A 70990-nucleotide genomic window follows, 5' to 3' on the forward strand; every position below is an offset into this window, starting at 1 on the left:
GATTGGAAGACCAGGCGGATCAGTTTCTTAGACTCAGACTCTCGGAGGTACTCATAGCTAGGGGGTAGGGGTGTGCGTGCGTTCATAGAGTGAGTGCGTGTACGTTTGTGTGAGCATCTGTGTCTGTACTGTGTTTTGTAAAAAAAGATGTTGAGTTGAACTTATTCAGGTGCATATAATATAAATACTTTTGTAATGGTTCTAATAATACTGATTTGATATTGTAGATGTTGATATTCTTTTATATGCTTAGTGAAATTGGTAAAAGTTTTTATGTGACATATTTTAAAGGATGTAGTGGTATATTAATGTTTTTTTATGTTGCATATGGTTGATTTTGTATGTACAAACATGCACATGATTTGATGAATACATGTTGGTGACATGCTGCAATGAGTTTGCACATATATAGCAAGGGTTGAGTTAATGTTGTGAAGGTGTTTTTACGTGTTGCGTACCTTGATTTTAAGTGCATATATTGCAACTCACTTTTCAGTGACTTGTTACATACCATGAAATTGTGTTGCATGTTACATGGTTTCTCAACATGCATGACAAACATATATAAATTTGTTGCCTACTAGGATCTTTCTTACCGTTACGACACATTCTAAAACCTACACTCTGAAGTCATCATTTAATTTAGATTGGGTAGTTTGGAAAGCTTTAAATTATTTGCGCGCCCCATATTTAATCGGGGCATCATTGATAAATGGATATAGACACTCTAATTATGTTGGAATGGATTACCTTAATAGGTTTGAGGATGCCATGAAGCTGGAGCAAACAAATAGTGGTTTCATCTCCTTAAAATAAGATAATCTCACCCAATTCTAGATTTTATCACATGTCCATTTTGTTGTTAGCAAAATGTCATAGACTGTCATGCAGGATAGAGGCCTAGCAAAGAGCACCATAAGATGTGCGCTCACGCCAAGAAGGTGGAAGGTGGAAAGCTCAACAAGGTGAGCACATGATGATGCCTTAATTGTTGATACTCCCTCTGTTCTTAAATACAAGGCCACTATCAAAAATACATTTTTCACGTACAAGGCCACTTACACTAATCAAGAAACTCCCTCCCCTGTCCCCTCTCTCCACTCGCTACAGTAGCCAGAGGCTCATCCACGAGATCTGGCCCGATCCCGAGCCCCTCCGGCGGCGATGCCGGCCGGAGCTGGCGGAGGTGAGGCACCAGAGTTGGTTTCCTGGGTTAGCAGTAGTTTCCCGGTGGTTTGCCGGTTAGGTTTGGAGTAGGAGCTCTGGTTCATGGCCAGATCCAGAGCGGGCCGAGTTCTGGCGGTGTCCCTCTCTGTTCCGGCGGCCGGAGTCCAGGGAGCCCCTCCTCGACCGATCTCAGCAATAAGGCCAGCGTCATCTCCTTCGAGCTCCTCTTGGCGCCTCTTCTTCCGCTCCTGGCCGGCCTTGGTGGTGAGGGGGAGCGGTCGGAGTTGGCGTCAAAGGCTTGATCTGGAGGTGGCAAGGACTGAGTGTCTCTCTAGTGCTCTGGCGCGGCACCAAGTGGCCCGTCACCAGCGACCTCCCTCCAGATCCATGGTGGATCTTTGACTGGAGTTCGTCGGTGGCTACGCTCTTCGATAAGGCGCCTAGGAGGCGTCAGCTGGCGAGAAGATGGCCTCCTTGCCTCCTTGGCCGACCATGGTGGCGGGGAAGGTTGGCATGGGGGTAGGCTGCTTGATTTCTTACGGCCTGACCGGCCATGGAGGCGAGGGGGCGGGAGGTGTCATGCAGCTGTGCTTCTCCCTCTTGCCGATGGCGTAGTACTAGTCGCGGCCGGCTCTCTCTCTCTTGCTTGCTCAAGCCCTATGGTGGTGGCTTTCTTGCGGGAGTTGCTTGACGGCGGCGGCGACTTTGTTGAGGAGCTCCTCTCCGATGCTTTTTGGCGTCGGACTGAATGGCAGTAGGGTTGTCGCTCTGCCGCTGCTCTGCTCCGGCCAACGGTGTTCTCCTGTGCTTCGTCTCCAAGTGGTGTGTCCCCGGAGATGATGTCGCAGTCCGTCGGTCGAGCCCGATCTGGAGGAGGAAGACGGAGGACTTGATCGCGTTTCTATTTTTTTCCTTTAGGGTCCTCTTTGCATATCCTAGACCCCTATGTAATTTTTGGTATCTCTTAGGGTCTCCTTGTACTCCAATTATTAATAGCAGCTTTGTCGGGTTTCCACCCGAATGAATTTAAAAAAAAAACTAATCAAGAAAAATTGTTTAGATTCGGATGATGCCCATTAATGTGAATGTTGCATGCAATCATAGAGAAGGAGACAATGCACACACCACAATTAATTAACCCGCAACGCAAGGACATTTTCACATAATTAATACTCCCTCCATACCGGATTAATGGGCAAGTACGCATTTCGAGAAATAAGTTTGACTACTAATTTAGTCAACAAAATATAAGATATACATCACAAAAATCATATTATTGGAAACATTTTTTTAATACGAATCCAATGATATAATTTTTATGGCATATATCTCATATTTGGTTGACCAAATTTGTAGTTAAACTTGTTTCTCGAAGTGCGTAATTGCTCTTTAATCCGGTATGGAGGGAGTAGTGCTATTTATCAATTGGCTTTCTTTCCTTGGTACCTATAATATGAGTTTGTGGTCTTGTATACAAGAACAGAGGGAGTATAAGAAGTTAGTGTTATGTGTGATATTGCATATGGTTGATTTGAGATGTACAAAACATGTACTACGTACACTTGGGGATGTCTTGCAATGATTTTGGGTGTATCTAGGGTTGTGCTCATGTTACAAATGTGATTTGTTCCATACCTTTATTTTAAGTGCATGCATTGCAAGTCACTTGTCATCCACTTGTTGCATACAATGGATCTTATGTTCAATGAATGCGTTTGAAACATTGCAAAACTTTATCATGTTTTATCCACATGCATTTCACAAAATATTACCACAATGTGGATGATGTATTATAAATATTCTGATTTTTTCTTAGCTTCCCAACGAACACCTAGCGCTCACTCTGCTGATTTTTTCCTAGCCTGCCCAACACACACCTAGCGCGTACTCCCTCTGATCCATATTAGAACAATACTAAATAAGTGACAACTAATATGGAACGGAAGGGTGTATTTTCTAATTGAGACCTCATTCGATACTCGATATACTCCCTCTGTGTCTATATAAGGCCACAAACTCACATTCCATGTACCAAGAAAACACAACCAACTAATAAATGACAAGATTAATTATGTGGGAGTAATCTAGTGTTCCGGGCTAATTAAGTAAATTGTGTGTGATGCATCTTTCACTATGATTGCATGGAACTTTCGTATTAATAAGCATCATCATACAAGGTAGAAATCTAAAAAAAAATCCATTGATTAGTGTTGGTGGCCTTGCATATTGGCAAAATATATTTTTGATGGTGGCCTTACCCGTAAAAAATGGAGGGAGCATAGATCTTTGAAGAGGGTGAAAAATGAGACTACCCACATTGGAAATATCATAGCTAGTATCGTGCACTACATGTATGCATAAAGCTGATGTGTCATGTTAATTAATAATAAAGGAGATAATAGTGTTATCATAGGTAGATATCGTATCATAACGCGTAGAACTAGAAAAATTAATGCGAAACAAATCTTGTACACACATTTGTATTGAGATTCTACAAATCATTAAATATAATTAATATATGATACTATTACATGATACTATGCATTGTGAAGATATTATCATACACTAGTATCATATGTATGATACTACTATATAATACTCCCTATTATGGCTAGTCCGAACGATAATGATTAAAGGTTTGAGCATGCAACAAAGGTGGAGCTCCCAGACTGTGAATTCGTCTTCTCAAAATAAAATCACCTTCTAACATTGTCCTATTTCTGATTGAAAAAATCAAAATTGAGCATGTTTCCACTTTCAAGTCAGTCTTTTTTTCCTAATATAAGATCTTCTGTACCCAAGGAATGGGTTTTTTTGGACACATTTACCCTAGGGAAATTCCCTACGGTGTAAATTTTCATATATATACCAACCAAACTGCACAGGGACACATGGTCCAAAAAATTAAGAAATTACATCAAGGCAGAAAAAAGTGAAAGAGGAAAAGCATTTTCACTACTCCCTCTGTCTCGTTTTAACAGACACACACGCAGTTTAAGATAAACTTTGACCACTGATTTGGTCAATAAAATATAAATTTTATGTTTATAATGTATGCAAAAAAGCTTTTCAATGATATATTTTTTGTGACATATATTTCATATTTTATTGTCTAAAATAATGGTCAAAATAATTTCATAAACTACGTGTGCGCGAGACGGAGGGAGTAGACAAGAAAAGACAACACCCAATCAATAAGAAGTTGGACAACAGTTCACCTTTACTCTGTACTGATGCACAAGCATATCACTTTGAGAACCATTTCGCCAAGGACTAAACGAAACTGGAATTGCTTGTATATCGCCATTTCTCCATCGACTAAAATACGCACACACTCTCACCCCTATGAACACACGAACGCACACCCTACCTCTATGAGCACCTCCGAGAGACTGTGTCCAAAAAACTTCATTTGATGGGTCTTGAGATTGACGAAGTCACCATAGGCGCCTCGCTATCGACGGGATTGCGCCTTTAATGAGATACTAAAGTGTCAAACCTAGGGTTTAAACTCTGATGAACTGGGGGTGTCACTGCCCTCCTAACTATCCAATCACAGGTTGGTTCTCCTGTTGGAGAAGTTTCTTTGTATCTCCCATGCACCTTTTCTATGTAACAATTCCTACAACATTATTATCGAGCACCCTAATAGTCTTGCAAAACAACACATGCTATTATTTCCTCAGAAAAGCATCAAAATAATAAATTTTCCTTATCCTATTTTTCAAAACCACACGACCTAAAGCAGCCCCAAAGTAAAATAAGCCAGTAAGTTCACCATATAGTTGAATATCGCTTGTGCTCTAAAGTGAAAATTACCGCTAACGTTTTTAGCAGAACATGATTTTAAACTCAGTGATGTGCCTAGTATACAGGAGAAGATCGCCCCATTTGTAAAATATGAAAAGGACGCTTCAACCAAACGATGTGATTACCGTAATAATTCAGAACAATGTCAAACACAACCTTAATATCGTGTTTCTCCACATACATCAATGGAAAAGTGAAATACTTATACAGAATCAGTTACAGGAACAATAGCGATAAAAACATACTGGCCTCATGGTCACATCAGGGTCCCATGAACCATATGGTAAAAGGACAACAGAAACATTAAAAGGTCTTTCGACGCTGACTGGAGCTAACACTTGCCATCAGAAGCTCTAATCCACAGTAACAAGGCAAGAGTCGTGCACATCTTCCTACCTACAAGTGCAAGAAATAACAGGGAGTTTGTAATTGCCTTCAGTAGCACAACTGGTGAAAGAAAATAAACATTGCAACTAAGGAACAAAGAAAGGCTTACTCCCAAGGCGTGTGCTGATCGATGACAATTTCCGGGGGAGAGATGGCATTGGCAAGTATGACATTCACAATATTTTGTGCCCTTTTGTCACCCCGAGGACATCTGATTTTGACCTTCTTAAGATGTTCACAATTAAACGATATATTTGTTGCCTTGGACTCCAGGTTGTCCGTTTTCAGAGGCAAACCAGAAGCTCCAATCTGACAAGAATTGAAGACATGTAAAACACGTTTATTAAGGACAAGACAAAAAATCCAATGTGATAAGAAAGAAATATATCCTTGCCTGATGTATCCACACGGTAAGTTTCTCTAAGGCAGGCGAGCGTCGTAGAAAGTAGACCAGCGCATGGAGGTCAGTACCTATGCACCAGCCACCGAGAAATAAGGTTTTCAGGTTGTTGAATGTCTGACACCTCCAGAGATCTCTTTTTAGTACCTTGCTTACCATGTCCTACACAAGAAGAAAAATTGAAAAGAATAATTGCAAAGTAGGAAGACAAATGTATGGCAAGGTGGGGATAGCAACTACACAGCATCACAACATGATGAATGGAAAAGGAGTCGTTGCAGAGTTAAAGAGAAGCATACATTGTGAAGCCCAAAATACAACTTCAACTTCGTAACATTTGACAGAGCACTGATAATGTTGCAGTTCACATCAGAACTTGCGAAAGACTCTTCATCCAGGCGAAATGAAGCGTTTACAACAGATGAGACATTCACAAGGCAAGGATTTAACAACGGAAGGTCCTCCAAATGCAGTGAAACAAGACTAGGTGTATCTATCACAAGGTCTTCAAAATCATCATGAACACAATCTTCACCATGGGGGGTATGTGAGATAAATGTTAGTTTCTTCAGGGTGCTAGAGGAGAATTTGGTGGCAAAAACACGGCAATCTACCATCGATAATTCTTCCAACACTGGACAGCCAGAAAAGAGCTTCTCAATGAAGAGGGCAGTGGTGGAAACACAACGAAGATTGAGTATTTTCAGATGCGAAGAAATGAAGAAAGAGTGGTCGAGATCAAATAACCCATGATATTCAAAAATCTGAAGCACACGAACATTGCTCCGAATGGCGTGGCAGACCCACAAGTTAGTTCTGGGATGGTTGAGGGAAACATCATCTCTCCAGCCGATGAGGCTAAAGCTGTCAAGAGGCACGAAACCACGGCGCAGTAGTATGTTGTCCATGAACCTCACGAATATCTTCTTGCTAGTGAATTGGCATATCTCAGTATTAAGGCACCGCAAACAGAGCCAAATGTAGCGCCACCTTGTTGACAAGACGCATGTCTGCACCGCTTCTCGTGCAGTCATGAAAGACATGATATGGAGGAGAATTTCATCGGGGAGGCTGCTGATCCTGTCACTGGTGATATCCTCAAAGCCTGTTGGTTTCATGTGTTTGTTGGACATGTTATCATGCGACAAAAAAACTCTCGATCACCAAAGATTCACTTGAGTGGATGGTCAGAGCTAGCCCTGTGCACCAAAAATATCGAGTAACAAGTTAGCGGATTGTAGAAGTTTCGGGTAATCTTGAAGCAACTCTTGCTAAGTTGTTATAATAGAGTTGCTACAGCTAGAACAATATGTTTTCCCTAAGAGTATCTCCACCAGTCTACCTAAACTCACTCATATCCCTATAAACTGTCACACTCCCCAAAACAACGAAAACGGTGTTCCAGTAGCCCCCCTAAACCACCCCCAAGCCCCGAAATTTTGGGGAATTCCTAAAACTACCACCCGACCCCCTCCAGAAACAAGGCCCTAAAACTAAAACATATGCCCTCTTGCGCACGCGAAGGGAACCCTAACCATCAAGGCGGAAATTTCCCACCGCCGTCCGTAGTCTGCCGTCGCCACCATGGTTTCGTTGCCAGGCAACTCTACCGTGCCATGGAGCGTCGGATTGCCTCCGAGGAGCGTAGGGCAATGATGGCCGAGCACCGAGTGATGATGGAGGAGCACCCGATTGCCATTGATGATATAGGGTGATGAAGAACAAGCAAAGACAAGCATGATAAGAAGTTCATGTATATAAATCTAACCAAGCTTGATGAAAATGCAAAACAGTACTTCGAGTACATGTGTGATCAAGTTCTAGCATTGAAGACGATGTTCATGGGTGGAGGCTACGGTGAAGCATTCATTGGTGGCTATGGTGGTGCATTCGGCGTCGGCTACGATGGTGGTGGTGCCGGCATGAGTGGCTACAGTGGTGGTGCCGGCTTCAGAGGAGGTGATGTTGGCGGTGATGGTGATGACGATGGTGGCGCACTGGCACAAGCTCCATGGGAGGCGACGATGACAACGATAGTTCCGTTTCATGATCTTGTTTGGACTATGCCTTCACGTTTTGAATTAATGCATTGTGGGCTGGTGATGTTTGAAGTTTGAACTATGCGCTTTGGGTTTATGTTATTGAACTATGCTACTCCCTCCGGTTCAAAATAGCGTGTAGATACATCCCTTTTTGGGCAATTATTTTGAACCAGAGGGAGTACCAAAAAAATGTTTAATTGTGTTCATGTTAGTGTTATCATATCACATCTATTATTTGGTTTGTATTTGCAAAGCAGTAGAGGGATGAAGAAGATCACAAACAGATTACAAGGATCCAGTTTAAGGGACTCTGCTGCACAAGGCCTCCCCTATATATCTCGAAATCTTTCTCTCTCCCCTCCCCATAACGCTATTAAGGAGTCAAAAACTCAAAATATAGCAAAGCTGATGGAGATGCTCTAAGGACTAAAACTAAAATCCCCAAAATGCTCGACCCTCATTGAGCCACAAGGATCCATGTTAAACTAGATCTGATGCATTAACAAAATCATTGCAGTAACCAAACTTCAACAAATCGCATGCCACGCTAAACTGCTAAGGGCTTGTTTGGTTACAGCCCTTCCGGGGGGGGGGGGGGGGGGGGGGGTTCCCGGCGTTTTCCCCGGCCTATTATTCCCTGGGTGTAATTTCCCTGGATTAGCCCACCTGTGCATTTGGATGCCCGCGAGGCCTTGTTTCCGCGTTCTTTCCGCGTTCGTCCCCGGGAGCAAATTCCACTAGTCGAGACATGGGGAACGAGATCCGCGACTTGGTCTGGCGACAGGGAGGCGACGACACCAACGCTCGTGATCTCCTTCCTCCGGCGACCGCCCTCCGCCGTCTCCAACTTCCGCCGTCCTCCGTCATAGAATATCTCCGCCTCCGTCCTCTGCCGTCCAAGATCTCCTCCTCCTCCTTCCGGGCTCTCCGCCGCTCGCCTTCATCCAGGCTCTCCTCCGCTCGCCTTCGTCATCTCCGGCCGAGCTCGTCCAAGACCTCCGTCTGAGCTCTTCCAAGATCTCCGTCATCAAATGTGCTCCAGATCTGCTCGTTTCTCAGGTATAGCTCCTGATTGCTACAAATCCACAAAGTTCTTCCGGATCTCGCTCGTTTCTTTAGCTCAAGAACTTGAGCAGACGAGTAGTGTGTCTTGCTACTATCTAGACATAATTAATACTTACCTCTAGTCGTAGCAATTTTTCTCTGGAGCTAGTATTGATCCGTGTGATTAATTGCCAACCATAGCATTCGTTCTTGTCTTCTGGTCTATAATACATGGATGCTACTTTGCTAATTTTGTGCCTGCTTAGTTTTGTGTTATTGCTGAAGGTTGAGACATGACATAGTCAAAAGCCGTTGTTATTGCTGAAGGTTGAGAGTGTGAATTTTTTAGTGATGCCTGAACCCAAATACTAGACTACCTTGTGATCATAAGACTCATTGTAATGTGTGCAATTATACTATGAATATATACCATTGTTAGTAGACAATTAGTTCAGAGGTCTGTGTGACATTAATTCAATCAGGCTGCTATTTTGGCGTGTCATCAGGCGATCTTATGAAAAATATTGGTCGCTAATTTCAATCTGATGTGAGCATAAAATGCATTAGTAATATTGAGTGCTTAGAACACTACTGCTACCTGCAAATCCCCAACCAAGATATTCTGGCGGTGACATGGTTCAATTTAGATGCAGGTCCTTCATGCGACACGTCGCTTATCTTCAGGGCATTGATTTGAGTGACATGGTTCCATTTAGATTCAAGTCCTTTATGCAACAAGTAAATGAATTCGAGTTAACTGAAAGAACTTGCATATTAACGCACTTGATCTTTTGCCCCTTTTGTTTTGTCTAGTTCCAAAAAAGGTTTTGGTTTTAGAATTTAGAGTAAACCTGAAGCCTACTGTATGTTTTGTGATGGATTAGTTAGTATTATCTTCTGCTATGGAAGCACATTGTTAGGTTTCAGTAAAAGCCCTGAGCTATGTCCCGCCTCAAAGCCCATGTTCCCTCCGGCAACAACCATGGCTGGTTGGTTGTCTTCGTCTGGTAAAATGGGATGCTGCCTGCCGACGCAAGCCATTAAGTTACAGCATGCCGATGCAGGTTGTTTGCAACAATATTATAAAAGATTGCGGCTAATTGTTGTATGATCCTGCACTTGGATAGCTAGCTGTTGGTGATTGTTGAATTCTTTATACTCTGAACTCCATGTATCTAACACTTTACCATGAACTTTTTATTGGGACTCAAATAAGACCACATATTCTTTTTCTTTGCAAGTGTGAGGTAATACTTATCAATCTTGTTCATGTTTACTTTCTCGATGCTCCCGGCGACCAGGAGCACAACGGCCGGCGAAGGCTCTCGGCGAGTACGAGCACGGCGGCGGGCGACGCGCTTTGGCAAGGAGCATGGCGGCCGGCGATGCTCTCGACGACCAGGAGCATGACGGACGGAAAAGGCTCTCGGTAAGCAGGAGCATGCGTGGCGGCAACGTGCTCGGAAAGCAGGAACAGGACGGTAGGCGAAGGCTCTCGCCGAGCAGGACCACACCAGGTTCCAAAGCTCTCGGCGAGTAGGAGCACGGTGGCCGGCAACCTGCTCATCGAGCAGGAGCTCGACGACGAGCGAATGCTCTCGCCAAACAGGAGCACTATGGCCTCTCAAGCTCTCTGGTAGTAGGAGCACGGAGGCCGGCGACCGGCTCGACGAGCAGGAGCACGACGGCAGACGAAGGCTCTTGGCGAGCATGAGCAAGGCGGGCGGCGGCATGTCGGCAAGGAGGAGCCTGGAGGTGGTCTCAGCTGGCCTTCTCCCCTGGTTGCCGGCGAGGAGAAGCTATCTAGGTGTTGGGCGAGTGCAGTTGGCGGTGTTTGTATTTCTTCTGCTACCTAAATTTGAAGTTGATCGAGTTAAATGGTGCAGTTCTATAATTCAGAGCTTTTGAAACAGTGATGCAGTAAATATTAATTGAGATGGCTGCTGTTATTTTACCACGCAAAATAGTTCTGACAATGAAGTAGAAACTGCTATGCCGTGAAGTAAGGAGTTTCTTCCAAATTCTCGTTCTCCGTAGCGTTTCCTCCCCTACTGCCAAACAAACCCAGGGAAAGGGCCAGATCTACCCGGTGGAGGAGGGGATCCCGCATGCACCCTAAAATCCCCGGTGGGGATATGGTTCCCTGGTTTTCTCTACCCTGACAACCAAACAAAGCCTAAAGGGGCCATCCCTTTCTTCAGGCAAGCCCGTGCAAACCACAACCATTTCATAATCTGGCCTAAATAGCCAGAAGAACACCTAGATCTAAGATGGGGTCGGTCAACAAAGAAAGGGGGCTCGCATATCGCAATGGGGAAGAGAACACTGATCCAATGGCGGCTGGCTCGTGCCATTCTCGGAACATTGATCCAATGGCGGCTGACCTGGGAACCGGGGGGGCCCAAAAGAGTAGGTAGTACGGACCTGGGGCGTACCGATGCTTCCGGCGGCGCGCGCTATAGACTTACGTCACTGCGAGGCGGTGGTGGAGGCTCCGGGTGTCAGTGTCGTCGGCCGGTGGCTGCGAGCCTGCAGCCCACACTCGCACTGCACACAGACGCTCCCGCGTATCAGCAATTCAGCGGTTCCCAGCTAGCCTTACCCTAGGGCCGCCGCCCACCGCCCGATCGTATAGTGCGGCTCGGATCGACGGCTCGGATCGACGGCTCGTAGGGAATGTAACATTACGTGGGCTTTAGATGTCGCTTAACTTGGGCCATCAGCTCCTCTCTCCTCTGCTTGGGCTCCAATGTTTACCGCATTTTTTCTTCCCAATTTCTATTGGGCAGCCGACCTCGTTCTGGCTTATAGCGAAGTCACGCCTTCTGACCGTGCGATCGTGATCCGACGCTCCGCGGCGAGGGGTTCCCGCGCCTGACGGGCCCAGTGCCCAGTCCTGCGTTCCAATGTATGGACCCGATCCCCATTTCTCGCCTCATCTCTTCCCCATCCCGTGCTCCAACCTTGCCTGATTTCCCCGGCGTCTGCGTAGATAGGAATCCAACGGCAACTGCTCGCCGGAGCTGGCTACATCCTCGTCCATGGCGGCTGCGTCCTTGGCTGCGGCGGGGGCATCCGCGTTGGTGCCGGCTACATTTTTGCAGCGTCGGCGACATCCTCGCAATTCCGGCGAACATCCTCGCGGTTGCAACATGTACATTCTTGCGGCAAGAGGCTGCATCCCCGTGGTGTCGTCCTCGTCCACATCCCTGAGGCGCATCGTCGCGGCGTCAGTGACATCCTTCGCGGGTCGGCCACATACCCACGGCGTAGGTCTCATCCCCACGGCGTCGCCCACCTCTCACTGTCATCTGCTACATCCCTGCGGCCTCGGCTATTAAATCTCTTGATTTTTTCAGGTAACCGTCCATGCTATCCTCGTGCATCTCCACCCCTGTAGCGGCTTGAAGTTACATGGTATGATTTGGTTTTATGGGGGGGTCGCTGATCTACTTTAGATGTAGCTCCTTTGGTCATTTGATCCATAAATGATGTTGGATGAGCAGAAACGAAGAGATGATTCTTCGGTGACAGAATAGATGTAAATCGACATGTAACCTGTTACATGTAGTCTGTTCTAGATGTAACTCCTTTTGGTTACTGATTCATAAATGGCGTTTTTAGATGTAGCAGAAATGAACAAATGATTCTTCTGTGGTAGAAGAGATTTAAATTAGTATGGTTTATGATTTGTACATGTAACTCCATAAATGAGGTCTAGATATAATCTGTTGTAGATGTAGCTCCTTTTCGGTTATTGAACGATAAATTATGTTTAGATGGAGCTGAAATGAACAGAGGATTCTTTTGTGGTAGAATAGATGTAAATCAGCACACTTTATGATTTTTGACATGTAACCCCATAAATGATGGTTTAGGTGTAATATGGTTTTTTGTGTTATCAATTTGTAAGTTAAGTGGGAGTTTATGTGCTTGCAGCCTCCCCCATACAGACTAAAAAGTCAATGTTACTATGAAAATATGAAATATGCAATCAGCATGGGTTTCTGAAATAGATGTAACCCAGTAAATTGCGATGGATACCGAATATATTTCTATGTGAAGTTGCGGCGATTTGCACAAAAATAACCCAAAAGTGAAAGAACAGCACAAACTGACCCTCCGGCGAAACTATTTCACTCATCTAACCCTTTTGTGTGGCGCCCCTCTCATGGGCGCCACACATGCCTATGTGGCGCCCCTGCTGCCGGCGCCGCAAACCCATCCGACGTGGCTCGTCGACGCTGAGCTGGCTAGCCGATCCGACGTGGCAGGACGTGTGGCGCCCGTGGCAAGGGTGCCACACATCCACTTAAGTTTCGACCGCGCGCGCGCCCCCAGCCCGACCCTTCTTCTTTCTTCCTCCCTCTGTTCTTCCTCTCTCTGCACAGGCGCCCGGCCCTCTCTCTCCCCCACTCTCCCCCCACCAAATCCACCACCAAATCACCAGATCTGTCCGTGGAGAGGGCCAATAGGATGCACCTAGAAGAGGTGGCTAGGGAGGCTGCACGCATCAAGGAGGAAAGAGCTCAAACGGAAGATGCAAAGACGGAGGAGCGCCACCACTTCTTCGATTCGGTCGTTCAGTTGGCTCGTGACATAAGGGAGAAGGAAGAATTGGCTGAAGAATCTAAGAAAAAGAAGGCGAGGGGGGAGGGAGCCTTTGCCACGCAGTGATGTCCCTTTGACTATGTTCTTGTTGTCGAACCTTTTATGTTGTCGAACCATGATGTTGTGTGAACCTTGATCTTCTCGAACCTTCATGTCGTTGAACCTTATTGTAATTGGAACCTTGATGTCGTTGAACCTTATTTGTCATTTGAACCATTATGCTGTGTCCTTTGAACCTTGATGATCAGTGCAATGTTGTACTCAAACTGTTCGAATATGGTAGGATTTTTCAAGGTTTTAGCACAAGTCAATGTGTGGCGCCCTTGCCACTGGAGCCACACTGCACTGTGTGGCGCCCGTGGCATCGGCGCCACACATGCCAACATATATCAACATTTGGGTCGAAAACATCCAGGGGCTCCGGACGATTAGTCCTTAGCCGTTTTGGCGAGCCTCTTTGTGTGGCGCCCGTGGGAAGGGCACCACATATGCTCGTGTGGCGCCCGTGGCGTCGGCGCCACACATACAGCCTCGCCAAAACGGCTAAGTCCTTGACGATTTGTCTTACAGTATGTTTTAGGCAATTGCAAATGGATGTGTCGGGATGTGTGGCGCCGATGGGAGGGGCACCACACAGTGCAGTGTGGCGCCAGTGGGAAGGGCGCCACACATTGACTTGTGTAAAACCATGAAAAATCCTACCATATTCCAGCAAAACTGCCATCATGTCAACAGCTATTTCATACACACATCATATCAACAGCAATTTCGTACACACATCATAGACATAACATCATCATAGCTAACATCGTAGCACATAGTTCCATACAATTTAAGATAGAATTCAAACAACACGTAGAAATGAAGATAGAGTTCACAACACTCTAAGTTCTAACTATCGGTGTCCGAGCCGGATTCGCCGGTGTGGTAGTGCACGCGGCAGGTTGTGTCGTCGAACACCTTGACGATCATCTCGACGTCCCCCTCGTAGAGGAAGGTGAGCTGGCAGCCGGGCTCGAGTGCGAGGTCACGGGCGAACTTGTCCCACCCCGTGTGCAGGTACATCTTGCCCTGCCCGTCGAACAGGACCTCCACGGGCCAGCGGCGGCGAAGTTGCGACTAGCCTCCCGTAGGCGCAATCAAGCTGCGGCTCGACGCCATCGACGAACTCGGCGAACTTGTCCGGTAGCCGCTTGATGCCGAGTGGGTCGTCGTCGATGCGGAGGAGGAACTCGAAGCAGCGTTCCTCATGCTAAGACGAGGAGGATGTAGGTGACGGTGAGCGTGGAGCCGTTGCTGCTCCACCGCGGCGGCCCCTTCCCCGGCCCCGGGGGCGCCCAGGGCCACGGCCTCGACCGCCTCGCCGGCCACCGGGACCGGCCATCCTACATGTTTACATGTTTGAACCATATTATGACCCATTCCACTAACAAATATGAGTTACTCCATCAAAAATACTAGGCATATGTAACACATTTGAATGCATTTCCTAGGTAAATATTACACATTTCAACACATACATACATAGGGTTCATACACATACATGTGAAATTGTTGGATAACGTTGCATAGAAAACAAAAAATTTCCTATCGCGAACACGCAATCCAAGCCAAGATGCAATCTAGAAGACGGTAGCAACGAGGGGGTATCGAGTCTCACCCTTGAAGAGATTCCAAAGCCTACAAGAGGAGGCTCTTGTTGCTGCGGTAGACGTTCACTTGCCGCTTGCAAAAGCGCGTAGAAGATCTTGATCACGATCGGTTAGGCGCCACGAGCAGGCGGCACCTCCGTACTCGGTCACACGTTCGGTTGTTGATGAAGACGACGTCCACCTCCCCGTTCCAGCGGGCAGCGGAAGTAGTAGCTCCTCTTGAATCCGACAGCACGACGGCGTGGTGTCGGTGGTGGTGGAGAAATCCGGCGGAGCTTCGCTTAAGCGTGCGGGATGTGGTGGAGGAGAGAGACCGCTAGGGTTTGGGGAGAGAGGGGGGTTGGGCGCCGGCCCTCTAAGGGGTGCGGCCAAGGCTGAGGCTTAAAGTGGTCATCCCCCTCTCTATGCCCCTCATTATATAGGTGGAAGCCCCAAGAGTTCTAGTCCAAATCTTCGAATAAGACCCCAACACTAAAACCTCCCATATGTGGGAAACCTACTCAAGGAGGGAGTCCTACCCAAGGTGGGACTCCCACCTTTCCTTGAGGTGGGTTGGTCGGCCACCCTAGGGGAGTCCACCTTGGACTCCTCCCCTTTAGGGTTGGCTGGTCATGCAAGTGGAGTCTCTTCGGGACTCCACTTTCCAAAGTGCCATTCTTCCGGACTTTTCTAGAACCTTCTAGAACCTGCCATAAATGCACCAGATCATTTCCAAACTTGGAATATGACTTCCTATATATGAATCTTATTCTAGGACCATTCGGAACTCCTCGTGATGTCCGGGATCTCATCCGGACTCCGAACAAATATTCGAACTCCATTCCATATTCAAGTTCTACCATTTCAACATCCAACTTTAAGTGTGTCACCCTACGGTTCGTGAACTATGCGGACATGGTTGAGTACTCACTCCGACCAATAACCAATAGCGGGATCTGGAGATCCATAATGGCTCCCACATATTCAACGATGACTTCAGTGATCGAATGAACCATTCACATACGATACCAATTCCCTTTGTCACGCGATATTTTACTTGTCCGAGGTTTGATCATCGGTATCACTCTATACCTTGTTCAACCTCGTCTCCTGACAAGTACTCTTTACTCGTACCGTGGTATGTGGTCTCTTATGAACTTATTCATATGCTTGCAAGACATTAGACGACATTCCACCGAGAGGGCCCAGAGTATATATATCCGTCATCGGGATGGACAAATCCCACTGTTGATCCATATGCCTCAACTCATACTTTCCGGATACTTAATCCCACCTTTTTAACCACCCATTTACGCAGTGGCGTTTGATGTAATCAAAGTACCTTTCCGGTATAAGTGATTTACATGATCTCATGGTCATAAGGTCTAGGTAACTATGTATCGAAAGCTTATAGCAAATAACTTAATGACGAGATCATATGCTACGCTTAATTGGGTGTGTCCATTACATCATTCATATAATGATATAACCTTGTTATTAATAACATCCAATGTTCATGATTATGAAACTAATCATCCATTAATCAACAAGCTAGTTTAAGAGGCATACTAGGGACTTCTTGTTGTCTACATATCACACATGTACTAATGTTTCGGTTAATACAATTATAGCATGATATATAAACATTTATCATAAACATAAAGATATAAATAATAACCACTTTATTATTGCCTCTAGGGCATATCTCCTTCAGTCTCCCACTTGCACTAGAGTCAATAATCTAGTTTACATTTGTAAAGATATAACACCTTGGCCTTCCGGTGTTTTATCATGTATTGCTCACGGGAGAGGTTTTTTTAGTCAACAGATCTGACACGCTCAGAAACGTATGTATTTTGTAATTCATTTGCGTCTCAACGCATTACTCATTTCCAAATTAGTCGGCATTAAATATGTTTGATCTTCTGGTGGAACCTTAATTCCGCTGTCTGAAATATGTCACTAATATTGTCACACACAATATAGTTTCAAAATTCTGACTCTGTCGGAACTACACCAAGTTCTCAAAGAACCTCTTGACTTTAACATCCTTTGTTATTTGTCAAAACAATGACATATTCTGCCTTCTTTTGTAGAATCCATCACAATATTTAGAACTCTTCTAAATCTAGCATAGACAACTTCTAGCTCATTGTGCTACCTTTTAAACAACACTTAGTCTAATTTGAGATTGAAATTATATTTTATATGTGACAAAAACAATATTGGTGTAACACCTTACAGCGATTTGTTTGTCATTTCTTCATACAAAAATATATATATATATCCTTAGTTCTTCTAAAGTACTCAAGGATATTCTTCTTGTCATTCAATGATCATCATATGAATCATTCTGGTAAATGCTCATAACACTTTATAGCACATGATATCTGATTGTGTACATATTATTCGTGATCTATAATCACTCATGTGTTTTTACTCTTTGAGTGTCAGATACACTCAAGTCTTGTTAAAACTTTACATGACAAGAACATCTTCTTAATATTTCTATATTGAACTATTTCAATATACATTCTATGTACTTTGACTTAAACTTATTTTGTGTTTCAATCTATCTTCATAGATCTTGACACTAAATTTGTTTCAGTCATTATCTTCTCATTGAAGTTAATTTCTCAATGAAACCTTTTAATCAAGTATATAATTACATCATTTATAACCAACTATATGTCATCTACATAAGTATTATAAATATGTCTCAGCGCTCCCACTTAATTTCTTGCAAACGCAAGCCTCTTCATCGTCTCTGATGAAATCAAAAACTCTTTGACTATTTCATCTGGTGAAGATTCCAACTCCGCGATACTCACTTTATCCAATTGAAGTTTGTATACCTATCTAGTATTCCATGGATCAGCAAAACTCTTGGTTGTATCTAGTATACACCTTTAATACACACTTCTGATAAGTAATGTATTTTGCCATCCTACTAGCATATCTCATAAAAGAAATATGTAGTGATTACTAGAATAATCCACATAGACTATAAGCATTGTTACGGAAGATCTAATCTTATCGTAGTCAACTCTTTGAACCTTGTCGTAAACAATTTTTTCGACAAGTCGAGCTTCTTCAAGGATATTTCATCCAAGTCTATCAATATCATAGATCCATTTACTTTCAAAAAGTATTCATCTATCTTGGATTTCATGGCGTATAGCCATTTTAACGGAGTCAGGGCCCATCATAACTTCTTTGTATGTAGTTGGTTTATCATTGTTCAAAAACAATCCTTTGTTCACAAATCATTTATTTGATCACAAAGTAAACCATACCTACAAGGTTCAATAAGTACTTCGATCTCCATGACTATAACATTTTGTAGACATGGGAGCCATGATCATCGTGGCCGCTTCCGGAACCAATTCCGATGCTGCGCTACTCTGATCATAATGCTCAGGTTCATAAACCTTATCAAGTTTTATTGTCCTCCCACTCAAAAACTTCGCTAAAAACAATTTCTTGGAAATAAGTAAGAAACATCGACAAACACTTTTGTCTTTGTCTCCATAGTGGAAAGAATTCCCAATCAATTCTGTGGGATAACCAACAAAGACATTCATCCGATTTTGGTTGTAAACTTATTTACTTTGTGCTATGCATTCCAAAAAATTTAAGAAAGGACTATTAGGGTTCATACCCATGCCATAACTCGTATGGTGTCATTTCAACGGATCATGATGATGCTCTATTTAGTGTAAAAGCGGTAGTCACTAAAGCATAATCCACAAAAATATAATAGCATCAATATTTTATCTCATCATTGACCCAACAAGGTTTGGATACATCTCTCGGATACTCCATCATCACTATGATACTCCAAGAAACGTGAGTTGTAGAACAATTTCATAACTCTCTTAGATGTTCGCTAAAACTCGTAATTCAAATATTTCCACTATGATCCAATCATAGATATTTGACTTTTCTATTACGATGATTTCCACTTCATGCTGAAATTTATTTGAATCCATTCAAATGTTTCAAACTTCTTCCTTATCGAATATATCCACATATATATACTCAATTCATTGTTGGAAGTTTTCATGAAGTAGAAGAATCTCCCGCACAACCTATGCACAGTGAACCACATACATCATCATGTATTTTTCCACTAAGTTAGTTGCCCGTTCAACTCTTGGCCTATGAACGGTATTTCAGTCATTCTCTTTAGAAAAGATTTGCAAGCGCCAAACGATTCAAAAATCGAATGACTCCAAAAATCCATTTGCATGGAGTTCCTTCATGCGTTCCTTTCTAATATGACCTAAATTGCGGTTCCACAAATAAGTGGAATTCAAATCGTTTGCCTTATGGCATTTTAGCGTCAGTATTATGTATGTGTGTTTCACCATTAAGATTTATAATAACTTATCCATCGTACATGGAGTAATGTCATAATTTGAACAACTCATTGTTTTCATTTGACTAGAGCAAAATAACAATTATTAAGTTCTTTATTATAAATTCTAAGGACTAGATAGGATGCCAACGACGAACATAATAACACTTTATTTTTGTTCCAGAAGTGCATTCCTATCATATTCCTTGTCAGTCACTTAGGCCATTGTATTCTTGTATTGCGTTGTTTTGTATGACATTTCATACCAACCAATATGGTACTAATACCCAAGAATTTCATTGTGTGACCAAACTAGGAATACAACCATAACATGTATATCATGTATATACACCTGAGCTAGACTTTCTAGTCTTCTCTTTTCTTTCTGCCAAAATATCTTTTGTAGTTTCTCTTTTAGCTTTCCTCATTATTCAGAAAATACTTCACCTTCAATAACTTCTAGGTTTGTTGGTCAAATACCAATAACCTTGAGGTTCTTACTTTGAAGTTGATCATCATATGACAAGTGTTTCAGATTTCACTATTAGTAACTTTTAATATGATGAACAATTTCACACATAATTTTATCCATCATATCATGACGACTTTTCCGAGACCATGTTTGTACATGCTAGGCTCGTAAAGTTTAACCTCAGTATTCGCATGTGCAAATCTGGCTTGCACCCGTTGTATGCACACGTAGAATCTATAACACCCGATCATCACGTGATGCTACGAAACGACGAGTCTTAGCAACGGTGCATACTAAGGACGATCACTTCATGGATATGCGAATATCGTTAGTGCCCCAATAGTTGGAGGATTGGGACGCCTTGCGTCTTCAACCTTCCTACATTCCCATAAAACTTATGAGTTTATGTAGTCTCACCAAATTATATTCTATCATCTTGCAATAAGGTCTTAGATATCACATATATCTCATACCTTGATTATTTCTGAAAACTAAATTTTCAGCTCCTTACTTTTCAAACAGATTTGAACTTCAAGTTTCACGGAGACAAGATAACTTTAGGTACTAATTGAAACCATAGCTCTTTGAATCAACAATGTGAGGTTTACTAAAAGTTTGCAATAGGACTTAATCATTTTTTGATTCTTTAACAATACGGTACCAGTCCGTAAAGTTTCTTGTCAGATTTTAACAGTATTTCTATCTCAATTACAAGACTAGCGCTTGGTAGAAAAACGGATGCCAATACTACAAATTAATTCAAAATACTACTCAGACTATGTTTATGATAATTAGTTCATGTTTTAATCTAATTACTAATGAACTCCCACTTAATACAACATCCCTCATAGTTGTTAAGTGGTACACGATCCACATCCACTACACCAAAACCGATCATCACGTGAGATGATGTAGCTTCAATGGTGAACATCAACATGTTGATCATATCATCCATATGACTCGTGTTCAACCTTTCGGTTTCCGTTGTCCCGAGGCCATGTCTGTACATGCTAGGCTCGTCAAGCAAACCCAAGTATTCCGCGTGTGCAACATGGCTTACACCCGTTGTATGTGAACGTTGAGTCTATCACATCCGATCATCACGAGATGCTTCGAAACGACTTAACTGTGCAACGGTGCATACGAGGGGAGAACACTTTATTATCTTGATATTAATGTGAGGGATCATCTTATAATGCTACCGTCGCGATCTAAGCAAAATAAGATGCATAAAGGATTAACATCACATGCAATTCATATGTGATATGATATGGCCCTTGATGCGTGTGGTTGGCACGTCCGTTGGGAACCCCAAGAGGAAGGTGTGATGCGCACAGCGGCAAGTTTCCCTCAGTAAGAAACCAAGGTTTAATCGGACCAGTAGGAGTCAAGAAGCACGTTGAAGGTTGATGGCGGCGGGATGTAGTGCGGCGCAACACCAGGGATTCCGGCGCCAACGTGGAACCTGCACAACACAACCAAAGTACTTTGCCCCAACGAAACAGTGAGGTTGTCAATCTCACCGGCTTGCTGTAACAAAGGATTAACCGTATTGTGTGGAAGATGATTGTTTGCAGAAAACAGTAGAACAAGTATTGCAGTAGATTGTATTTCAGTAAAGAGAATTGGACCGGGGTCCACAGTTCACTAGAGGTGTCTCTCCCATAAGACAAACAGCATGTTGGGTGAACAAATTACAGTTGGGCAATTGACAAATAAAGAGAGCATGACAATGCACATACATATCATGATGAGTATAGTGAGATTTAATTGGGCATTACGACAAAGTACATAGACCGCCATCCAACTGCATCTATGCCTAAAAAGTCCACCTTCAGGTTATCATCCGAACCCCCTCCAGTATTAAGTTGCAAAGCAACAGACAATTGCATTAAGTATGGTGCGTAATGTAATCAACAACTACATCCTTAGACATAGCATCAATGTTTTATCCCTAGTGGCAACAGCACAACACAACATTAGAACTTTCTGTCACTGTCCCAGGTGTCAATGCAGGCATGAACCCACTATCGAGCATAAGTACTCCCTCTTGGAGTTACAAGCATCTACTTGGCCAGAGCATCTACTAGTAACGGAGAGCATGCAAGATCATAAACAACACGTAGATATAACTTTGATAATCAACATAACAAGTATTCTCTATTCATCGGATCCCAACAAACGCAACATATAGAATTACAGATAGATGATCTTGATCATGTTAGGCAGCTCACAAGATCCGACAATGATAGCACAATGGGGAGAAGACAACCATCTAGCTACTGCTATGGACCCATAGTCCAGGGGTAGACTACTCACACATCACACCGGAGGCGACCATGGCGGCGTAGAGTCCTCCGGGAGATGATTCCCCTCTCCGGCAGGGTGCCGGAGGCGATCTCCTGGATCCCCCGAGATGGGATCGGCGTTGGCGGCGTCTCTGGAAGGTTTTCCGTATCGTGGCTCTCGTGCGGGGTTTCGTCACGGAGGCTTTAAGTAGGCGGAAGGGCAAGTCAAGAGGCGGCACGGGGGGCCCACACCATAGGCCGGCGCGGCCAGGGGTGGGGCCGCGCCGCCCTAGGGTTTGGCCACCCCGTGGCCCCTCTTCGTCTCGTCTTCGGACTTCTGGAAGCTTCGTGGAAAAATAGGCCCCTGGGCTTTGATTTCGTCCAATTCCGAGAATATTTCCTTACTAGGATTTCTGAAACCAAAAACAGTAGAAAACAGCAACTGGCACTTCGGCATCTTGTTAATAGGTTAGTTCCAGAAAATGCACGAATATGACATAAAGTGTGCATAAAACATGTAGATAACATCAATAATGTGGCATGGAACATAAGAAATTATCGATACGTTGGAGACGTATCAGCATCCCCAAGCTTAGTTCTGCTCGTCTCGAGCAGGTAAAACGATAACACAGATAATTTCTGGAGTGACATGCCATCATAATCTTAATCATACTATTTGTAAAACATATGTAGTGAATGCAGCGATCAAAACAATGTATATGACATGAGTAAACAAGTGAATCATAAAGCAAAGACTTTTCATGAATAGCACTTCAAGACAAGCATCAATAAGTCTTGCATAAGAGTTAACTCATAAAGCAATAATTCAAAGTAAAGGTATTGAAGCAACACAAAAGAAGATTAAGTTTCAGCGGTTGCTTTCAACTTGTAACATGTATATCTCATGGATATTGTCAACATAGAGTAATATAATAAGTGCAATGTGCAAGTATGTAGGAATCAATGCACAGTTCACACAAGTGTTTGCTTCTTGAGGTGGAGAGAAATAGGTGAACTGACTCAACATTGAAAGTAAAAGAATGGTCCTCCATAGAGGAAAAGCATCGATTGCTATATTTGTGCTAGAGCTTTGATTTTGAAAACATGAAACAATTTTGTCAACGGTAGTAATAAAGCATATGCATCATGTAAATTATATCTTATAAATTGCAAGCCTCATGCATAGTGTACCAATAGTGCCTGCACCTTGTCCTAATTAGCTTGGACTACCTGGATTATCACCGCAATACATATGCTTTAACCAAGTATCACAAAGGGGTACCTCTATGCCGCCTGTACAAAGGTCTAAGGAGAAAGCTCGCATTTGGATTTCTCGCTTTTGATTATTCTCAACTTAGACATCCATACCGGGACAACATAGACAACAGATAATGGACTCCTCTTTTAATGCTTTAAGCATTCAACAACAATTAATTCTTTTCTCATTAGAGATTTGAGGATGTTTGTCCAAAACTGAAACTTCCACCATGGATCATGGCTTTAGTTAGCGGCCCAATGTTCTTCTCTAACAATATGCATGCTCAAACCATTCAACTCAGTGTAGATCGCCCTTACTTCAGACAAGACGAACATGCATAGCAACTCACATGAAATTCAACAATGAAAAGTTGATGGCGTCCCCAGTAAACATGGTTATCGCACAACAAGCAACTTAATAAGAGATAAAGTGCATAATTACATATTCAATACCACAATAGTTTTTAAGCTATTTGTCCCATGAGCTATATATTGCAAAGGTGAATGATGGAATTTTAAAGGTAGCACTCAAGCAATTTACTTTGGAATGGCGGAAAATACCATGTAGTAGGTAGGTATGGTGGACACAAATGGCATTGTCGTGGTATCGTCACGGCATATGCCATAGGGTGGCTAATCGAAGTGGTTCCTGAGAGATCTCACGGCGGTATCCGGATGCGGGTATGGGCACGAGCGACACGGCGACGTACCCAGGTTCGAGGCCCTCCGATGGAGGTAAAACCTCTACTCCTGCTATGAGTGTATATGATGATCACACAGTACAATGGTGCTCCTAGAGCTGTGTCCGGCTGCTCCTGAGAGGCTAAGGAAGACTATGGTCTCTCTCACAGGGCAGCTCTGTAGGTGGGTGAAAGTAATAAATGATCGATCCCCTGCACGAGAGGGGGTAGTGCGGCTTATATAGGCACCGGCACTTTACATATAAGACCCTATAGTTTTACTGGCCGGCTGGGCCGGCTCCGGCTTCCGCTCCTTCCCGAGGCGGTGACGTCAGGAGTGGTTGAGGCATCGTGGCCTGTCCCATCCGGCTGCCACGGTCAGCGGTATGGAGGAGGTGTCCCTGTCGCGTCAGCGACTGTAGCCAGTACGGATCGTCGTAAGCCCTGACGGCCTGTCCGGCGCGGGGCACTATTGCTCCACAGTGCCCCGCGTTTCACGGAAGATGGAGTCAGCGTGGACTTAAGGAACCCGGATCACCTACCCGGTTCCTTCCAGTGCAAGACTCGCCAGCCTCGAGTCGGTCTGAGGTACAAACCCCAGTCGGATATGGCTTGTAGAAGCCGGCCCAACTACAGCATTGGTGGCCGTAGCCAGGCCGACTAGGACCTAGAGCCAGTCGGCTTCCAGACCAGCCGGCCACGGCGCCAGCCGGCTGCTCCTCAGCCGGCCTTTGCCGCGAGCCGGCCAGTGGCCAGCCGGCTGCTCCGCGTCCATTGCCCTATCCGGGGTCTTCCCCCCGACATTAGCCCCCGAAGCTGGCAAGGTCCTGCGTTTAGAAGGACCTAGGCAGGTTTTCCTGGCTTCTCGAATATATTAGACGGCACTGGGAGGGGCCGACTGAGAATTTCCATTCAGCCGGCTGCGCCCTCATCCGGCTCGTTCCTGCCGGCTGCTTCTAGCCGGCCGCTTTTTATACTTGTGCAGTTTTTGCTTTCTCGCAAGATCTGATGGCGCCTCCGCCTTGCTGATGAATTTTGGCTTGAGTGGAACTTCTTGTCCGGCTCCGGCTCGCTGCGCGCCGGAGTCTCCGCCGCCTCGGGTTCTGCGCCCGACTTGACCGGCCTGACGCCAGGGCTCTGCCGCCGGTTCGTCTGGTCACATCAATGTCCCTCCGGATCCGGTGCGGTAGTGGGCAACGTGGTGTGGCCGTTTCTGGTAACGGTAGCGGTCGTGGGAGGAGTTATGGCGCAGCAAATCCGGAGACGTGGCCCACGTCGCCCACTTGGAGGCCAACCGCCGCGGTCGGCTATAAATGCCGCGGGGGCGGTACCGAGGCGGCACTTGCCCCTTTCTTCTTCCTCGCGCTCCTGCCTTGCTCCTTCGCTTCGCTCGAGCCCTTCGCTGCTCCGACGCCGTTCTTCTTCCGCTCTTCTGGCGAATCTCAGCGAGCGGTCGCCCCGACGAGCCTCCGCCGAGCTACCGCCGCAAGCCCGCCAATCCGGCGCCACGGGGCCACGCGCATCGACGGCGCGCCCTTCTCCACCGCGATCTCCTCCGGCGAGGAGCGGCTCTTCTTCGCCCTTCCGCCTCTCTTGGACCTCCTCTTCTTCGTCCTCGATGGCCCAGCCGAGCGGCTCCTGGAAGGGCTCCTACATGCAGGACGACGACATTGCCCGGTTCGTGCGCCTCCGCCGCATCCCGGCGGGGGTGATTACCAGGGCGCCGGGCGAGGAGCAGGAGCCTCGGCCGGAGCCCGGCGAACGCGTGGTCTTCGGCGCGCATCTCGACCGCGGATTGGGTCTGCCGGCTTCCGACTTCTTCCGCCGGTTCCTCGATCACTTCGGCCTGCAGCCGCACCACCTGCCGGCCAACGCCATGATCCTCCTCAGCTGCTATGTGGCCTTCATGGAAGGCTACGCCGGCTTGTGGCCGGACGTGGAGTTTTGGAGCCGGCTCTTCTACATCAAGGCGCAGACAACCGAAGGCCGCCTGAGGACCTGCGGCGCCGCCTCCATCTATCCCCGTACGGGTACGTCCTTCCCACGGATTCCGACTGTCGATTCTGTAAAGAATTGGCAGATGTCTTTCTTTTATGTGCGGAACGAAAGCCCGGCCTTCGACCGGCTCAACCTGCCGGAATTCAACCCGGCCCCGCCAGTCGGCCGGATCAACTGGGGCTTCAACGCCAAGTCCTCGAACCCGGACGCGGAGGTGAACCTCCTGTGGGACTTCCTGGGCCAGTGCGTCTCGGAGGGCCGGCTGAGTGCCGAGGACCTCCTCTGCACCTACATCTCGCGCCGGGTCGTGCCGCTCCAGTGGCGCGTTCACAAGATCGGCCACATGTCCGGCTTGCTCGACCCGACACGGACGTCGAAGTTGGAGCTCTCCAAGGCCCAGGTGGCTCACCGGGTGAACAACATCACCAAGGCCAACATGCCGGACAACTGGGACTGGGGGCTGGCGCCTTACGATCGGGAGCAGCCGCCTGAACTGGTAAGTTTGTTGTTTTTCCGTCTTCCGACTTGCGGCAGCGTGGCCGACCCGATATTTATCTTGTCTTGTTTTCAGCTTTTCGTCCGCCAAGGCATCGAGGATGGCGACTTGGCGACGAAGGTCTGGACGCCGGATCTCGTTGACCCGGCTGACTTAGCCGGCGACCAAGCTGGCGACGACGATCTGCTGGTGGCGCAGGATCAGGGCGGCCAGGGGGAGCATAACCCGCCTCCTTCGCCTGAGCATGAGCAGGAGCAGGAGCAGGAGCAGCTGCAGGCGGAGCCGGCCCAATCCGGCACGGGGGCCATCCCGGCGGTGCCTCTGCGCGCGGCGCCGCCTACGAGCACGGCGACTTCTGCGCCGAAGGGGAGGAAGCGGGCCGGCGTCGGGTCCACGGCTGCTTCGGAGGCGAGGGCCAAGAAGCAGCGCCGGCTGGCGCCCAAGAAGGTCCCGGAGAAAGCCGGGTGAGTTCTTTTTCCTCTGTTGTTTGATTCCTTTTCTTTCCTTCCTCTGTACTTATCTTTTCTTGCTTGTTCGACTAGGGCCGCGATTAAGTTTACCCAGGGAGGCGGCTCTCGGCAGGCTCCTCCCGTCACGTCGCCGCTTCAGCGGCAAAGGAGGGAGCCAACCCCGCAACCTTCGGCACGCGTGCGCACGCCGCCGGCTGCTAACGTGCCGCCTGCGGCCACGCCACCTTCTGCGGGGGCGTCTTCTTCTGCGGCGCTGGTGGCGAGACCGAGTCGATCGGCGCGCCGGCCGACCTTAGACGACATGTTTCCGCGCCGCGCCCCGTTTGTGGGCGGGCAGCCGGGCCGGCGAGGGCATGCCGCCTGCGGCGAGCTGGAGCTGGTGGGGCTGCGCCGCCTTCGACCGGAGTCGGCGGGCCCGCGCCCAACGTCGTGGTGCCGGGGAGTTCTCCGAAGGAGCGCCTCGGGCGCCGGATGCGGCGGCTCCCACCGGGCCGGCCCTGCTGCGACCGCGCCGCCTCCGGCCGGAGCCGACGAGGAGGGAGCCGACCGGGAAGGAGCCGGCGAGGGGGAGCCAGCGCGCTCAAGGACGCCGACTCCCGGGCTCGCGAGGGACGAGGGGCCCGCCGGGCCCAACCGAGGGCCTTCACGTGGCCAAGGGGGCCCGGCTGCTGCAGGTGCCGTGCGCCTCGACTCCAGCCTTGGCTCGGGCGGCACCATGGAGGCTGCGTGGCACTCGGCAGATTCCTGCGAGGTGTTCAACCGGGAGGGGCAGCCTGGCACGGCGCCCATGAAGATGGTCTTCTCCGGCTACCGGGCCGCCCTTAAGAACAAGGCCGCCGAGGCCCTGGCCCAGCTAGCAACGCTGGAGGATGCTGACAAGGTAGGTGTCTTTCTGTTTTTGCAATTTTGTTATTATCCTGGTAGCCCTCCGAGGCATGGTCCGGCTGCTTGGAGCCGGTCCGGGTTTCGTCTAAGCAACTGATTCTTTCAGACGGTTACGGAGCGACGCACCGTCTTGTACAACAAGGTGGTGACCAGCTACCACAAGGCCAAGATCGAGCGAGCCGGCTTGGCTCGCGAGCTGGAGGCTGTCAAGGGTGAGGCTTTCTCTCTTTGCCTTTACTCTTTTTTATGCTTCTGTTTTACTGACGGCTTGTTTTTGCCGGTTTGCAGCTGAGGCCGCCCGGGTCCCGCAGCTTGAGTCGGACCTCCGAGTTGCCCGCGCTCAATGCGCCACAAGTGAGAAGGCGAACCAGGCTGCTGCCGCCAAGCTGAAGGTGGCTGACGGGGAGCTGAAACGGCTGCGCCTTCTTGAGGCTAACCATCTCAAGGAACTTGCCGCCCTCAAGAAGGAACAGGAGGAAAAGCTGGAGGGTCTGAGCAAGCGGTTGGAGGAGGTGGAACGGCAGCGGCTTTCGCTCCAGCAGGAGGTGACCACCAAGTCCAACGAGCTGTCGGCCACCGCCAAGCGGTGGTTGGGGGAACTTAGCGCGCTCGACCGCGGCTTGGCTGGTGAGTCTTTTGTCTTATGCCTTCCCCTTTGCCGGCTTTCGGCCGTCGGCTGCCGGCTTAGGTTGGCAGCCGGCGGCAGAACCTTGATTTTTTCGATATCTCCATCTTCGGGCTGGGGGCAGTCGGTTCTTGCCGGCTACCGCCAGGTTTTCTTTAAAGCTTTGGAATCTCCATCTTCAGGCTGGGGGCAGTCGGATCTTGCCGGCTGCCGCCAGGCTTACTTTAGGACTTCGAAAATTTGCATTTTTCAGCTTATTTCGGCTTTGATGGCTTCTGACATGCTTTTCTTCTTTGCAGCGGCCTTCCCTGAGGCGCAGGAGGAGGCGTTAGCGGCTGTTGGCAGGGCGCGGGAGGATCGCCGGCAGGCCACTGGGGAGCAGAGCTCCGACTGCTTCACCATGGACGACTATCTGGCGTCCATCGCCGCCCGCGTGGAGCCGGTCACCAAGCTCGGCTGGGAGCTGCGGAAGGCGGCGGAGGAGCTGATGCGACTGCTGTGGCCGACGGAGACGCTGCCAGAAGATCTCTCCAATCTCATCGCTTGGCTGGACAGGGCTCCCGACCGCTTCTTGGGTGGAAGGAGTCGGCCACGCGCGCCGGAGCCGATATGGCGCTATCTTTTGTGCTCTCCTGGTATAACGAGGTTAGCCTCGACCAGTTGGAGTTCCGGCGCGCCGGCGTGGAGGACAAGCTCCCGGCGGAGAACAAGACTGCTCGGCTTGCCCGTGCCTGCGCCATTGCCGACTTCGTCGACAAGTCCCTCTTCATCGCGGACCCGAATCCGCCGTCTGACGACGAGGAGGAGGCGGCTGAGGACGAGGAGGCGGACGATGTGCCCGGGGATGACCCGGCGGCCGGCTCTGCTGATGCAGCCGGCGCTTAGCTTTTACCTGTTTCCTTATGTTTTTGCCAAGACAACTCGTTAAATCCCCGGGATGCCGGGTGCATATGTAAGACAATGTTATTATCCTTTTATTAAGGCACGCTTTAATGTGTTTGTTAATCATCTGTGTGCCGAGTTGCTTTCTTTCGACTCGTTCGCTTTTTCCCATCCGCCCCACTCTTTGGCTGTGCCCTTGCCGGTCGTACGTCCGACTTGCGATCCGTCGCCGGATCAAGAGCGGGCCGCTGGGTGAGGCTGACAGTATTTCAGTCGAACGAGCTGAATTCAGCAATCCGGCACTTTTATGAAAAGTTGCAAGTCAACTCGCTTTTACTCTTTCCCTTAGTCGCTTTTCGCGTGCCGGCTCCCTAGGCCTTACTCCCGCCAGCCGGACAGCCGGGTTGCGGTCTGTAGCTGGATCGGAAGCCGGCTGTCGGAAACCGGATCACGTTCGAGCCGACCGCGTGAGAGGGTTCAAGCCAATTGGCGAAACAAGGTAAAGTACGCGAAAAACTTGTCGGAAACAGCGCTCTTGGCGCAAGCTTTTTCATAACTCACAAAAGGGATACAAGGGATACATACATTCCTGCTCTCATGTGTAAAATGGGCGGAGTAACCTGACATTCCAGGGACGTTTAGTCTCCTCGTCAGCCTTGTCCGGCTTGTTTTTCTTAGCCTCTTGGGCATCTATGAGATAGTAGGAATCATTGCCTACTGCCTTGCTCACGATGAAGGGACCCTCCCATGGGGATGACAGTTTATGCTGTCCGGCTGTCCTCTGGATCAGCCGGAGCACTAGGTCTCCCTCTCGGAATGCTAAGGGCTGGACCCTCCGGCTGTGATAGCGTCGGAGGCTTTGCTGGTAGATAGTAGATCTAGACTCAGCCAGCAGCCGGGCCTCTTCGACCAGGTCAACTCCATCTTCGCGAGCTTCTTTGGCTTCGGCTTCTGTGTAGAGCTTGATCCTTGGCGCGTCATGCTCGATATCAGTCGGCAAGACGGCTTCGGCCCCGTATACGAGGAAGAATGGTGTGAAGCCGACTGAGCGGTTTGTCGTTGTGCGCAGGCTCCACAGCACATTGGGCAGTTCTTCAATCCAGCAGCCGGCTGCTCGCTCGAGCGGCTCCACCAGCCGGGGCCGGATGCCGGCTAGGACTAAGCCGTTAGCCTTTTCCACTTGTCCATTGGACTCGGGTGTGCCACGAGAAGATAGGGCCATCCGGATCCCCATTTCCCCGCAATAGCGAGAGAAGATGCCTTGGGAGAAGTTGGTGCCGTTGTCGGTGATGATGGTGTGGGGGTAGCCGAATCTCACAATGATTTCCTTGAGGAATGTGACGGCTGTGGACCCGTCCAGTTTCTTGATTGGCTTGGCTTCGATCCACTTGGTGAATTTGTCAATCATCACCAAGAGATGTGTCATGCCGCCTCGCGCTGTTCTGAATGGACCTACCATATCCAAGCCCCATACGGCAAATGGCCATGTGATGGGGATGGTTTTCAAGGCGGAAGCCGGCTGGTGTCTTTGCTTTGCGAAGCGCTGACAGCCGTTGCACTTCTTCACCAAATCTTCTGCGTCTCTGGCCCCTTGATCGGCGATAAAAACCGTGCCGGAAGGCTTTGGCCACTATGGCTCTGGATGAGGCGTGATGTCCGCACTCTCCTGGATGGATTTCCCGTAGGAGTTCAATCCCTTCAGCCGGCTCGACGCACCGCTGGAACACCCCACTTACGCTGCGTTTGTACAGCTGGTGGTTGATGATGGTATAGGCCTTGGCCCTTCTCTCAATCTGCCTGGCCTGGACTCTATTATCAGGCAGCACACCGTCGGTGAGGTAGGAGAGGAATTCTTGTGCCCATGAAGGTACGCATCTTATCTCGAATACGCTGACCAACAGGGCCTCCTGCGTGGGAGCTTCCGGATTCGACTGCATGGTCGCCGGGTTCGGCTTGCTAGCCGGCGGGTTCGGCTTGCTAGCCCCCGTGTTTGGCGATGAAGCCCCCGGGTTGGACTGAGAAGTCCCCGGGTTCGGCATGCTAGCCGGCGGGTTTGGCTTGTTAGCCCCCGACTTGGGCGATGAAGCCCCCGGGTTCGGCTGAGCAGCCCCCGGGTCAGCCGGCACGAATATTGAATCCGAGTCCGGTGACGGTATGATGGACGGCTTCTTGAGAACCGCCAAGGCGACACCCGGCGGAATGGCTTGCCGGGTTGAGCCAATCTTGGATAAGGCATCAGCCGCTTCGTTATTTGCTCGTGGCACATGGTGGAATTCGCAGCCGTCGAAGAAGCCGGATAGCTGCTGGACATGGAAGCGGTACGAGGCCATGTTGGCGTCCTTCGCGTCCCAGTCGCCAGATGCTTGCTGTATGACCAAGTCGGAGTCGCCGAAGCAGAGTATGCGACGCACGCCAATCTCCTTGGCCAGCTTCAGCCCATGAATGAGCGCTTCATACTCCGCCACATTGTTGGAGGCGGCGAAGTGGATCTGCAGGACGTAGTCCAGCCGGTCCCCCTTGGGAGAAGTGATGACGATGCCGGCTCCCAAGCCGTTGCGCATCTTCGAGCCGTCGAAATGCATCTTCCAATGTGTGGAATCCGGCACAGGCGGCAGGTACTGCATCTCAGCCCAGTCGACGAAGAAGTCCGCGAGGATCTGCGACTTGATGGCTGTGCGTGGCTCGTAGAGGATGGTGTGGGCGGCCAGCTCCAGGGCCCACTTGGCAACCCGGCCGTTGGCATCCTTGCTGCCGATGATTTCCGCCAAGGGTGCTGTGGCGACCACCCTGATGGGGTGCTCTTGGAAGTAGTGCTTGAGCTTCTTGGCCGCCATGTAGACGCCGTAGGTGACCTTCTGGTAGTGGGGGTAATTTTGCTTCGACTGGGAGAGCACTTCGCTAAGGTAATAGACTGGGCGCTGAACCAGCTGCTCCCTGTTGCCGGCTTCTCTGCGCTCCACCACCAGGACAACGCTAACCACTCGATTGGTGGCTGCGATGTACAACAACATCGGCTCCATTGAACCCGGCGTTGCAAGGATTGGCGCGGTTGAGAGCACGCGCTTCAAGTCACGGAAAGCCTCATCCGCCTGCGGTGACCAGACGAACTTGTCCGCCTTCCTCATTAGTTGATACGGGGCGGTGCCTTCTCCCCCGGCCGGTGACGAAGCGGCTCAAGGAGGCCAGGCAGCCGGCAAACTTACGGACGTCCTTGAGGCACTGCGGCAGTTCCATCTTCTCTAGGGCACTGATCTTGTCCGGGTTGGCTTCGATCCCTCGCTGAGAGACGAGGTAGCCAAGGAGCTGGCCAGACGGCACGCCGAATGTGCACTTGGCCGGGTTGAGCTTCATCCTGAATCTTCTCAGATTGGTGAAGGTTTCTCTCAGGTCATCAAGGAGGGTAGTCGTCTCCTTGGTCTTTACAACGACATCATCCACATATGCGTGAACGTTTCTGCCGATTTGATCCTGCAAGCATTTTTGCATGCACCTTTGGTAGGTGGCGCCTGCATTTTTCAAGCCGAACGGCATAGTCGTGTAGCAATAAGCCCCGTACGGGGTGATGAACGAAGTCTTTATTTGATCAGCCGGATTCAAAGGAATCTGGTGGTAGCCTGAATAGGCGTCTAAGAAAGACAACAGTTCACAGCCGGCGATCGAGTCTATGACTTGATCTATGCGCGGCGGGGGAAGGGATCCTTCGGGCACGCCTTGTTCGGGCTGGTGTAGTCGATACACATGCGCCGGGAGCCGTTCTTCTTCAAAACCAGGACCGGGTTCGCCAACCAGTCACGGTGCAGCACTTCCATGATGAAGCCGGCAGCTAGGAGCCGGGCGATTTCTTCACCGATGGCCTTCCTTCGTTCTTCGGCGAAGCGCCTGAGAGGCTGCTTCACCGGCTTGGCTTCAGGCCGGACGTGGAGGTGGTGCTCAGCCAACTCCCTCGGCACACCCGGCATGTCTCTTGGAGTCCACGCGAAGATGTCCCGATTCTCACGGAGGAAGCTGGTGAGCTCGCTTTCCTATTTCTTGTTCAAGCCGGCACCGATGGTGACGAACTTGTCCGGCTGCGCCGGGTCCAGCAGGATCTTCTTGGTGTTGTCGGCCGGCTGGAAGTGAGTCGTCCCAGCCGGGTTGCCCGCAGCCGGCATGTCCGTCTGCGCGGCTTTGGCGAGGCGACGGCGTCGTGGATGAGCTGCTTCTCGGTGGCGATGACCAGCGTCTGGGCCATCTTGGAGCTCTGCGTGGCGCAGTCCATGGAGCGGCGATAGTCGCCGGCTACGGTAATGACCCCCTTGGGGCCAGGCAGCTTCATCTTCAGGTATCCATAGTGGGGCACCGCCATGAACTTGGTCAGGGCTGGCCTGCCCAGGAGCGCGTGGTAGGGACTCACGAGGTCCACCACCTCGAACTCGATTCTCTCAGTGCGGAAGTGGTCCGGCTTCCCGAACATCACCTCCAGCGTGATCCGGCCGATCGGCTGGCAGCAATGGCCTGGCACGATGCCATGGAAGACGGTGGGGGTGGGGCGCAACTCGGCCTCCTGGATGCCCAGCTTGCGGGCGGTGTCGCGGTAAAGGATGTTGATGCTGCTGCCGCCGTCGATGAGGACGCGCGAGAAACGCACGCTGCGCCGGGTTGTGCCGATGGTGGGGTCGAGGACCATGGCGTAGCTGCCCGGCTTCGGCAGGACAGCCGGTGTGTCGCGGCGATCAAAAGTGATGGCCTGCTCTGACCAATTTAGGTACTGGGGGACCGGCGGTATGACCGCGTTGACCTCGAGGGAACGGCGCTCTTGGCTCGTCCTGTCCTCGGGCTCGGAGGTGAAGATGATGTAGGTGGCGTCTTCGGCCAGATATCGGCCGGCATGGTGCACTTGGTTAGCCTCGTGGTGCTCGAGGTTGACGTTCTCTGCGCCGGCTTGGCCACCCGGCCCGCCGGCTGGTGGAGGTGGGGGTGGAGGCGGTAGAGGTTCACCGCTTGTCAGCCGCTTCATGAAGTGGCAATCGCGGGTGGTGTGGTTGGAGGGGTTCTTGCCGCTGTGGTACTTGCACGGCGAGTCGAGCATCTGCTCGAAGGTGTACTTCGGCTTCCACTGCCGGTCTTGCTTCTGGCGGCGGCTGCCGCCTGCCGCGTTGTCTGCCACGGCGGCCACGTGGGCGGAGCCGCACGGCGGTCCGGCTGGTCGCTGTGACGCTTGCCGCGGTAGTTGTCCCGCCGGCTGCCGTGCGAGGCGCCCTCGGCCGGCTTGTTGTTGTCCCGTCTTGCTGGGGCCGGTGAAACATCAGTCGGCGCCTTGCCGGCTTCCTCTGCCAGCGCGTACTTGTCTGCGATGACCATCAAGGCGGCCATCGTCTTGGGCTCGCTGCGGCGTAGCTTGTGCCACAACATGGTGTTGGGTCGGCAGCCTCCCATGAAGAAGCTGATGGCTTGCATCTCGTGCACGCCCTCGCAAGAGTTGCGCATCTCGCACCAGCGCGTCAGGTACGCGCGATCCATCTCGTCGGGGCCCTGCTTGCACATCTCAAGCTGTTGAGGGCGACCCGGCCGGCGATAAGTGCCAGTGAAGTTGCTGATGAAGGCGGCTTCGAAGTCCAGCCAGCCGTTTATGCTGCCGGCTGGCAGGTTGTTGAGCCACGTGCGGGCGGAGCCGAGTAGCATGAGGGGGGAGTAGCGCACGGCCCAGCGCTTGTTGCCCTTGGCGATGCCGACTGCCGTGGAGTAGTCCAGCAGCCAGTCCTCCGGCTTGGTGGTGCCGTCGTACTTGGGGGTGTCGCGCGGGAGCTGGAAGCCCTCGACCATGGGCTCGTTGAGGATCCGCGGCCCGAAGCACTTTGGGCCGGCTGGCCCCTCTTCTTCCGCGATGCGGGATTGAACCAGCCGGTCGAGGCGGTCTCGGGCGTCAGCGGGCTCGATGCGCGGGCCCAGCCGGGAATGTGCCGGCTGGCGCGCGCCGCTTGCTTCTGGAGCCGGCCGGTGATGACGGCGGGGCCCGGAGTCTTGCTCCTGGTTCTGGCTCGGAGGGGGCCGGCTGCGGCCGCTCGGCTGGTGGCTTGGCCGGCCCGAGCTGTGCGTGGCCCGGGAGTCATGGCGCCGGCTTGGTGCTGGGGAGGAGGACTCGGCCGTGTCTCTGGCGCCTTCCCTGTCGTTGCCTGCAGCTCCACAAGCGTGAGAAGCTCGGGGGCATCGACATACAGGGTCGGCGATCTGCCTGTTGGCTGCGTTGAGCAGCTCGATCACCCGCCCGGTGCAGCGGCGTAACTCTTCGCCCTGAAGGCGGTTCAGCTCTTCTGCGGCGGCTTCTGCCGCGCGCATGTTCTTGTCGGGGGTGTTGTAGACGGGGAGCTCCGCGGACGGAGCCGGCGAAGGAGCGCCGTCGCGGGCGATCTCAGCGCCGAGGTCGCGGCCCCTGCGGCGGATGTGGCCGGCTCGGCTTGGCTCGTCGCCGCACAGGTGAGGCCGTGGGCGCGGTTGTACTCGCGGCTGGGTGATCTCCATCGGCGCTTAGCAGCAGCCGGTTCTTCGGTTTGCTTGAGGAGGAGCTGGCGGTGCGCCTCCAAGTCCGCCTCGATGGCGGTGGGGTCTCCGCCGGGCGTGAGCGGGGTGCTCAGCTTTGCCGGACTGCATCCAGCCGGGACGGCGGTGGTGGCGCTTTTGGGCCCGAGCCGGAGGCGTTGGGGTCGATGTTGCGCTCCAGGTCGGGGCCGCGCATGCGCGGGTTCTTGGTGGGGAGCTCGTCGCCAGCCATCATGACTTGCACGATGGCAGGGCTGGCGGGAGCGCTGCTGCCGGCTCGCGGAGGAGGGCTAGCGCAGCGCAGCACCTGCCGCGGGTAGCGCGGCGGTGCGACGGTGGCGACGTAGACGTCGAGGCCGCCGAAGGAGATGACGCTGCCGCCGGCTGGGAAGGGCCGGTCAGCGAAGCAGCCAGCGTTGTCGGCGACGCGGTCGAGGGAGCCGAATCTCCGCATCAAGCCTGAAGCGACTCGCTCGCCGGGGGTGGTGGTGCGGCCCGTCCGGATGAAGACACCGGCCGAGGATGCTGAAGGCCCCACGGTGGGCGCCAAATGTCGTGGTATCGTCACGGCTGATGCCCGAGGGTGGCTAATCGCAGTGGTGCCTGAGAGATCTCACGGCGGTATCCGGATGCGGGTATGGGCACGAGCGACACGGCGACGTACCCGGGTTCGAGGCCCTCCGATGGAGGTAAAACCTCTACTCCTGCTATGAGTGTATATGATGATCACACAGTACAATGGTGCTCCTAGAGCCGTGTCCCGGCTGCTCCCGAGAGGCTAAGGAAGACTATGGTCTCTCTCACGGGGCAGCTCTGTAGGTGGGTGAAAGTAATAAATGATCGATCCCCTGCACGAGAGGGGGTAGTGCGGCTTATATAGGCACCGGCACTTTACATATAAGACCCTATAGTTTTACTGGCCGGCTGGGCCGGCTCCGGCTTCCGCTCCTTCCCGAGGCGGTGACGTCAGGAGTGGTTGAGGCATCGTGGCCTGTCCCATCCGGCTGCCACGGTCAGCGGTATGGAGGAGGTGTCCCTGTCGCGTCGGCCCGTAGCGCGATACGGATCGTCGTAAGCCCTGACGGCCTGTCCGGCGCGGGGCACTATTGCTCCACAGTGCCCCGCGTTTCACGGAAGATGGAGTCAGCGTGGACTTAAGGAACCCGGATCACCTACCCGGTTCCTTCCAGTGCAAGACTCGCCAGCCTCGAGTCGGTCTGAGGTACAAACCCCAGTCGGATATGGCTTGTAGAAGCCGGCCCAACTACAGCATTGGTGGCCGTAGCCAGGCCGACTAGGACCTAGAGCTAGCCGGCTTCCAGACCAGCCGGCCACGACGCCAGCCGGCTGCTCCTCAGCCGGCCTTTGCCGCGAGCCGGCCAGTGGCCAGCCGGCTGCTCCGCGTCCATTGCCCTATCCGGGGTCTTCCCCCCGACAGGCATAGTGGTTGGCTCAAGTATTTTGGATGCATGAGAAGTATTCCCTCTCGATACAAGGTTTAGGCTAGCAAGGCTTATTTGAAACAAACACAAGGATGAACCGGTGCAGCAAAACTCACATAAAAGACATATTGAAAACATTATAAGACTCTACACCGTCTTCCTTGTTGTTCAAACTCAATACTAGAAATTATCTAGACCTTAGAGAAACCAAATATGCAAACCAAATTTTAGCATGCTCTATGTATTTCTTCATTAATTGGTGCAAAGCATATGATGCAAGAGCTTAATCATGAGCACAACAATTGCCAAGTATCACATTACCCAAGACATTTATAGCAATTACTACATGTATCATTTTCCAATTCCAACCATATAACAATTTAACGAAGGAGAAACTTCGCCATGAATACTATGAGTAGAAACCAAGGACATACTTGTCCATATGCTACAGCGGAGCGTGTCTCTCTCCCATAAAGTGAATGTTAGGATCCATTTTATTCAAACAAAACAAAAACAAAAACAAACCGACGCTCCAAGAAAAAGCACATAAGATGTGATGGAATAAAAATGTAGTTTCAGGGGAGGAACCTGATAATGTTGTCGATGAAGAAGGGGATGCCTTGGGAATCCCCAAGCTTAGATGCTTGAGTCTTCTTAATATATGCAGGGGTGAACCACCGGGGCATCCCCAAGCTTAGAGCTTTCACTCTCCTTGATCATGTTGCATCATACTCCTCTCTTGATCCTTGAAAACTTCCTCCACACCAAACTCGAAACAACTCATTAGAGGGTTAGTGCACAATATAAATTATCATATTCAGAGGTGACACAATCATTCTTAACACTTCTGGACATTGCATAATGCTACTGGATATTAGTGGATCAAAGAAATTCATCCAACATAGCAAAAGAGGCAATGCGAAATAAAAGGCAGAATCTGTCAAAACAGAACAGTTCGTATTGACGAATTTTAAAATAGCACCAGACTTGCTCAGATGAAAATGCTCAAATTGAATGAAAGTTGCGTACATATCTGAGGATCATGCACGTAAATTGGCTTAATTTTCTGAGCTACCTACAGAGAGGTGGACCCAGATTCGTGACAGCAAAGGAATCTGGAACTGCGCAGTAATCCAAATCTAGTACTTACTTTTCTATCAACGGCTTAACTTGGCACAACAAAACACAAAACTAAGATAAGGAGAGGTTGCTACAGTAGTAAACAACTTCCAAGACACAAAATAAAAACAAAGTACTGTAGGTAAAAAAAAAACATGGGTTGTCTCCCATAAGCGCTTTTCTTTAACGCCTTTCAGCTAGGCGCAGAAAGTGTGTATCAAGTATTATCAAGAGACGAAGTGTCAACTTCATAATTTGTTCTCATAATAGAATCAAAAGGGTACTTCATTCTCTTTCTAGGGAAGTGTTTCATACCTTTCTTGAGAGGAAATTGATATTTTATATTACCTTCCTTCATATCAATGATAGCACCAACAGTTCGAAGAAAAGGTCTTCCCAATATAATGGGACAAGATGCATTGCATTCAATATCCAAGACAACAAAATCAACGGGGACAAGGTTATTGTTAACGGTAATGCGAACATTATCAACTTTACCCAAAGGTTTCTTTGTAGAATGATCAGCAAGATTAACATCCAAATAACAATTTTTCAGCGGTGACAAGTCAAGCATATTATAAATTTTCTTAGGCATAACAGAAATACTTGCACCAAGATCACATAAAGCATTACAATCAAAATCTTTAACCTTCATCTTAATGATGGGCTCCCAACCATCCTCTAGCTTTTTAGGAATAGAGGTTTCACGCTCTAGTTTCTCTTCTCTAGCTTTAATGAGAGCATTTGTAATATGATGTGTAAAGGCCAAATTTATAGCACTAGCATTAGGACTTTTAGCAAGTTTTTGCAAGAACTTTATAACTTCAGAGATGTGGCAATCATCAAAATTCAAACCATTATAATCTAAAGCAATGGGATCATCATCCCCAATGTTGGAAAAAATTTCAGCAGCTTTATCACAAGCAGTTTCAGCAGTTTTAGCAGTTTCAGGCAATTTTTCGCGCTTTGCATTAGAAGTGGAAACATTGCTAACACCAATTCTTTTATTAGTATTAGTAGGAGGTGCAGCAACATGTGTGGCATTAGTATTACTAGTGGTGGTAATAGTCCAAACTTTAGCTACATTCTTCTCTTTAGCTAGTTTTTCATTTTCTTCTCTATCCCACCTAGCACGCAGTTCAGCCATTAATCTTATATTCTCATTAATTCTAACTTGAATGGCATTTGCTGTAGTAACAATTTTATTATGATGATTCTCATTAGGCAAAACTTTTGATTTCAAAAGATCAACATCAGCAGCAAGACTATCGACTTTAGAAGCAAGTATATCAATTTTCCCAAGCTTTTCTTCAACATATTTGTTAAAAGCAGTTTGTGTACTAATAAATTCTTTAAGCATGGCTTCAAGTCCAGGGGGTGAACTCCTATTATTGTTGTAAGAATTCCCATAAGAATTACCATAGCCGTTGCCATTATTATAAGGATATGGCCTATAGTTGTTACTAGAATTGTTCCGGTAAGCATTGTTGTTGAAATTATTATTTTGAATGAAGTTTACATCAACATGTTCTTCTTGTGCAACCAATGAAGCTAACGGAACATTATTAGGATCAATATTAGTCCTATCATTCACAAGCATAGACATAATAGCATCAATCTTATCACTCAAGGAAGAGGTTTCTTCGACAGAATTTACCTTCTTACCTTGTGGAGCTCTTTCCGTGTGCCATTCAGAGTAGTTGATCATCATATTATCAAGAAGCTTTGTTGCTTCACCAAGAGTGATGGACATAAAGGTACCTCCAGCAGCTGAATCCAATAAATTCCGTGAAGAAAAATTTAGTCCTGCATAGAAGGTTTGGATGATCATCCAAGTAGTCAGTCCATGGGTTGGGCAATTTTTAACCAGAGATTTCATTCTTTCCCAAGCTTGAGCTACATGTTCAGTATCTAATTGTTTAAAATTCATTATGCTACTCCTCAAAGATATAATTTTAGCAGGGGAATAATATCTACCAATAAAAGCATCCTTGCATTTAGTCCATGAATCAATACTATTCTTAGGCAGAGATAGCAACCAATCTTTAGCTCTTCCTCTTAATGAGAAAGGGAACAATTTTAGTTTAATAATATCACCATCTACATCTTTATATTTTTGCATTTCACATAGTTCAACAAAATTATTAAGATGGGCGTGACATCATCAGAACTAACACTGAAAATTGCTCTCGCATAACAAGATTCAGTAAAGCAGGTTTAATTTCAAAGAATTCTGCTGTAGTAGCAGGTGGAGCAATAGGTGTGCATAAGAAATCATTATTATTTGTGGTTGTGAAGTCACACAACTTAGTATTTTCAGCGTTGGCCATTTTAGCAACAGTAAATAAAACAAACTAGATAAAGTAAATGCAAGTAAACTAATTTTTTTGTGTTTTTGATATAGCAAACAAGATAGCAAATAAAGTAAAACTAGCAACTAATTTTTTTGTATTTTGATTTAGTGCAGCAAACAAAGTAGTAAATAAAACTAAGCAAGACAAAAACAAAGTAAAGAGATTGAGAAGTGGAGACTCCCCTTGCAGCGTGTCTTGATCTCCCCGGCAACGGCGCCAGAAATTTGCTTGATGCGTGTGGTTGGCACGTCCGTTGGGAACCCCAAGAGGAAGGTGTGATGCGCACAGCGGCAAGTTTCCCTCAGTAAGAAACCAAGGTTTAATCGGACCAGTAGGAGTCAAGAAGCACGTTGAAGGTTGATGGCGGCGGGATGTAGTGCGGCGCAACACCAGGGATTCCGGCGCCAACGTGGAACCTGCACAACACAACCAAAGTACTTTGCCCCAACGAAACAGTGAGGTTGTCAATCTCACCGGCTTGCTGTAACAAAGGATTAACCGTATTGTGTGGAAGATGATTGTTTGCAGAAAACAGTAGAACAAGTATTGTAGTAGATTGTATTTCAGTAAAGAGAATTGGACCGGGGTCCACAGTTCACTAGAGGTGTCTCTCCCATAAGACAAACAGCACGTTGGGTGAACAAATTACAGTTGGGCAATTGACAAATAAAGAGAGCATGACAATGCACATACATATCATGATGAGTATAGTGAGATTTAATTGGGCATTACGACAAAGTACATAGACCGCCATCCAACTGCATCTATGCCTAAAAAGTCCACCTTCGGGTTATCATCCGAACCCCCTCCAGTATTAAGTTGCAAAGCAACAGACAATTGCATTAAGTATGGTGCGTAATGTAATCAACAACTACATCCTTAGACATAGCATCAATGTTTTATCCCTAGTGGCAACAGCACAACACAACCTTAGAACTTTTACATCCTTTGTCCCGGTGTCAATGCAGGCATGAACCCACTATCGAGCATAAGTACTCCCTCTTGGAGTTACAAGCATCTACTTGGCCAGAGCATCTACTAGTAACGGAGAGCATGCAAGATCATAAACAACACGTAGATATAACTTTGATAATCAACATAACAAGTATTCTCTATTCATCGGATCCCAACAAACGCAACATATAGAATTACAGATAGATGATCTTGATCATGTTAGGCAGCTCACAAGATCCGACAATGATAGCACAATGGGGAGAAGACAACCATCTAGCTACTGCTATGGACCCATAGTCCAGGGGTAGACTACTCACACATCACACCGGAGGCGACCATGGCGGCGTAGAGTCCTCCGGGAGATGATTCCCCTCTCCGGCAGGGTGCCGGAGGCGATCTCCTGGATCCCCCGAGATGGGATCGGCGTTGGCGGCGTCTCTGGAAGGTTTTCCGTATCGTGGCTCTCGGTACTGGGGGTTTCGTCACGGAGGCTTTAAGTAGGCGGAAGGGCAAGTCAAGAGGCGGCACGGGGGGCCCACACCAAAGGCCGGCGCAGCCAGGGGTGGGGCTGCGCCGCCCTAGGGTTTGGCCATCCCGTGGCCCCTCTTCATCTCGTCTTCGGACTTCTGGAAGCTTCGTGGAAAAATAGGCCCCTGGGCTTTGATTTCGTCCAATTCCGAGAATATTTCCTTACTAGGATTTCTGAAACCAAAAACAGCAAACGACAATCGCACTTCGGCATCTTGTTAATAGGTTAGTTCCAGAAAATGCACGAATATGACATAAAGTGTACATAAAACATGTAGATAACATCAATAATGTGGCATGGAACATAAGAAATTATCGATACGTTGGAGACGTATCAGCCCTTTAGTCTTTGCGCCTTCGATCTTCATCTCCAAAGCACGGACATGATCTCCATCATCAACGGGCATGATCTCCATCATCGTCGGCGTAGCGTCAAGGTTCATGACGCCGTCTTCATGGTTGTTCACCTCATGTAGCAACTATTACAACTACTTTAAAATACTACTCAACATGAAAATTAAAGACAACCATAAGGCTCCTGCCGGTTGCCACAATACAATAATGATCATCTCATACATATTCATCATCACATTATGGCCATATCACATCACCAAACCCTGCAAAAACAAGTTAGACGTCTCTAATTTGGTTTGCATATTTTACGTGGTTTAGGGTTTTCGAGAGAGAGATCTAATCTACCTACGAACATGAACCACAACGGTGATACTAGTGTTGTCAATAGAAGAGTAAGTTGAATCTTCACTATAGTAGGAGAGACAGACACCCGCAAAGCCTCTTATGCAATACAAGTTGCATGTCGAACGAGGAACAAGTCTCATGAACGCGGTCATGTAAAGTTAGTCCGAGCCGCTTCATCCCACTATGCCACAAAGATGCAAAGTACTCAAACTAAAGATAACAAGAGCATCAACGCCCACAAAACCATTGTGTTCTACTCGTGCAACCATCTATGCATAGACCTGGCTCTGATACCACTGTTGGATAACGTTGCATAGAAAACAAAAATTTTCCTATCGCGAACACGCAATCCAAGCCAAGATGCAATCTAGAAGACGGTAGCAACGAGGGGGTATCGAGTCTCACCCTTGAAGAGATTCCAAAGCCTACAAGAGGAGGCTCTTGTTGCTGCGGTAGACGTTCACTTGCCGCTTGCAAAAGCGCGTAGAAGATCTTGATCACGATCGGTTCCGGCGCCACGAACGGGCAGCACCTCCGTACTCGGTCACACGTTCGGTTGTTGATGAAGACGACATCCACCTCCCCGTTCCAGCAGGCAGCGGAAGTAGTAGCTCCTCTTGAATCCGACAGCACGACGGCGTGGTGTCGGTGGTGGTGGAGAAATCCGGCGGAGCTTCGCTTAAGCGTGCGGGATGTGGTGGAGGAGAGAGACCGCTAGGGTTTGGGGAGAGAGGGGGGTTGGGCGCCGGCCCTCTAAGGGGTGCGGCCAAGGCTGAGGCTTAAAGTGGTCAGCCCCCTCTCTATGCCCCTCATTATATAGGTGGAAGCCCCAAGAGTTCTAGTCCAAGTCTTCGAATAAGACCCCAACACTAAAACCTCCCATATGTGGGAAACCTACTCAAGGAGGGAGTCCTACCCAAGGTGGGACTCCCACCTTTCCTTGAGGTGGGTTGGCCGGCCACCCTAGGGGAGTCCACCTTGGACTCCTCCCCTTTAGGGTTGGCTGGTCATGCAAGTGGAGTCTCTTCGGGACTCCACTTTCCAAAGTGCCATTCTTCCGGACTTTTCTAGAACCTTCTAGAACCTGCCATAAATGCACCAGATCATTTCCAAACTTGGAATATGACTTCCTATATATGAATCTTATTCTCCGGACCATTCCGGAACTCCTCGTGATGTCCAGGATCTCATCCGGGACTCCGAACAAATATTCGAACTCCATTCCATATTCAAGTTCTACCATTTCAACATCCAACTTTAAGTGTGTCACCCTACGGTTCGTGAACTATGCGGACATGGTTGAGTACTCACTCCGACCAATAACCAATAGCGGGATCTGGAGATCCATAATGGCTCCCACATATTCAACGATGACTTCAGTGATCGAATGAACCATTCACATACGATACCAATTCCCTTTGTCACGCGATATTTTACTTGTCCGAGGTTTGATCATCGGTATCACTCTATACCTTGTTCAACCTCGTCTCCTGACAAGTACTCTTTACTCGTACCGTGGTATGTGGTCTCTTATGAACTTATTCATATGCTTGCAAGACATTAGACGACATTCCACCGAGAGGGCCCAGAGTATATCTATCCGTCATCGGGATGGACAAATCCCACTGTTGATCCATATGCCTCAACTCATACTTTCCGGATACTTAATCCCACCTTTATAACCACCCGTTTACGCAGTGGCGTTTGATGTAATCAAAGTACCTTTCCGGTATAAGTGATTTACATGATTTCATGGTCATAAGGTCTAGGTAACTATGTATCGAAAGCTTATAGCAAATAACTTAATGACGAGATCATATGCTACGCTTAATTGGGTGTGTCCATTACATCATTCATATAATGATATAACCTTGTTATTAATAACATCCAATGTTCATGATTATGAAACTAATCATCCATTAATCAACAAGCTAGTTTAAGAGGCATACTAGGGACTTCTTGTTGTCTACATATCACACATGTACTAATGTTTCGGTTAATACAATTATAGCATGATATATAAACATTTATCATAAACATAAAGATATAAATAATAACCACTTTATTATTGCCTCTAGGGCATATCTCCTTCAGAAATTTCATATCTAGGTTTCAACAAATCTATGGTTCAAACACATGCATACATGAGGCTACCATCTCCAACACAAACACTACAATATAGAGTGCACAAAAAAAATCCATGTCTAGGGTTCATGTCCAAATCTAGCAAGATCTATGAAATTAGTGGATGAATGGAGAAGATTCGAAAGGGATTACCTTGAGAAATGGATGGGGAACGATCTCCACGGACAGATCTGGTGATTTGGTGGTGGATTTGGTGGGGGGAGAGTGGGTGCAGAGAGAGGAAGAACAGAGGGAGGAAGAAAGAAGAAGGGTCGGGCTGAGGGCGCGCGCGCGGCCGAAACTTAAGTGGATGTGTGGCGCCCTTGCCACGGGCGCCACACTTTCAATGTGTGGCGCCGGCGGGAGCGGCGCCACACGTCCTGCCACGTCGGATCGGCTAGCCAGCTCAGCGTCGACGAGCCACGTCGGATGGGTTTGCGGCGCCGGCAGCAGGGACGCCACATAGGCATGTGTGGCGCCCATGAGAGGGGCGCCACACAAAAGGGTTAGATGAGTGAAATAGTTTCGCCGAAGGGTCAGTCTGTGCTTTTCTTTCACTTTTGGGTTATTTTTGTGCAAATCGCCTGAAGTTGCTGACCATTTTTTTTCTGCCGGAACATGGAAATCTGGAATGCCCCTAGTTTCTATTCTGCCCACATTGAGAACACCTTTTGTTTTTACATCAAATTTTTTTCGTATGTGCTTCACAAACAGCCACTATGAGTGTTAATCTGGGATTTACTTCAAAGTTGTCTCTCTTGCTTAACTTTTTCAATTCTAATACGAGAGTAACACATGGATAGTATAGAGGCCAAAGCGGCAGAACAGGTGTCGAAGTGTGCATGAGGACACAGTCCATTGGGAAGTGCATCTTCAGCTTGTCTCTGCTGCCTGTATGTGGAGGTAGAACAACCCTTGTCACAGTCGATTCAAGTAAATCAACTGTTGATGAGGGTTGCTGGAGCGTTGCTACCTTTTTACCGCGATAACAAGGTGAGCTTTTTGTTGAAGCCTGAAGCTGTAGAATACCTTTTCTATTCTATTCGCATCCAAGGCACGAGTATAGTCTTGAGCAGTGATCAGACTAAATTTAACTATTCCTTGGATGTGCTTGCAGGTTATGGACAAGAGAAGAGAAAATGATAGCTATTGCCAGCCATATTGGTTTCTCATATCACGCCTTAAACATGTACGTTAAAGAGTGGTATCCAACCGTAGCTGGAGCTAGGCAAGCGGCGAGTACTTTCTTTCCTTGATAGTTGTCAATTAATGAAGCCACCATATAGTGCAAACTTCTGTTGCTGTGAGAGCACAATAGTTGCAATATGTAACCATCGGAACTTGGAACCATAGGCTAGTATAAACAGTACATACCTTAAAATGTTCACACCATGGTTGATTTCATCATCGCAATAACATGTGGCTATCTTTGGCTTGGTTGTATACAGCTTTAACAATTGTGAGCTCCGGTCGATGGTGTTGGTGGACAGAAAGTCATTTCTTGTTTTCTTCAATCTTCAGTAATCACATCGCCATTCAGGTTTTTCTTTTTTACACACCTAATAACTTTCAACTCTTCTATACCTAGATGTTATGCACCGGCAAATTACTCTCACTTCTCATTTGAATTATAACCTGGATGTTACTTTCTTCTAGTAGCTGAACCTGTTGTAAAGTTACTGTCTGCCCAATTCCTTCTAGTGCACTATGTACTTAATTTGTATTAGAAATTATTGTGCACTGTATACTCAATTTAAAAGTTTCAAATAAGCAATGAAATATATTTGTTGTCTTAATCTGTCATTTTAATCTCTAGTTCTCCATACAGAACATATGTACTTAGGACTTGCAGCACAAGTCATTCCTATTTCATTGCCAATATTTGTACAGTCAACCGACTTAGTACAAAAGTTGAATATACATGCTACAAACAGCCAATACAAGATATTGACAGAGTTTCATCTAAACTCCCGACAATTGGATGCAAACAATTCAAAGTATCCAAATTTCTCTACAAAAGCTAAATCCTCTCGCCGGCCATATCCTCTCGCCGCTGGGTACACAGTCGAGTCCCCAGGCTACATCTTGCGCATGATATGTCTGTGTATTAGGCACATTTGCGTTTGCAGATATGTGGCTGCTAGTTGTAATCTAGTTTTGTGGAACATGCGTAGTAGATGAGACTGATATCTAGTACATGTATAATTAGTAGACGTGACTGCTCCAATAGTAGAAGGAACACTAGAGTTGGACCCGTCTTTTAATGTATCACATGTCGATCTATATTTGCCTGTCGACATTAGATGGAACACTAGAGTTGGAGCAATCACTAGATGTATCACCTGTTGATATTTTCTTGCACGCCGACAGTAGATTTATCGTTGGAGGTTCCAGTAGATGTATCACATGTTCATATATGCTTGCATGTCGACAGTAGATGGAACACTAGCGTTGGCCGCCGTCAATAGATGTATCACTTGTCGATATTTGCATGCATGTCGATAGTAGATGGAACATTATCGTTGTCGCTGTCAGTAAACTCCATGTAACTTTTCTATGGTGTAACCTGTAATTGAACTCCCTGTAAGTTTTCTTTGGTGTAACCATTGTTTCTGTCATCTATTTTTAAAATAATGTAACATGTAAATAAAAATTGAACTATATACTGTGTTCTACATGTAATCCACAAGATGCTGCAGTCTAAGTTCAGTTCTTAATGAAATACATTAGTTGTAACATGTAACCATTGTGTTCAAATCGTTTTTAGATGTTGCAGCTATTTTAGGCTAATTGTTTAGATGTAATCCACTTCCTGCTATAGTCCACTAGTTTTCATGACAGGTCGATGGATGGCAAATCAGCATTAAACTTAAGGATGCAGCAAATCAAGTTGCAGTTTTGCAGAACCAGATCTGAAGAAACAGAGGATGTAGCAGACAAGAATCAGATTGCCCAAACTTACAAGTGATTGGAGGGGGAAGAGTTCTTGTATGTGCTTCGGGATTTCTGAACTAGGGGATGTAGCAAATCAACACTGAACATAATGATGTAGTAAATCAAGCTGCAGTTTTGCAGAACCAGACCTGAAGAACCACAGGATGTAGCAGAATGTCCTTTCCGTCTGGTTTTACTGCGTGTTCTATTGAGATGAGTCTGTTTGTCTTCACAGAGAAGGGAGTATGTATAAAGTGGGATCACTGCCGGGAGTAGGTAGAAAAGGCAGGCTTGGACCAGGTCATTGCGTGCTATTCCCGCGCACGGACGTCCTCGTGGTCCCGCGTGCATCTATTTACGGAAAATTCTCTATCGCATGTGCGTTTAATTAAGTAACCACCTGGTCGGACTGACTTCGCGTTTAGCCGAAATCAAGGTCGACCTCGATGTAGTCAGGTCCTTTTTTCTTTCGGATTAAAGAGAGTAATAACTTTCCCCTCCAAAAAAGGAAGAGAGTAACCTAAAATGGCATGTTGATGTGCTATCCGTTTATACACCCTACAAAGAAGCTGCTGCCTCTCAGTAGTAACTACTCCAAGAATTGAACCTTCGCGCAATCAAGTGGTTGGTTCAGCAATTCAGTTTTTTTTCTTATTGATTTGTTTTGGCAGTCCCTATCTCATCAATCAATCAATTTGTACCCAGAAATGAGAAATTGTTACAAACGCACACTTGTGAATTGTGATAGTTAAGATGATGTTAATGCTGACTTGGGAAAAGTTCCTTCAAGTAACCCAATCCAATCAACTAGTCAAGGCCATTTAACACAATGTAAAAAAAAAAAACCATCAGAAGATGACCACCAGCAACAAATACTAGTCCCATGCTCAGTCATCTCACGCCAACAAAAAAAAACTCTACACATCATAATCCTCATCACATGAGGGATCATCAAACAAACCCGAAGACAATTCACACCTATATCTCCTCTTCTTCATCTTCGAATGGGTCTCTCTCCGGGAAGTCGCCGACCTGCAAACAAAGACCACTGCGGTGTAAAATTTCTCATGTACGGAAAATAATAAATATGCCAGGTAAGCATTCGGATTGGCGCTCTCCAACTTCCAATAAATCAATTCAAATGTCACAATCCAGCAAGTCCGGCTTTAAAATCATAACATCCATCGTTACATGTTGTTGCCAGTGGAACTAAACTGGAAAGGGCCACTTCAAGCAGTACAAAGCCACCTACAGGATACCAGGTTCTAAGAATTGTAAGGCCAATCAGGCATCCAGCAAGGAACAATACCTTTACTTTCTCTGGCCTCACAATTGCCCCATGCCCTTGAGGACACTCAAAGAACCGGACACGTTTCACCCTACACGTTCCAACAAGTCCGAGAAAATGTCAGCAAGAGGTATTTCTTCAATTCAAAGATTCAAATATGTATCCCTGTGATGGTTTGAAAATGAACATACATGCCATCGTGTTTTCCGAGTGGCTCGTCATACTGCACACCGACCCAGAATCCGCGACCGAGAGCTTCAGCTTTGCCAACGAATTTCACGGTACCCCTCTTGGCGCCTGGCTCAACCTCGCATCTGTCTCCCACCTATTATGAAGTAGATTTTAAACTTCAGTCATGAAGTATTGCACGAAGAAAACAGGTCCAGGTTTCATTACATGCTACAGCTAGAAAGAAAGCTCTGAATATTCCAGATTGTCCCTTTCAATAGCAAAGGACGAATATTTACTACACGGACATGCCTCTGATGGCAGAGTACCCCGTTAATAGTAAGTGTAAGCCATCAATTATCTTAGTCCAATTTTGTCCTCCATGTCAACCCACACTGTTGGATAGTCATACTTTCTGAGTGGAGTTGCTATTGTTCTTTGTCGAAAATGCTAGTCAAACCAGGGAGCTACTAGAAGGCAATATACACTTCAAATATCTGATACAGAATTGGCAATATTCAAGGACGATGAAGACCACATAAGGATGTACAAATATTCCTTCAGAGTTAACAGAATGCACAATGAAAAGAGAAATAAAATATCCAGCCAATGGTCACAGTTTCTCAAGCTCATTTGGTCACAGATTCATACATACTAATCAGGGTCAAGTATTTCTACATGAAGAAATTATCGCAAGCAATATGCTAACTGGTAAACTGCACATATTTCAACATAGTATTATCAAAGTATATCCAGTAAGGCTGCTATACCAGACACAATGTTGAAAGACAGTACCTCCACTAGTGCTGGGGTGCTAAATTGCCGATACTCAGCAGGCTAACCTATAAAATCTTGTTTTGGAAAAATTCCGTGTATGCAAGGAGGAAACTGAGATGGCTTGAAGCAGATTGGTCGGCAATAATTCATTCCATAGTGTGTGCCAAAACTTCAATTAATGCACTAGTTTAAAGCAAATTAACTGACCTTGATATTGGCACACAATTCCTCCATCTGATTGTCTGACTGCTAAGGAGGACAAGAAATAGAGTAAGCAAAGCAGGCTGAAGAAGAAGAGAAGAGAGTAGTCCAGAACATGAGTAACTTACTTGTTTATCATCCATTACAGGGTTTTTCGACACCATATTTTCTTTGAACTTTCGAAAGTTTGCTGCATAAAGGTGAAGATGTTATCATGGAGTCTACTGCAAAAGATACCAGAGAGCGTGTCACCATATCCATACATTTCATATGAGTCTGCAATGACCCATACTTATTTTGGGCTATATAACTATTTTTTTTACATCATGTCCCTACTATAACGACGATAAGTTTCCTTTTTAGGCCGTTCACGACTTGCATGCTACATAAGTTAGAACTACAACAGGTCTCTAAGCATTTGCAAGGAATGTAGTGAATTAAGCAATTGCAAAGAATACTCTTTGCAGTTGAAGATTTGTTTGCTAGTACATAAGTTGGAACTGCAACAGGTCTCTAAGCATTTGTAAAGAATACACTGAACTATATACTGCATACTAGAGAGGTCTCTAATTAAGCATTTGCAAATAATACACTTACTGCCGAGCTTGTCATATGCTTCATCGGATATTGTATACTTCTCCACGAGCGAAGTGTCTTCCAACCAACCACCGGAGGTCACCGACGAAGGATCGAGATCAACGATGTGCAGCCGGTACCTTCAGAGCACACCATCATCAGATCAAGAGCAGTATGCAGCAAGAGGAGATGCGAGTGGGGGGCAGAGGGACGCACCCGTCGTAGGGCGAGTATGCGGCGAGGGGCGCGGCGTCGCGGTCGAGGTCGGCGACCCTGGAGCCGGTCTCGTCGCGGAGCTCGAGGCGCATGGAGGCCACGGAGGTGCCGGTCTTCTTCCAGAGCTTCTCCTTGAGCGCCTCGACGGTGGTCTGAGATCCGCGCGGCCATTAGCGACAAGCGTCCGCGATGAGATCCAGGCGGATGACGGGTTCAGGCGGTACCTGCTGGGAGACGCGGACGTCGGAGGAGAAGCTTGTGAGGTTGGAGTGCGAGACGATCAGCGTGACGCTGTCGTCCGCCGGCAGCTGCAGCTTCGACGCCATTGCTCGCTGTGCTGGTGCTGTGGCGGTGGTCGGAGTAGGAGGGGAGCCGCCGCCGGCAATCCGTGCGAGTAATGGGGGCTCTACGGGCGCGTTTGGTAGGCTGCGCGCCCCTAGCTCGTATCTGCCTAGCAAAAATCGGCCCAAATCCGTTTGCTTCCCGGCAAGCTTTCCGCGTTAGAGCATCCCCCCGCCACGCCCAAATCCGGCACGTGGGCGTGGGCGGTTGGTTTTGCTCCATCTGGAGTCCCCGGGAAATCGAGGATGGCCCGAGGAGTCCAGACGAAATTAGCTATTTTCCGGACGAAAATGAGAACCTGGGGACGCGACTGGGTTGTTTTTCGCCGTCCGGATGTAAAAAAGGCTCGTGGGGGCTTCTCGGGGAGACGAGTGGAGATGCTCTTAGAGATCTCCACTTCTCGCCTAAATCCGGCGAAATTTTCCTCCGGGTTAGAGGAAAATTGGCCTGGGGAGCGCTGAAGTTCTAGCCGTCCCCCCAGCAGGACACCCCCAACCTCGTTCATTTGACATATTTTAAACAAATTCGACATAAAATTTAACAAGTTTGGCAAACAAGATTCAGAAAATTGCTGAAACAAATTCGGCGAAAATCAGTACAATGTTTAACAAGTGTTGAAACAAATGAAGCACACAATTTCACAAGTTTTGAAACAAATTAATAAAGACAGACTAGTTGGCGTCGTCATTGGCGTCGGCGTTGCCTCGGAGCGTCCATATGTGCTCCACCAGATCATCTTGCAGCTGTTAATGCATTGTAGAGTCTCGAATCTCCTGGCGCATAGCAATGAAGGCGGTCCATGATGTCGGCACCTGGTGATGAGGCTGTGCAAGAGGACCCTCTCTCTCATATGGTGCTTCTTGCTCAGCCAGAGGAACCGGATGTTTTCGCTCATTTTCAATAATCATATTGTGTAAGCACACACAACAGTTCATCACCTTCCACATATGATCTTTGGACCAAGTCATAGCGGGGAACCGGACGACAACAAATCACTGCTGGAGGACACCAAATGCACGCTCGACATCTTTTCGGCAAGCTTCTTGTTTCTTGACAAACTCGGAATGTTTGGGGGTGCCGGGTCTCGAGATAGTCTTCACAAATGTTGCCCTCTTTGGATAGATACCGTCTGCAAGGTAGTATCTTTTGTTGTAGTGCCGACCATTGATCACATAGTTCACCGGGGAAGCATGACCCTCAACAAGCTTGGAAAAGATCGGGGAGCAGTTTAGGACGTTGATGTCATTGTTGGATCCAGACATACCAAAGAAAGAGTGCCAAATCCAGAGATCATGGGCAGCCACTGCTTCAAGTACCACAGTGCAGCCTTTTTTGACCCTTGTACATTCTCTGCCACGCAAACGGACAGTTCTTCCATTTCCAATGCATGCAGTCAATGCTTCCAAGCATCCCTGGAAACCCCCTAGCTTCATTTGTTGCAAGGATCCTCTGAGTGTCTTCGACAGTGGGTGATTTCAAGTAAAAGTCCCTGAACACTGCTATGACGGCCCTGCAGAACCGGTAGAAACAATCAAGGGCGGTGGACTCCGCCATCCGAAGATAGTCATCTGCACCATCACCGGGAGCTCCATACGCCAGCATCCTCATAGCCACTGTGCACTTCTGCAGTGACGAAAATCCAACCAAGCCAGTGCAATCCGCCTTGCATCTGAAGTAGGGGTCAAAGTCTCGGATGGCATACATAATTTGCAGAAATAGCTTTCTGCGCATCCTGAAACGACGCCTGAAAACAGTATCACCGTGCAATGGATTGTCGGCGAAGTAGTCGGCGTACAACATGCAGTAGCCCTCCATTCGCTATCTCGGCTTGCACTTCCGGCGACCTGGTGCCGACCCACCACATCGACCAGTTGCCACCCCGGCGTATGATACGTCTCAAACGTATCCATAATTTCTTATGTTCCATGCTAGTTTTATGACAATACTCACATGTTTAATACACACTTTACATTATTTATATGCATTTTCCGGCACTAACCTATTAACGAGATGCCGAAGAGCCAGTTGCTGTTTTCTGCTATTTTTGGTTTCAGAAATCCTACAAAGGAAATATTCTCGGAATTGGACGAAATCAATGCCCAGGGTCTTATTTTTCCACGGAGCTTCCAGAAGACCGAAGAGCATACGAAGTGGGGCCACGAGGGGCCGTAACCATAGGGCAGCGCGGCCAGCATGGGGCCCACGCCGGCCTATGGTGTGGGGCCCCTGCGCCGCCCCCGACTCTGCCCTTCCGCCTGCTTAAACTCTCCGTCGCGAAAACCCTATTACCGAGAGCCACGATACGGAAAAAGTTCCAGAGACGCCGCCGCCGCCAATCCCATCTCGGGGGATTCAGGAGATCGCCTCCGGCACCCTGCCGGAGAGGGGAATCATCACCGGAGGGCTCTACATCACCATGCCCGCCTCCGGGTTGATGCGTGAGTAGTTCATCCTTGGACTATGGGTCCATAGCAGTAGCTAGATGGTTGTCTTCTCCTCATTGTGCTATCATGTTAGATCTTGTGAGCTGCCTATCATGATCAAGATCATCTATTTGTAATGCTACATGTTGTGTTTGTTGGGATCCGATGAATATTGAATACTATGTCAAGTTGATTATCAATCTATCATATATATGTTGTTTATGTTCTTGCATGCTCTCTGTTGCTAGTAGAGGCTCTGGCCAAGTTGATACTTGTGACTCCAAGAGGGAGTATTTATGCTCGATAGTGGGTTCATGCCTCCATTGAATCAGGACGATGTGATGTAAAGTTCTAAGGTTGTGGATGTGCTGTTGCCACTAGGGATAAAACATCAATGCTTTGTCTAAGGATATTTATGTTGATTACATTACGCACCATACTTAATGCAATTGTCTATTGTTTGTAACTTAATACTGGAAGGGGTGCGAATGCTAACCCGAAGGTGGACTTTTTAGGCATAGATGCATGCTGGATAGCGGTCTATGTACTTTGTCGTAATGCCCTGATTAAATCTCATAGTAATCATCATGATATGTATGTGCATCTCTATTTGTCAATTGCCCAACTGTAATTTGTTCACCCAACATGCTATTTATCTTATGGGAGAGACACCACTAGTGAACTGTGGACCCCGGTCCATTATTTTACATCTGAATACAATCTACTGCAATCATTGTTCTCTACTGTTCTTCGCAAACAAACATCATCTTCCACACTATACATTTAATCCTTTGTTTACAACAAGCCGGTGAGATTGACAACCTCACTGTTACGTTGGGGCAAAGTATTTTGATTGTGTTGTGCAGGTTCCACGTTGGCGCCGGAATCCCTGGTGTTGCGCCGCACTACACTTCGTCACCAACGACCTTCACGTGGCCCTTGACTCCTACTGGTTCGATAAACCTTGGTTTCTTACTAAGGGAAACTTGCTGATGTACGCATCACACCTTTCACTTGGGGTTCCCAACGGGCGTGTGCTTTACGCGTCATCAGCGTACATGCTTGGTAAGCAACCGAGGATCATCATGTGCTCCTCGTCTTGGGCGGCGGCTGCCATCTCTTCTCGCATAAGCTCGACGAACATCTGCTCCACCTCTTCGTCCGAGTCCATGGCCGGCGAGACAAATGGACGAACACCTGACGGGCGTGGTCGAGGCTAGCCGAGACGCGAACGACGAGGAGTAGGCCGTCGTCGAAAAACAGGCAAGCGGAGGAGCAGGCAGATAGGCCATCGTTGAAAGACGGCAGAATATAGGAAGGTGGGAAGGAGGGATGGTGGAATCTGGGCAACAAGCCGGCGGGGTGGTGCCGGCGGCGAGAGAGATACGAGGGGTGGGGGGATTTTGAGCGAGGTGGTGGTGGGGTTCGTGTGTCTAGTCGCCGACAGATCGGGCCCTTCCCCGCTTTTCACTCGTCCGGACTCCCCGATAGCTCCCCGGGGGACCGGGGATGGCGTGGGCTCGTCGGATGGATGAAGGGCCAAATCCGGACGAAAACGAGGAACCGGGGGCGCGACTGGGCCGAATTTCACCGTCCGGATGGGAAAAACGTCGCTCGGGGGCCTCGTCGGGGAGACGAGTGGAGATGCTCTTAGCCCAACACCCCTGGGACAGACCTGGAGAAACGTCCGAAACGGCAGTTTTCAGTGGGCATATCCCATTGTCGTGCCATTTTACACGCCCTCGTGAAACGGTTGCACGCGTGGAGAAGCGCGGGAGACACCGCGTTGTCTTAGCCCTCGCTCCCCACCTCCAGTCATTGGTTCCCTCCTTCTCTCTCCCCATTCACTCTCTCACTAACACTCACAGCACTGTCGCATCAACTGCCGCTCATGGCCTCCTCCGCCTCCTTCCGCTCCAGCGTCGATGGATCCAGCCATCTCGCCGACGGTCATGAGGTCCAACGAAGCGCTCTTGTGCATCGTCCGCGAGTATGAGGCCGGTGGCCGCGGTTTGGCGGCGCAGATCGATGTCGGTTGCGTAACGGTGTTGAATCGGCCGTCGCCGTTCGCGAGTACGAGGCCAGCCGGCATGGCAACTCGCAGTGCGACCGTCGCCGCTCTTCAAGCTGCCGGGATTCCACTGGGGGATCCCTCGACTCCAGGGTTTTTTTACCCCTGCCCCCTAGGGTTTCCGTCGGCGAGGGCGACTGCAATGGCGGTGGCAATGGAGGAAGGTGCACCGGGCTCCAGCAGGGAGATGGAGCCCCCATCGGGGTTCGCGTCGACCCTGATGCACGCGCTGATGCCATGGGGCATGCCGCGTCCGGCTGCTCCGAATAGCGCGTCGGGCTTCGAGACGCCGCCGTTCGGCCGACCACTTGCTCGTCGGTAGCCGACAGCTCCATCGGCGCCCCGCTTCCCGACCGCGGCACCGGCGCCCTACTAGACGACCGCTGCTCCGGCTTCGCCTCCTCCTCCACCCGGTTTGGAGTGCCGCCTCCTCGAGGACATGCCAGCGCCTATGCGCATCCTCCTCCACCTCCGACGGGGCCGCTTTCACTCCACCTCTTCGTAAGTACTCTCAGTCGCTCCCTCGTCTGATAGATGGTAGTGTAGATCGATTCGATGACATTGTAGATCAGATAGTTGTCTAGCTGCTCCGATTGATGTGAATGTAGATAGGATCATGTAAATGTGCGATGCATGTCATGGACATGACAATGTCAAGTACATGATGGAGCTTGAGCTTGTCATGGCCATGCCAAGGTCAAGCTCCATCATGGACTTGACAATATCAAGTCCATGACATTGGTTGACATTGCCAAGCTCCAATGCTCCATGATGGGCTTGAGAATGTCAAGTCCATGAAAGTGCTTGATGATACGTCTCCGACGTATCGATAATTTCTTATGTTCCATGCCACATTATTGATGTTATCTACATGTTTTATGCACACTTTATGTCATATTCGTGCATTTTCTGGAACTAACCTATTAACAAGATGCCGAAGTGCCGATTCTTTGTTTCTGCTGTTTTTGGTTTCAGAAATCCTAGTAACGAAATATTCTCGGAATTGGACGAAATCAACGCCCGGGGGCCTATTTTTCCACGAAGCTTCCGTAAGTCCGAAGACGAAGCGAAGTGGGGCCACGGGGTGGCCAAACCCTAGGGCGGCGCGGCCCCCTGGCCGCGCCGACCTATGGTGTGGGGCCCCTGTGCCCCCTCTGACTTGCCCTTCCGCCTACTTAAAGCCTCCGTGGCGAAACCCCCGGTGCACGAGAGCCACGAGACTGAAAACCTTCCAGAGACGCAGCCAACGCCGATCCCATCTCGGGGATCCAGGAGATCGCCTCCGGCACCCTGCCGGAGAGAGGGGAATCATCTCCGGAGGACTCTACGCCGCCATGGTCGCCTCCGGTGTGATGTGTGAGTAGTCTACCCCTGGACTATGGGTCCATAGCAGTAGCTAGATGGTTGTCTTCTCCCCATTGTGCTATCATTGTCGGATCTTGTGAGCTGCCTAACATGATCAAGATCATCTATCTGTAATTCTATATGTTGCGTTTGTTGGGATCCGATGAATAGAGAATACTTGTTATGTTGATTATCAAAGTTATATCTATGTGTTGTTTATGATCTTGCATGCTCTCCGTTACTAGTAGATGCTCTGGCCAAGTAGATGCTTGTAACTCCAAGAGGGAGTATTTATGCTCGATAGTGGGTTCATGCTGCATTGACACACAGGACGATGTGAGAAAGTTCTAAGGTTGTGTTGTGCCGTTGCCACTAGGGATAAAACATTGATGCTATGTCTAAGGATGTAGTTGTTGATTACATTACGCACCATACTTAATGCAATTGTCTGTTGCTTTGCAACTTAATACTGGAGGGGTTCGGATGATAACTTTGAAGGTGGACTTTTAGGCATAGATGCATCTTTGGATGGCGGTCTATGTACTTTGTCGTAATGCCCAATTAAATCTCACTATAATCATCATGATATGTATGTGCATGGTCATGCTCTCTTTATTTGTCAATTGCCCAACTGTAATTTGTTCACCCAACATGCTGTTTGTCTTATGGGAGAGACACCTCTAGTGAACTGTGGACCCCGGTCCAATTCTCTTTCTTGAAATACAATCTACTTTGCAATACTTGTTCTACTGTTTTCTGCAAACAATCATCTTCCACACAATACGGTTAATCCTTTGTTACAGCAAGCCGGTGAGATTGACAACCTCACTGTTTCGTTGGGGCAAAGTACTTTGGTTGTGTTGTGCAGGTTCCACGTTGGCGCCGGAATCCCTGGTGTTGCGCCGCACTACATCCCGCCGCCATCAACCTTCAACGTGCTTCTTGGCTCCTCCTGGTTCGATAAACCTTGGTTTCTTTCTGAGGGAAAACTTGCTGCTTTGCGCATCATACCTTCCTCTTGTGGTTCCCAACGAACGTGTGAGTTACACGCCATCAAGCTCTTTTTCTGGCGCCGTTGCCGGGGAGATCAAGACACGCTGCAAGGGGAGTCTCCACTTCTCAATCTCTTTACTTTGTTTTTGTCTTGCTTAGTTTTATTTACTACTTTGTTTGCTGCACTAAATCAAAATACAAAAAAATTAGTTGCTAGTTTTACTTTATTTGTTATCTTGTTTGCTATATCAAAAACACAAAAAAATTAGTTACTTGCATTTACTTTATCTAGTTTGCTTTATTTACTGTTGCTAAAATGGCCAACCCTGAAAATACTAAGTTGTGTGACTTCACAACCACAAATAATAATGATTTCTTATGCACACCTATTGCTCCACCTGCTACTACAGCAGAATTCTTTGAAATTAAACCTGCTTTACTGAATCTTGTTATGCGAGAGCAATTTTCTGGTGTTAGTTCTGATGATGCTGCTGCCCATCTCAATAATTTTGTTGAACTATGTGAAATGCAAAAATACAAAGATGTAGATGGTGATATTATAAAATTAAAATTGTTCCCTTTCTCATTAAGAGGAAGAGCTAAAGATTGGTTGCTATCTCTGCCTAAGAATAGTATTGATTCATGGACTAAATGCAAGGATGCTTTTATTGGTAGATATTATCCCCCTGCTAAAATTATATCTTTGAGGAGTAGCATAATGAATTTTAAACAATTAGATACTGAACATGTTGCTCAAGCTTGGGAAAGAATGAAATCTCTGGTTAAAAATTGCCCAACCCATGGACTGACTACTTGGATGATCATCCAAACCTTCTATGCAGGACTAAATTTTTCTTCACGGAATTTATTGGATTCAGCTGCTGGAGGTACCTTTATGTCCATCACTCTTGGTGAAGCAACAAAGCTTCTTGATAATATGATGATCAACTACTCTGAATGGCACACGGAAAGAGCTCCACAAGGTAAGAAGGTAAATTCTGTCGAAGAAACCTCTTCCTTGAGTGATAAGATTGATGCTATTATGTCTATGCTTGTGAATGATAGGACTAATATTGATCCTAATAATGTTCCATTAGCTTCATTGGTTGCACAAGAAGAACATGTTGATGTGAACTTCATTAAAAATAATAATTTCAACAACAATGCTTACCGGAACAATTCTAGTAACAACTATAGGCCATATCCTTATAATAATGGCAACGGCTATGGTAATTCTTATGGGAATTCTTACAACAATAATAGGAACACACCCCCTGGACTTGAAGCCATGCTTAAAGAATTTATTAGTACACAAACTGCTTTTAACAAATCTGTTGAAGAAAAGCTTGGGAAAATTGATATACTTGCTTCTAAAGTCGATAGTCTTGCTGCTGATGTTGATCTTTTGAAATCGAAAGTTATGCCTAATGAAAATCATCATAATAAGATTGTTACTACAGCAAATGCCATTCAAGTTAGAATTAATGAGAATATAAGATTAATGGCTGAACTGCGTGCTAGGTGGGATAGAGAAGAAAATGAAAAACTAGCTAAAGAGAAGAATGTAGCTAAAGTTTGGACTATTACCACCACTTGTAATGCTAATGCTACACATGTTGCTGCACCTCCTACTAATACTAATAAAAGAATTGGTGTTAGCAATGTTTCCACTTCTAATGCAAAGCGAGAAACTCGCCTAAATCGCTAAAATCGCTGAAATCGCTGTGATAAAACTGCTGAAATTTTTTCCAACATTGGGGATGATGATCCCATTGCTTTAGATTATAATGGTTTGAATTTTGATGATTGCCACATCTCTGAAGTTATAAAGTTTTTGCAAAAACTTGCTAAAAATCCTAATGCTAGTGCTATAAATTTGGCTTTCACGCATCATATTACAAATGCTCTCATAAAAGCTAGAGAAGAGAAACTGGAGCGCGAAGCCTCTATTCCTAAAAAGGTAGAGGATGGTTGGGAGCCTATCATTAAGATGAAGGTTAAAGATTTTGATTGTAATGCTTTATGTGATCTTGGTGCAAGTATTTCTGTTATGCCTAAGAAAATTTATAATACGCTTGACTTGCCACCACTGAAAAATTGTTATTTGGATGTTAATCTTGCTGATCATTCTACAAAGAAGCCTTTGGGTAAAGTTGATAATGTTCGCATTACCGTTAACAATAACCTTGTCCCCGTTGATTTTGTTGTCTTGGATATTGAATGCAATGCATCTTGTCCCATTATATTGGGAAGACCTTTTCTTCGAACTGTTGGTGCTACTATTGATATGAAGGAAGGTAATATAAAATATCAATTTCCTCTCAAAAAGGTATGGAACACTTCCCTAGAAATAGAATGAAGTTACCTTTTGATTCTATTATGAGAACAAATTATGATGTTGACACTTCATCTCTTGATAATACTTGATACACACTTTCTGCGCCTAGCTGAAAGGCGTTAAAGAAAAGCGCTTATGGGAGACAACCCATGTTTTTACCTACAGTACTTTGTTTTTATTTTGAGTCTTGGAAGTTGTTTACTACTGTAGCAACCTCTCCTTATCTTAGTTTTGTGTTTTGTTGTGCCAAGTTAAGCCGTTGATAGAAAAGTAAGTACTAGATTTGGATTACTGCACAGTTCCAGATTTCTTTGCTGTCACGAATCTGGGTCCACCTCCCTGTAGGTAACTCAGAAAATTAAGCCAATTTACGTGCATGATCCTCAGATATGTACGCAACTTTCATTCAATTTGAGTATTTTCATTTGAGCAAGTCTGGTGCCATTTTAAAATTCGTCAATACGAACTGTTCTGTTTTGACAGATTCTGCCTTTTATTTCGCATTGCCTCTTTTGCTATGTTGAATGAATTTCTTTGATCCACTAATGTCCAGTAGCATTATGCAATGTCCAGAAGTGTTAAGAATGATTGTGTCACCTCTGAATATGTTAATTTTTATTGTGCACTAACCCTCTAATGAGTTGTTTCGAGTTTGGTGTGGAGGAAGTTTTCAAGGATCAAGAGAGGAGTATGATGCAACATGATCAAGGAGAGTGAAAGCTCTAAGCTTGGGGATGCCCCGGTGGTTCACCCCTGCATATATCAAGAAGACTCAAGCGTCTAAGCTTGGGGATTCCCAAGGCATCCCCTTCTTCATCGACAACATTATCAGGTTCCTCCCCTGAAACTACATTTTTATTCCATCACATCTTATGTGCTTTTTCTTGGAGCGTCGGTTTGTTTTTGTTTTTGTTTTGTTTGAATAAAATGGATCCTAGCATTCACTTTATGGGAGAGAGACACGCTCCGCTGTAGCATATGGACAAGTATGTCCTTGGTTTCTACTCATAGTATTCATGGCGAAGTTTCTTCTTCGTTAAATTGTTATATGGTTGGAATTGGAAAATGATACATGTAGTAATTGCTATTAATGTCTTGGGTAATGTGATACTTGGCAATTGTTGTGCTCATGTTTAAGCTCTTTCATCATATGCTTTGCACCCATTAATGAAGAAATACATAGAGCATGCTAAAATTTGGTTTGCATATTTGGTTTCTCTAAGGTCTAGATAATTTCTAGTATTGAGTTTGAACAACAAGGAAGACGGTGTAGAGTCTTATAATATTTTCAATATGTCTTTTATGTGAGTTTTGCTGCACCGGTTCATCCTTGTGTTTGTTTCAAATAAGCCTTGCTAGCCTAAACCTTGTATCGAGAGGGAATACTTCTCATGCATCCAAAATACTTGAGCCAACCACTATGCCATTTGTGTCCACCATACCTACCTACTACATGGTATTTTCCGCCATTCCAAAGTAAATTGCTTGAGTGCTACCTTTAAAATTCCATCATTCACCTTTGCAATATATAGCTCATGGGACAAATAGCTTAAAAACTATTGTGGTATTGAATATGTAATTATGCACTTTATCTCTTATTAAGTTGCTTGTTGTGCGATAACCATGTTCACTGGGTACGCCATCAACTATTCATTGTTGAATTTCATGTGAGTTGCTATGCATGTCCGTCTTGTCTGAAGTAAGAGAGATCTACCACCTTATGGTTAAGCATGCATATTGTTAGAGAAGAACATTGGGCCGCTAACTAAAGCCATGATCCATGGTGGAAGTTTCAGTTTTGGACATATATCCTCAATCTCAAATGAGAAAATTATTAATTGTTGTTACATGCTTATGCATAAAAGAGGAGTCCATTATCTGTTGTCTATGTTGTCCCGGTATGGATGTCTAAGTTGAAGAATAATCAATAGCGAGAAATCCAATGCGAGCTTTCTCCTTAGACCTTTGTACAGGCGGCATAGAGGTACCCCTTTGTGACACTTGGTAAAAACATGTGCATTGTGATGATCCGGTAGTCCAAGCTAATTAGGACAAGGTGCGGGCACTATTAGTACACTATGCATGAGGCTTGCAACTTATAAGATATAATTTACATGATACATATGCTTTATTACTACCGTTGACAAAATTGTTTCATGTTTTCAAAATCAAAGCTCTAGCACAAATATAGCAATCGATGCTTTTCCTCTATGGAGGACCATTCTTTTACTTTCAATGTTGAGTCAGTTCACCTATTTCTCTCCACCTCAAGAAGCAAACACTTGTGTGAACTGTGCATTGATTCCTACATACTTGCTTATTGCACTTATTATATTACTCTATGTTGACAATATCCATGAGATATACATGTTACAAGTTGAAAGCAACCGCTGAAACTTAATCTTCTTTTGTGTTGCTTCAATGCCTTTACTTTGAATTATTGCTTTATGAGTTAACTCTTATGCAAGACTTCCAGAAGTCCGAAGACGAGATGAAGAGGGGCCACGGGATGGCCAAACCCTAGGGCGGCGCGGCCCCACCCCTGGCTGCGCCGGCCTTTGGTGTGGGCCCCCCGTGCCGCCTCTTGACTTGCCCTTCCGCCTACTTAAAGCCTCCGTGACGAAACCCCCAGTACCGAGAGCCACGATACGGAAAACCTTCCAGAGACGCCGCCAACGCCGATCCCATCTCGGGGGATCCAGGAGATCGCCTCCGGCACCCTGCCGGAGAGGGGAATCATCTCCCGGAGGACTCTACGCCGCCATGGTCGCCTCCGGTGTGATGTGTGAGTAGTCTACCCCTGGACTATGGGTCCATAGCAGTAGCTAGATGGTTGTCTTCTCCCCATTGTGCTATCATTGTCGGATCTTGTGAGCTACCTAACATGATCAAGATCATCTATCTGTAATTCTATATGTTGCGTTTGTTGGGATCCGATGAATAGAGAATACTTGTTATGTTGATTATCAAAGTTATATCTATGTGTTGTTTATGATCTTGCATGCTCTCCGTTACTAGTAGATGCTCTGGCCAAGTAGATGCTTGTAACTCCAAGAGGGAGTATTTATGCTCGATAGTGGGTTCATGCCTGCATTGACACCTGGGACAAAGGATGAAAGTTCTAAGGTTGTGTTGTGCTGTTGCCACTAGGGATAAAACATTGATGCTATGTCTAAGGATGTAGTTGTTGATTACATTACGCACCATACTTAATGCAATTGTCTGTTGCTTTGCAACTTAATACTGCAGGGGGTTCGGATGATAACCTGAAGGTGGACTTTTTAGGCATAGATGCATGCTGGATGGCGGTCTATGTAATTTGTCGTAATGCCCAATTAAATCTCACTATAATCATCATGATACATATGTGCATGGTCATGCTCTCTTTATTTGTCAATTGCCCAACTGTAATTTGTTCACCCAACATGCTGTTTGTCTTATGGGAGAGACACCTCTAGTGAACTGTGGACCCCGGTCCAATTCTCTTTACTGAAATACAATCTACTGCAATACTTGTTCTACTGTTTTCTGCAAACAATCATCTTCCACACAATACGGTTAATCCTTTGTTACAGCAAGCCGGTGAGATTGACAACCTCACTGTTTCGTTGGGGCAAAGTACTTTGGTTGTGTTGTGCAGGTTCCACGTTGGCGCCGGAATCCCTGGTGTTGCACCGCACTACATCCCGCCGCCATCAACCTTCAACGTGCTTCTTGGCTCCTCCTGGTTCGATAAACCTTGGTTTCTTTCTGAGGGAAAACTTGCTGCTGTGCGCATCATACCTTCCTCTTGGGGTTCCCAACGAACGTGTGAGTTACACGCCATCACTTGACATTGGCATGCGAAACATCATGGACTTGTCATTGGCATGCCCTATGATGGAGCTTGGCATTGCCATTGCCATTGGCATGCCATATGATGGAGCTCCATGATGGACTTGTCAATGTCATGTCCATGACAATTCTTGACGTTGGCATTGCCATGACGATCTTCTTGTGATTGTCATGGCCATCATGCAGTTGATCCCTATCTCTGGTACTGACAACGCAAGTATGTCTAACACTTTGCATTGTCATTGCATCTGCAGAACTGGCTCTTCCTGGAAACCTTCCTGGAAGGGTCCATACTAGACGCAAGTGACATGGCCGTCTGGGTGCAGCTTCGTGACCCCAATGAAGGGTTCATAGAAGCGCACCGGCAGATCACCGTGTCAAAGGTTCACGCCGGCCGTCTTGCTGACCTGGGGCACGCTCCCAGGCAACGGGTGTCGGCGTTTTTCGTGCGGGTGGAGAGCCCGAACCTCCTAGCCCTCGCCGTGCCGCCCTACATGAAGCAACTCCTGATCAGCAAGTACAAGCTGAAGAACAATGACCCGTCGGTGAAGGTGTGCTTGTACATGGACGAGCGCTGCGAGTGGAAGGTGCAACTCCAGTGGACGGCCCAACGCGTCAGCTTCATCAAGTCCTGGAGCGAGTTTGCCGCCAGGCTTGGCCTCCGCGTCGACGACACGATCGTCTTCACCCCTAAGGACGACGGCTTCAAGGTCGACGTCTTTAGGAAGGAGACTTCATGCTCCAGCATCTTAAGCTATAAGAGGCATCGCGAGGGCCCTTATGCTGATCCTCACCGTTAAGGTGCAGGTGCTTGATCCATTTCTCTGCTGATGTCTGATCGTCGCCGCTAGTAGTTGTGCTCGCCTCTAGGGGCTGCTAAACACTTGTTTTTGTGCATGTGTGACTGTAATGTTGGCCTGTAGAGGTTGTTGAACATTGGTTTTGGACCTGGATAGTCTGCCCCCAGGTTTAAGTAGGCGTCTTACCACTCTAACGCTAGGATTAGGTACTAAGTACTCTGTTCATTCTGTTGTGCTCCTGCATGTGTTTGAGCTCTTGTGTGATGATGGTAAGGTTACCATATTTGAATGTGGTGAGGAGAAGCTTTGCGTGGGTGCCCAAAATATCGACCAATCACATGCCTTATGGTGAATAGAGATGGAACACTTTATCCAGACATTTAAACAACATGTACTTCTGTTCGGGCCGATGCAACACAGACTGCCAAACACTGGACCAAATATGGCCCGTGGTCTGTTCGCGACGCGCAGGAACGCTCGTCTTGCTGTGCCAGTAGTGTACGAATTCGACCCAGCGTACCAAACACGCCCTACAGCTCGGGCTCAAAGTAGGCCCATGGGCCGTACTGTCAGCTCTCGGCTGATGTTTCTCACTTTATCTTGTTTTGTTTTTTTAACGGGAAGTTTCTCACTATATCTCGTCTTCTACCTGTCGAGCAAAAAGGATATGGCGGCTTTGGCAATGGCCATGGGGGCTGCTTTCCCCCGCGTGTCCCAGCTCGCCGGCGCTCAGTCGGGTGTTGCCGCGCTGCCGCGGCGTTCCGTCTCCGTCCGCGCCGCCCCGCCGCGGCAGCAACGCTCCCGGCCGCCGCCCAGGAACAGGGGGCCTCCTCCGCAGAACCGCCGCCGCGGGCCGCCGCCCAGGCTCCACGACGACGACGAGGACCAGGGCGCCTACGGAGGAGGTCCACCCAGGAATCGTGGACCTCCTGGCGCGCCCACCCGCCAGCACGGTCGCGCGCCGCCCAGGGGCGCACCCGGCCGGCCGCCACCGCCCAGGGACTCACCTGGCGGCGCGCCGCCCAGGGGACCGCCACGCGCCGAGACGGCCCGCTCAGCCGTCTCTATGCGGCGACAGGAGGAGTTCGACGACGAGGCGGGGTACAGGGACTACGACGACGACGAAGAGGAGGAGGGGGAGAGTAGGTTCGCCGGGGGCACACGGTCGGGCGGCGGCATGCCCAAGCCGCCCGCTGGCTTCGTTCTGGACGACCAGGGCAGGTGCATTGCTGCCGCCTCCAAGCGCATCGTCACCATCGTCAGTTGCACCACATCCAGTTTCGTCCTAGCTAATCCATGGCGTCTTGCGAATTTGTGCGCTGACCATTCTTTCCATTGTTAACTCTCTGCAGATGGATGACGCGAACAACCGTCCACTGGAGTGCATAATCCGGAGGGTGTTCAGTAGCACGCAAGACCACGAGTGCTTGCTTCTCTGCCCAGTTGACATGTAACCAAAGACACTATATATAGTTGGGATGTTCATAAGTGATTCCCCTCTTCTTTCTCTTTGTTTGAGTCTCAGTTCCTTCTTTCAGGCCTGTTCAGGTGCTCAAGAGCACAAACTTCAGTGGCTGGATTGCTGTGCGTCTCTGATTCCCTGCCTTTTCAATTCCATCGAGCACACTGCTTGTTTGTAGTGAAAACACACCTGCATTTGATGCTAAAAATTATGCTGTTTTTTACAGAAACAAATGCCGTGCTCTACCTTTTTGGCTGCCTGATGCACAGTTACTTTTGTAGGTTGATGATGACCAGATTAAGCAGATCATTCCATCTGTTGCGTATGCCCTTGCTAGAGTGCATATGCATTTTGTAGAAAGCGGGTAAGGATCACAGAAACACCATATAAATACAAGCTTCCACCTTTTTAATTGAACTGGGATAAGGCGGTACGAGTGCAGTGTACACTTAAACCATGTTCATTGCTTATGTGACACACCTGACACTATATTTCTTGCCCTCTGTTTCAGATTCTGCTATACAGCACGAGGTGGCTTCTGCTTTCCTGAGGATGCAATTCAAGAATTCCATGGTAACCAAAAGCACTAGCCTATGTAGTCTTATTCTGTCAATAATCCCAAAAAATAGGCTCCTGCTTGTAGAAAAATGTTCCATGGTATCTTATCACTATGAATAAGATATAAAATTTCACATGGTAAAAAGGGAACACTTTACCAGCACGCAGATCTTTGATAGATTTATTATACCCATCAACATGATCTACCAGTTATTTGGACTCTACATGTGTAGAGTAGAAACTTGTTATACATTTTTTTCTTCAAAAAGATGATGTTTACAAAGGTAAGGTCTATACCATAACTTATCCCCACCACCAAAAGTGTAAGAAATGATCCTGGAGTAGTAGCATATGCAACATCTCTTCAAAAGTATGCATATCTCTTATTTGATATGCTTCTATCGTTATTCTTTGATTTCTCATATAAAACTGCAGATTCTAGTGGTGGTAGCGGCGAGGCACCTTTTGAAGGTGTAGAGATTTGCAACTTCAATTTGGTGAGCAACTTGATTCCTTATCTTCTTTTGTCATGACTGTGATCAAATAATCAAAGTTTTATAGATGCCGCTAGCTATTTGCCTTTCCCAGAATAGTTAACATAACCTTGGTGTTTCACTAATTAGCATGTTTGTGACTGCTCGTACTGAATTGCAGGACGGTGCACACTATATGATCTATACACCAGTTGATCCTCTTCTATTTGTCGCAGTCAAGGTTTGTTGGTTGTTCTTGGATATATTAATGCTTCTAAACACTTTAATGAAAGAAGTTGCACATGATGCACTGACATGTCTTTCTGCAGGACAAAGAAGGTGTGCTACGCATCGCTGAGGATGTAAGCACTGCCACCATTCATTCGTATAACCCGAACAATGTTGAGGCACTTTGCATTTTGAACCACAGAAAATATATGCTTACTTTCCCATGGTGTCTGTGAACAGGATCTCATGGACGACCCCAACATCGTGAGCGCCATTGACGAAGAGACGGAATTCACGGCTTTAGTGGTAAGCCAGCGATGAGTTCCATTCTAATTAGCTTTTCCCATATTGTTGGTTATCGATGAGATTGTGTACTGATTATAGCTGTTTTGGGGGTCTGGTTTTTGTTGGTTCTCCGCAGGAGGAGGAAGAGGCCCTCCTAGAATCGATACTGCACGGCGATGACGATGTCAGCTGATACTTCCGTGCATGATGAGAGGACACGAAGTAAAATGAATACAAGTTTGTGACGGGATTTTGGAGACCGTGTTACAGGTAGAGAGTGTTTTTGTGGTAGCAATACATATATGTCGGTGCTGTAATGTAAGCTAGCATAATGTGTGTGTAGAGGGAGTGGAGTGTAGGTGAAGAAGGTTAGGGGCCTAAATTTGTTTGAACTAGTATGGGATGGCCATGGAATGAGCAACATCCAAGTTGGTATTTGCCTGTGATGTGAAGAGATTGATAAATCATAAATGGATCGAGTTTCTGGTCTCTCTTATGGAGATCCCTCCCTGAATCCAAATTCTCTGTGGCGTATCCTTTAGACAAGGTTGGTCGGTCTCTGATCTGATGAATATGATTCAGGCTTAAAAAAAAAAAAAAAAAAGCCGATTTGAATCCTCTTTTTTTTTGAAATCTCCGATTTGAATCCTCTTTGGTTTTACTATTACCACTTTCTCCGGTTAAGTTGCTTGTAAAACTGCTAGCCCGCGACGTATTGTATATTGCTTACAAACCGTGTTTACGGACAGACACACAGATCTGATTCATGGAGAACATCATAGACTCTGGTATCAGGCTTCACGAAAGTCGTCGCTGACATCCTCGAGCCAAACGCCCAAACCACTCGACTTTCTCTCCGACAAGACTCCATGCAATCCTCACATCTGACAATTGTTATATTGTGATCCAAATTCATATAACTTTACACTTCGGCCAAAACCGGTACGGATTGTTGGCACCGCCTGTATATACATCTTGTAAGTCGTCGGTTAGGGTTTATCAGATTATAAGATAACCCACGGCGTTTGTAAAGACCTCCCGATGTAGTGAAGTATTTGTTAGCTGGCGTCCGTGGTTTTTTCCTCTTCTGTGTTGGAATGGGGTTTCCACGTTAAATCTTGTGTCTCCATTGCGTTTTTCTCTATCGTTCTTCGTTATTTGCTTGTCGCTTTTATAACAACAATGCACCTAACCCCGCGGTCCGATGACAACTGCTACGTCGCAAGTGAAAGGACACAAATGTCGCCTGGGGAGGGTGAATAGACGGTTTAAAACCTTTGCGAGATGGGCTTAACAAATACGGAATAAAACTAGCGTTTACTTTGTCAAGCCCAAAGCCTATATACTAAGGTTCACCTATGTGCATCAACCAACAACTTATGCTAAGCAATATAAGAAACTATGTGATAGCAAGATATATAACTTCAAGCACGATGGCTATCACAAAGTAAAGTGCATAAGTAAAGAGTTCGGGTATAGAGATAACAGAGACACGCGGGAGACGACGATTTATCCCGAAGTTCACAGTCTTGCGAGTGCTAATCTCCGTTGGAGAGATGCGGTGGCTTAGTGCTCCTGAACACCACAAGAGGCCTCACCTTGAGGTGTGGTTGCTTGATGCACACCAACACCACAAACTCACCCCAGGATGCGGTAGTCACACCACACAGCGAGCGCCACGAAGGTGCCTCACCTTATTCTCCGGTGACCCTTGCCACAAAGGCCTAGGTCACGGTTTCACTAAGGGATTTCCTTCGAGGCGGAAACCGTGCCTTACACAAAGCTTGGGGCCACATCCACAACTTAATTGGAGGCTCCCAAGAAATTGCCACAAATGCCTCAAATCCGTCTAGGGTTCCAAGAATCCAAGAGTAACAACTTTCTTGCTTTCACTTCCACGAATCCCCGTGAAGAACTCAAACCGATGCACCAAATGCAATAGCAAGAATGCCACAAAGATGCTCAAGTCTCTCTCTCAAATTCCAACAAAGTTACAAAAGCTATAGGGGGATAAGAGAGGAAGAATAAATAAGAGGAGAACACCAAATTTCTCCAAGATCTAGATCTAGTGGATTTCCCTCACAAAGAGAAGGATTATATTGATCAAGATGTAGATCTAGATCTCCTCTCCCTTTTCCCTCAAATGGGGGCAAAAATCATGGAGGGATTGAGAGATAGAGCAAGCTTCTCAAGGTCAATAATGGAGGAAAGAGAGAGTGAGAGAAGCAATAGCCCAAGGACGAAGAAGGGGGTATTTATACCCTCCCAGAAAATCGAGTCGTTCGGGATACTAGGCCGAAATATCGAGCCTAAGTGAGGGCCGAAAATTCTGGCCTAGAAAATGAAATTTCCGGGGATGGGGGGTGGGATACTGTAAGCCCGGTTTCTAAGTCCTTAGCCATTTTTCGGGCCCCGGAAATTCCAGCCCACACTTAGGC

General features: G+C 47.4%; 3 protein-coding genes and 2 long non-coding RNA genes across 7 annotated transcripts; 3 read left to right on the plus strand and 2 right to left on the minus strand.

The window, feature by feature from the left end:
- Window positions 1-5134: 5134 nt before the first annotated feature.
- On the minus strand, window positions 5135-11434 carry LOC127314774 (F-box protein At4g22280-like). The gene is made up of 5 exons (XM_071822964.1): window positions 11275-11434; window positions 6064-6963; window positions 5759-5926; window positions 5474-5673; window positions 5135-5373 (listed from the first exon to the last, which is right to left on the minus strand). The coding sequence occupies exons 2-5, from the start codon at window positions 6895-6897 to the stop codon at window positions 5370-5372; spliced, it is 1206 nt and encodes a 401-aa protein (XP_071679065.1). The 5' UTR covers window positions 6898-6963; window positions 11275-11434; the 3' UTR covers window positions 5135-5369.
- On the plus strand, window positions 8430-10805 carry LOC139832976 (uncharacterized). The gene is made up of 2 exons (XR_011747886.1): window positions 8430-8865; window positions 10152-10805. It is a non-coding gene; the product is annotated as an uncharacterized lncRNA (long non-coding RNA).
- A 315-nt stretch (window positions 11435-11749) lies between the features above and the next one.
- Window positions 11750-48387, plus strand: LOC127314775 (uncharacterized). Of its 2 annotated transcripts, none has more exons than XR_007859901.1 (4): window positions 11750-12209; window positions 46045-46234; window positions 46359-46430; window positions 46690-48387. It is a non-coding gene; the product is annotated as an uncharacterized lncRNA (long non-coding RNA). The 2 variants fall into 2 exon arrangements; XR_007859900.1 differs by having other exon boundaries at window positions 11751-12209; window positions 46050-46234.
- Window positions 48388-48941: 554 nt separating this feature from the next.
- Window positions 48942-51837, minus strand: LOC127314776 (tubulin-folding cofactor B). Of its 2 annotated transcripts, none has more exons than XM_051345299.2 (8): window positions 51626-51837; window positions 51402-51553; window positions 51207-51325; window positions 50738-50799; window positions 50616-50654; window positions 49655-49788; window positions 49485-49554; window positions 48942-49207 (listed from the first exon to the last, which is right to left on the minus strand). In XM_051345299.2, the coding sequence occupies exons 1-8, from the start codon at window positions 51725-51727 to the stop codon at window positions 49154-49156; spliced, it is 732 nt and encodes a 243-aa protein (XP_051201259.1). In that variant the 5' UTR covers window positions 51728-51837; the 3' UTR covers window positions 48942-49153. The 2 variants fall into 2 exon arrangements, with proteins under 2 accessions (XP_051201259.1, XP_051201258.1); XM_051345298.2 differs by having other exon boundaries at window positions 50616-50657.
- A 14342-nt stretch (window positions 51838-66179) lies between these two features.
- Window positions 66180-69066, plus strand: LOC127314777 (uncharacterized). Its single transcript, XM_051345300.1, has 10 exons — window positions 66180-66804; window positions 66899-66996; window positions 67085-67130; window positions 67290-67372; window positions 67520-67581; window positions 68002-68063; window positions 68221-68280; window positions 68369-68401; window positions 68508-68573; window positions 68689-69066. The coding sequence occupies exons 1-10, from the start codon at window positions 66214-66216 to the stop codon at window positions 68743-68745; spliced, it is 1158 nt and encodes a 385-aa protein (XP_051201260.1). The 5' UTR covers window positions 66180-66213; the 3' UTR covers window positions 68746-69066.
- Window positions 69067-70990: the final 1924 nt, after the last annotated feature.

The sequence above is a fragment of the Lolium perenne genome, chromosome 7, assembly GCF_019359855.2.
Source record: "Lolium perenne isolate Kyuss_39 chromosome 7, Kyuss_2.0, whole genome shotgun sequence".
Lineage (NCBI taxonomy): Eukaryota > Viridiplantae > Streptophyta > Magnoliopsida > Poales > Poaceae > Lolium > Lolium perenne.

Excerpts from the sequence above, each read along its gene's own strand:
- LOC127314774 (XM_071822964.1), bottom strand. The coding sequence starts at position 6,897 with ATGTCCAACAAACACATGAAACCAACAGGCTTTGAGGATATCACCAGT. Across the intron at positions 5,927-6,063 it reads TGTATTTTGGGCTTCACAAT|GACATGGTAAGCAAGGTACT; the intron begins GTATGCTTCTCT and ends CTTCTTGTGTAG. Across the intron at positions 5,674-5,758 it reads TTACCGTGTGGATACATCAG|ATTGGAGCTTCTGGTTTGCC; the intron begins GCAAGGATATAT and ends AATTCTTGTCAG.
- LOC127314776 (XM_051345298.2), bottom strand. The coding sequence starts at position 51,727 with ATGGCGTCGAAGCTGCAGCTGCCGGCGGACGACAGCGTCACGCTGATC. Across the intron at positions 51,326-51,401 it reads GCATACTCGCCCTACGACGG|GTACCGGCTGCACATCGTTG; the intron begins GTGCGTCCCTCT and ends TGTGCTCTGAAG. Across the intron at positions 49,208-49,484 it reads TGAGGCCAGAGAAAGTAAAG|GTCGGCGACTTCCCGGAGAG; the intron begins GTATTGTTCCTT and ends CTTTGTTTGCAG.
- LOC127314777 (XM_051345300.1), top strand. The coding sequence starts at position 66,214 with ATGGCGGCTTTGGCAATGGCCATGGGGGCTGCTTTCCCCCGCGTGTCC. Across the intron at positions 67,131-67,289 it reads ACTTCAGTGGCTGGATTGCT|GTTGATGATGACCAGATTAA; the intron begins GTGCGTCTCTGA and ends TTACTTTTGTAG. Across the intron at positions 68,281-68,368 it reads TTCTATTTGTCGCAGTCAAG|GACAAAGAAGGTGTGCTACG; the intron begins GTTTGTTGGTTG and ends GTCTTTCTGCAG.